Source organism: Symphalangus syndactylus, chromosome 7 (genome assembly GCF_028878055.3).
Source record: "Symphalangus syndactylus isolate Jambi chromosome 7, NHGRI_mSymSyn1-v2.1_pri, whole genome shotgun sequence".
NCBI classification, from domain to species: Eukaryota; Metazoa; Chordata; class Mammalia; order Primates; family Hylobatidae; genus Symphalangus; species Symphalangus syndactylus.
In genome coordinates, this window is record NC_072429.2 from 34434400 (window position 1) to 34506488 (window position 72089).

Below are 72089 nucleotides of genomic sequence, written 5' to 3' on the forward strand. Positions count from 1 at the left end.
CATAGCTTTTGTGACATGGTGATTCTGAGCCATAACTCACTGCAAAGGCTCTGCATTCAGACAGCAAGAGGTCAGGTCCTGTACAAGTCCTGTGGCACTGATGATAATTAGCTGTGTGAGTTCATGAAGCATGTAACCTTTCTAAATCTTGGCTTTTCTAATCTGTAAAATGTGGGTAATAAAAATACTTCCTCTTTGGGTTGTGGCAAGGATTAAATTAGAGAATACAAACAAAGCACTTAGCTCAGTGCCAGTCGATCATGGAAGTTGGCATTGTTGATGATGATTTTCCCTCACAGAGAAGAGATGCTTAAAGAAATGATAAGATTTTAAGCACGACTGGGACAGGAAATTTTAGACAATGGAGGTTTTTTTCTCCTTTTAAATAATACCACTAGCGAGGAGCTGACTTTACTGAGTCACGTTCTGATCTACAGAGCAAACTGTATATTCTAGATGCGACTCAGGTATCCACTTTCATAAAGAAATAATTACCAAGGCTTCCATCTGCTAGTTTAAGCACCCTTAATCATTCTCCGTTTTAAATCAATAAAAGGCATTGAGATTGGAGCTGAAACTGACTCTATTTCCATCAAAGAGTTCAGAGAGAAATCAACAGCCACCCATGATTCTCATTCTGGATATGTGACATCTCTTGCCACAGAAGTTCATCCTGACTTTCTGGGAAACTGTGAAGACACAGATGTATCTATAAAAATTAATCTAAATCAAGGACCTTTCTCCTTTGTCTCCTATAAAACTGCTAGAGTACAGACCCACTAGACCTCATTTAAAAAACACTAGGTTGATCATCAGGGTGGAAGAATTACTGTGATTAGCCAAATGCCACTGATATTTTTGGCACGTAAAATGGACCTTAAGCTTTCATAAAAAATACTCTCAATTTAGTGATGAGAAAAAACATTTTAAAAAATGAGCAAGGGGCACAAATAGACATTTCTCCAAAGAAGATGAACAAATGGCCAATAGATATATGAAAATATCCTCAATGCCACTAGTGTCTGTCTGCTCAAACTAGTGCACATAGTCTTGTTCTGGTGCATAACAAAACTGAAGGTAACTCCCCTTGTTCTAGACGCTCTATTTTCATTGTTGTTATCCAAGGTCACACAAGCATTTCCTAACTCCCTGGGATGCCAATGCTGAAAAGAGCTGGAATGTTGTGCCTCTGAATCAAAGTTCTGTTCCTACTAACAGAACTTTCTGGAAAATTTGTTCACATTGTTAGTGTCTATAAAATAAATACTTTCTTATAAGATGATGATGAGTTGCCTAATTATTCCTTTGACAAATGTGGTTGCTTTATATCCAATCTAGTTGCTACCAGGCCTCTTTGTTTATATTCCCTTTACTGACTAAATCTTCATTGCCCAGAACAGTATTAGATGCTAAAGCACAAGGAGAAGTCCCTTGGAGAGATAGGATTGAGAAGCCAACACCCCCATGGTCACATCTTCCCAAGAGTTTTTTTTTACTCTGCTGCAGGTGGTGGAATTTTCCATATTATCCCAGATGAAGACAGTGTAACACAAAACTTTCCCTTTCCAGCCACAATTGACACAGGGGAAAAAAAGTCTTTGTTGTTTAAAGTCACGGAGAGTTTGGGGTTGTTACCTCAGCAAAATCTAGTCCAAGTTACTGACTCAAGACTGGATCTGAAAGTGGAGCATTGCTATAGAACTCTAAAGTATATGGCATTTGTCTAGGGGCCAGATAATGGGCAAAGAAAAAAGTATTATTAGAAGCTGGAAGTGTCCATGTGGGGAACTAATAACTTGCCCTTGTAGTTTACAGGTCTCTGGAATGAGAAGATCCTCATATGGATGTGACAGAGAGAATACTGTCTATTTTCTGCTATAAAGAACATCCTGGATGTTCTCCAGAGATCCTGGATTTTTAACTTGCAGCTGTGACTGGGCTAGGAATGTTGGGGTATCTGCAATAGAGAAGGGAGAAGAGTCTTTTGCCTGCAAGAAAGAATGTCTGTGTCCAGAGGAGCACAACATATAGTCATTAATTCTATTTACCAAGTAGTTTTAGCTTTCTCCTCCTAGGCACATGGTGAGATAGTTCTTTGTGCCCTCCTTGGAATTAGGAGTTCCCATGTAACTTGATTTAGCCTTCAAATGTGAATGGAAGTGATCTCTGTCATTCCTAGGCAGAAAATTTAAGTAGGGTCCCCTTGGGAATCCTCCTTTGGGAATTGTAAAAACACCAGTTGGAGCCTGAATTCCAATGTGAGATCAATGTAGGACAGAGGCTACTGGACAACCCTTGATGACATGTACAATGAGCAAGAAATAAACCTTTATTTTAGTCTACAAAAATTTGGAAATTTTTGTTACTGAAACATAATCTAACCCAAATGACTGATATACTATGTGAGTTTCAACTATTCCCATAATCTGCATGTGCTTCTAATGGCAGGGATAAACAAAGAGCCTACCTCGTAGGCAGTATTGTAAAGACTGTGTGCGCTGATACATGTAAAAGCTTAAAACAGAGCCTGGAAAGAATAAATGTTCAACAGACGTTATCTAGTGTTATTGTTTTTTATTTTACAGATTTTAGAAAATGTTACCGGTACTCCCAAATCATAATCCCTTGGCCCACTTGGTTTTAGCTACAGCTGGGAAGGATGGCCCTTTGCAAGCTCAGACTTACCCAGGCTGATAGGGTTGCATCATAAGTCTATGTCACATTTCTATTTTTCTACTCCATAGCCTTCCCTGACACATGGAAGCCTGTGCAACCCATGAGCAAGAATAGCCCAGAGATATAAGGGAGTTATTGCCCCAGGAGCAAACCTCAAACAATAGGGGACAGAAATTGGTGGGTAAACACTCATTTCTTACTTTTCAGAGGAACAATTGAGAGGTTCTCTGTTCACTTATCAGGAAATCTCAGTGGAATTGACTCTAAATTATTGTTCTTTGAGGTTTTCTAAATATTAGTTCCCCCTCTGTCCATGGGTGTCACCCAAATATTTTTTCAAATATTTGAAAGTGATCCTCATGCCCCACTTTATTCCTGTGAGTCTTCTTCAGGCAAACATCTCCACTTGCATCAAACCTTACCTACAAGATATTGAGCCCCTTGCTATTCTCACCATCTTCACATAGTTGGTAAGTACAGGTGCAAACCTTGGTGACCTGGGAAACAGATGTCTATATACTTTCCTAGCAGCTACTCCGACTTGCTCTACTGCACTGAAAGTTAATTAAAAGCTGCAAGTAGTCCTTATTTTAGCAGCTCCAAGGACATCTCCCAGTTTTTAAATCTCGTAATAGTCTTTCTGACCCCAATAAAAAAGACATTCCCATTATTAAATTATTATTATTATTCAATTGTATATCCTATTATTAAATACTTATTTAAATATTATATTATTTAAAATAATTTACACTGAATATTTTACCAGGAATTATTTAACTCTCCTAGAAATCCTGTAAAGCAATACTGCTATTTTACTCATTTTGCTGATGGAGTAATTGAGACTTACAGAATTTAATTATGTTCCTTATGGTCACATAGCTAGTAGGAGGCAGAACAAAGATTTGAGTCCCAAAGCTATGCTGCAGTCCATGCCTTTATTACTTCTATAGCATCTCCCTGCATTGAGCCTGCTACTGCATTCTGTACTAGACATCATCCTGTTTGATTAGACCTACCCTGTCACAATGTGGAAATACCTTTGAATTTTAGATTTGTTGCCTCATATATTAAGAAATGTTGGCTGGGCACGGTGGCTCACACCTATAATCTCAGCACTTTGGGAGGCTGAGGTGGGTGGATCATTTGAGGACATGAGTTCAAGACCAGCCTGGCCAACATGGCAAAACCCCATCTCTACTAAAAATGCACAAATTAGCCAGGCATGCCTGTAGTGTGCATGCTTGTAGTCCCAGCTACTCGGGAGCTACTGTGGTGCGTGCCTGTAATCCCAGCTACTCAGGAGGCTGAGGCAGGAGAATCACTTGAACCCAGGAGGCAGAGATTGCAGTGAGTCGAGATTGCGCCGCTGCACTCTAGCCTGGGCAACAAAGTGAGACTCTGTCTCAAAAAAAAAGCTACAAAACTACAAAACACTGCTGAAAGAAATCATCAATGACACAAACAAATGAAAACACATCCCATGCTCATGGAGAGCAGAATCAAAACTGTGAAAATGACCATACTGCCTAAAGTAATCTACAAATTCAATGCAATCCTCATCAAAATACCACCATCATTCTTCCCAGAATTAGAAAAAACAATTCTAAAGTTCATATGGAACCAAAAAAGAGCCACATAGCAAAAGCAAGGCTAAGCAAAAAGAATAAATCTGGAGGCATCACACTACTTGATTTCAAACTACACTATAAGGCCATAGTCACCAAAACAGCATGGTACTGGTATAAAAATAGACACAAAGACCAAAAGAACAGAATCAAAAATCCAGACATAAACCTAAATACTTATGGCCAACTGATCTTCAACAAAGCAAACAAAAACATAAAGTGGGGAAAGGAATCCCTTTTCAACAAATGGTGCTGGAATAATTGGCTAGCCACATGTAGGAGAATAAAACTGGATCCTCATCTCTCACCTTATACAAAAATCAACTAAGATGGATTAAGGACTTAAACCTAAGATGTGAAACTATAAAAATTCTAGAAGATAACATTGGAAAAACCCTTCTAGACATTGGCTTAGGCAAGAAATTCATGATCAAAAACCCAAAAGCAATTGCAATAAAAACAAAGATAAATAGTTGGGAGCTAATTAAACTAAAGAGCTTTTGCACGGCAAAAGGAACAGTCAGCAGAGTAAACAGACAACCCACAGAGTGGGAGAAAATCTTCACAATCTATACATCTGACAAAGGACTAATATCCAGAATCTACAACAAACTCAAACAAATCAGTAAGAAAAAAAAAATCCCATCAAAAAGTGGGCTAAGGACATGAATAGACAATTCTCAAAAGAAGATATACAAATGACCAACAAACATATGGAAAAATGCTCAACATCACTAATAATCAGGGAAAGGCAAATCAAAACCACAATGCGATACCACCTTACTCCTGTAAGTATGGCCATAATCAAAGCATCAAAAATCAGTAGATGTTGGCGTGGATGCGGTGATCAGGGAACACTTCTACACTGCTGGTGGGAATGTAAACTAGTACAGCCACTATGGAAAACAGTGTGGAGATTCCTTAAAGAACTAAAAGTGGAACTACCATTTGATCCAGCAATCCCACTACTGGGTGTCTACCCAGAGGAAAAGAAGTCATTATTCAAAAAAGATACTTGCACATGCATGTTTATAGCAGCACAATTCGCAATAGTAAAATCGTGGAACCAACCTCAATGCCCATCAATCAGCGAGTGGATAAAGAAACTCTGATATATATATATATAATATATAAATATAATATATATAATATATGCAGATATATATATCATATATTATATATGATATATATTATATCATATATTATATATATTATATATATGGTGTATATTATATATTATATATTTATATATTATATATAATATGTATTATATTATATATTATATATAATATGTATTATATTATATATTATATATAATATGTATTATATTTATATATAATATATATTTAAATAGAATTTATAAATAAATAAAAATATATAATTATATAATTATAATTATATAAACATAATTATAATCTATATTATATTTATATATATATATTATATATGTTTATATATAATATATTATATATAATATATCCACATATAGATATTTTACATATATCCATATATAGATATTATATATATCCATATATAGATATTATATATCTTATTATATATTATATGTTATATATATCTATATATAGATATATATATAGATATATGAATACTACACAGCCATAAAAAGGAATGAACTAACAGCATTTGCAATGACCTGGGTGAGATTAGAGACTATTATTCTAAGTGGAGTAACTCAGGAATGGACAACCAAACATCATATGTTCTCACTGTTATGTGGGAGCTAAGGTATGAGGATGCAAAGGCATAAGAATGATACAATGGACTTTGGGGAATTTAGGGAAAGAGTGGGAGGCGGGTGAGGGATAAAAGACAACAAATATGGTGCAGTGTATACTGCTCGGATGATGGGTGCACCAGGTTCTCACAAATCTCTACTAAATAACTTACCCATGTAACCAAATGCCACCTGTACCCCAATAACTTACGGAAAAATATTTTTGTTGAAAGACAGAAAGAAATATTTTCCATCTTCCTCAGTGCTAAGTTTATAGTCTGCCACTGTGCACCCTTATAACAATCCTTACAACTAAATGAGATATTCTCATTAAACTTTTCCTATTTCATTAGAAAAATATGTTAAAGTTTGTAAATAGTGATTTTAACATCAAAACTTGCCTTTAACTAGAGGGCTCTAATTCTGGCTCTGCAATACCTATTACATGTCTATAATTATTATTAATGTTATTCACCAATTTTTCGTACTTTTCCATCTTCTGTGCACATGCTAAGACAGCACTTCCTGACCCTGCTGTAGTTGAATGGGTACATATGATTAACCTTGGTCAATGAGCTGTGAGTAAAAGTGGCAATCAGTTACTTACTTTTGGGCTGGAGCCTATAATTACCTGCTTAAGACCATCTAGAGCTCTCTTTTCCTCTGTCACAATGACAATCAAAATTCCAGAGAGTGACCATCGTATCAGTCTGGGTTTGTGAGTGAGTATAGCATGAGACAGACCCTCAATACATTTGAAGTACAAGAGAAATAAATCTGTATTGTTTAAAACCACCAAGATATGTCAATCATTTATTACAGCAGCATAAACTGTCTTAACTTGAGAGACGACTTATTCTTGGACAAGTCACTTTCCCTTTCTAATTTTTAATGTCATCATCTGATTTAACAAATAAAAGGGGAAAAATTAACATTTAGTGAGCATCTCTTAAGTATAAGTTGCTTCATTATATATAATTTAATTTAGTCTTCTCAATGACCATTAAAGGTATTATCCCCTGCAAAAATATTCCTAAATCCAAAGAAATCTCTCAACTCCACTACTCATAGAATCCAAGCCACTACTATGTCTTACTAGCCTCTTACCTACCTTCTGTTAAAATTTCTCCCTCGTTAATTCTCCAGTGCAAAGTCTTTTAAAGACTTCTCCCTGCAGTTTGAATCAGAGCCAAACTCTCTTCTATGGCCCATAAGAGTTTACATGAACGTGTACCTGCCAGCCACTTCAATCTAATCAATCATACTATGCTGACCACTTATTAAATTCCAGTTATTCTGGTCTTCCTGATATTTTTTAAAACCTATCCAGCTTGTTTCTGCCTCAGGACCTTTGCACTTGCTATTACTTTTGCTGAGTAATACACTTCGCTTAGCTCTTTCATGACTGACTTCATCATTCAGACCTCAGCTAAAGTGACATCTCCTGAGATAAGTTTTCTTTCACCATCCTTGACAAATAATTATTTATCAATTACTATCTGAAATTATATTATTAATTTATTCATTTACTTGTATGTTTTCAGAATTCTCTACTGCAAGAAAAGCTCCACTAGGGCAGAGACCTTGTCTTGCATGTACACTGATGTTTCTACAAAGCTTAGAACATCCCCTGGCAAATAATGAATCCTCAAGAAGTTACATGTGGAACACAATCGAATTAATAATGCAGATAAGGAAATGAGCCTCTAACAGTTTGGGTAACTGTCCCAACTTTCCTAAATTTCTATGAGTGTTCCTAATTCTGAAGTCCATTTGCCTTTTGCTCACAGCAAAGCTCTGCTAGACTGAAGAGTCAGGTAGTAGTCAGGGCTAGGCACTGTGCACTTGCCCTTTCAGGCTTTGGATTCTATTGTTGATGCAGTCAAAACCAAAAAGTCAATTAATCATGTTATCACATTAATCCCCAGAGAACCCTGAATTTTCAGTGGAACAAGATAACTTGAGAAATCTGTTGATCTCCTATTTTCATCATGCTGTACGGCTGACAAGGATTAGTGGAGATTGGTATTCTTTTTCCCATGACCCTGCAACTTTAATTTCTATCTCTATCCAGATTCCCACAACTTTGCAACATGCATTGCTCAAAGTGCCCATCCATGAAGTTAGAGTGGCTTCTTTTGTGTCAGTTCTGCCTTCCCAGCTCCTTCCCATTCAGAGAGAGGTCCCCGCCTCCTCCCCTGCTCCCTGACTCAAAGCCATCACTCCTCTCTTCCAGTGCAGCCTGACACACTCTCATTGGCCCTCAGCCTGTCAAGAGGAGGGGCTTGTGTCTCCGGGGCTCTTCAAAAGGGATCGGCGGTCCAGGCAGCCTAAACTGGAGGCTGAAACATTCACTGTCTCCCAGCCTTCCTTACTAAGCCTGTGATTTTCCTGACTGCTTTCTTGTTTTTTTTTTTTTTTTTTTTTCCTAGCTCAGCTTGAAACAGAGCCTCGTACCAGGGGAGACTCAGGCCTTGGATTTTAATGTCAGGGATGGAAAAACTTCAGAATGCTTCCTGGATCTACCAGCAGAAACTAGAAGATCCATTCCAGAAACACCTGAACAGCACCGAGGAGTATCTGGCCTTCCTCTGCGGACCTCGGCGCAGCCACTTCTTCCTCCCCGTGTCTGTGGTGTATGTGCCAATTTTTGTGGTAGGGGTCATTGGCAATGTCCTGGTGTGCCTGGTGATTCTGCAGCACCAGGCTATGAAGACGCCCACCAACTACTACCTCTTCAGCCTGGCGGTCTCTGACCTCCTGGTCCTGCTCCTTGGAATGCCCCTGGAGGTCTATGAGATGTGGCGCAACTACCCCTTCTTGTTCGGGCCCGTGGGCTGCTACTTCAAGACAGCCCTCTTTGAGACCGTGTGCTTCGCCTCCATCCTCAGCATCACCACCGTCAGCGTGGAGCGCTACGTGGCCATCCTACACCCGTTCCGCGCCAAGCTGGAGAGCACCCGGCGCCGGGCCCTCAGGATCCTCGGCATCGTCTGGGGCTTCTCCGTGCTCTTCTCCCTGCCCAACACCAGCATCCACGGCATCAAGTTCCACTACTTCCCCAACGGGTCCCTGGTCCCAGGTTCGGCCACCTGTACGGTCATCAAGCCCATGTGGATATACAATTTCATCATCCAGGTCACCTCCTTCCTATTCTACCTCCTCCCCATGACTGTCATCAGTGTCCTCTACTACCTCATGGCACTCAGAGTGAGTATCTAGGCTGGGGTGGCCTGAGGCAGCATCCCTTCTTTTTTCACAGGCTCAAAGTTCAGAGAAAAACTTAGAAATTCAGAAATGGAAGGGAACAGAGGGAAAATAGAATGAGCTCAGATGGGAAATTGAGACTTAAAAGGACTTGCCTCAAATGAGATGAATGGTAACCACAACTATTTATCATTTCCTTTAGCTCGTCTTCTATTTTTCTTCCCTCTATTCTTGGGGTTCTCATATCTAAATATTCCTAAGAATCATCCAGAAAACTTACCTTGGGAGCAATATGCTACCTCACCCCCAGGAAAATGCGATTCAGAAGATCTGAGGTGGAGCCTCATTTTAAATAAGCACATCAGGTGATCCAGGGTGAGGTGGCCACTTTGAGAGACTTCTCCACATCCCGTTGTCACTTTCCAGCCCCTGGCCACTGCCTGCATTGAGATTTTCCTCTATACCAACTTGGTCTGAGTATAACACAAACTATCCCTGCCTATTTTATAGTCCAAGATAGGTATTCAGTTTTAAAATCAGACATTTCCTGTGGTTGCTCTGACCCTTTCATTAAAATGAGGTTGAAACAAAACAAAATAAAACTATATATAATATGTTTAGTTATATATATAATATATAGCCATATATATAATATATAGTTATATATAATATATAGTCATATATATAATATATAGTTATATATAATATATAGTCATATATATAATAGTTATATATAATATATAGTCATATATAATATATAGTCATATATAATATATAGTTATATATAATATATAGTCATATATATTAATGACATGACTGAGATAACTTGAGCTTCTTTTGAGCAGGTGCAGATTGAGAGATAGGGAAGTAAACAGCACATGAGACAGAGTCAAAAAATGTGAATAAGAGCTTATCTGAAATTAAGAAAAAGATATCACTTATTTTGCAACATATATAATTAGAGGTTCTTTTCCTATGTTTATGGTGGTAAACTGATTTCTTTTTCAGAAGAGGGGTGTCTAAATTAGCTGAGAGAAACTATTTGTAATAAGGGTAGGAATTAGTCTATATAATTCCTCTCTGGTATATTCTGCACCCAAATTCATGAAGAGAAAAGTTCTTGACAATGACAATTTTACACCCACTTAAGGGAGGTATTATAGCTTGTGTAGTAAACAGTTACGAGACCATTTAGACTCCCAGAGCTACAGCTGACACATAATATGCCTTTAGGCAAGCCACATAATTCTCCTGGAATTGGTTTTCCCATGTATAAAATGAAAAGGTCACATCAGATCCTATCTATGTCCCCTCTAGCTCTAACAATTATTCCTTTAAAAAAAGAAAAAAAAAAACCTGTGAGCTGAAGCAATGTGAGTCTTAAATGAGAGGACAAGCAGATATCACACTCACATCATTTGCTTTGAGATGGCTCTAACATCACACATTATGTGACAACGAATATACTCCTATTCCAGTCCATCTCTGAGAAGCTGATTGTCAGAAGCAAGTGCCCAATGGTAGTCCTTTTGAATACCTATTGTCCCTAAAGTGAATAGCAAGGTCTAGGTAGGAAGAACAAATTCTAAGTGTCACAGATGTCTGGGCACAAGAGTAAATCCAATTACGCAGAGAGCTGTGCCAGTCCCCTCCTGGAGGGCTAGCACCTGTATTCCCAGAGACATGTCCCACCTTGCACTAGCTCACAGCCATGTCTTAAGAATGTCCTGCACATCTCACTGCGGGGAAAAGACTTCTATACAACTTCAAAGAAAGTCTTATGAAAAATACCCACCCACTTAGTATTACCTCATCCAATGCCAAACAATCGCCTATTTTGGGTCAATTTGGGAAAAATATTTAACTTTGAGTAGGAAATGCACATTTCCTCTTCCAATCTGTTACAATCAGTTTCATTGTGTTTTATTATCAAAAGTCCATGGCTACCTTGTATCAGGAGGTAAGTGATAGCTCAGACAAAAGTTTAAAAACCACCCTGGTTTGCTTTGTGTATGTAATGCAACTTTTGACAGCCTGTTTTCAGGAACGATGAGCTGTTATCCAGGGTACCAGAGGACACCAGGACAGAAACTAACTGCTTGCAAAGTCACTCCTAGAAGAATTTAAAAATCTCTATACTGAAAGTCAGGAAAAGTAGGCCTTATTCTGTGTCACTGATCGCAGGGCCTTTATATACACTATACCTGTAGCCTGAAATGTTCCTACTATCTGCCACCACTCCCCTTTTTGCCTTTCTAACCCTCATTTGTTTTTTGTGTCATGCTTCAATCACACTTCCTCAGGGAGGCTCTCCCAGATTCCCTGAGCATTCCTATTTCCTGTTGTAGGTGTTCACGGCTCTCCGTGATTTTCCTTCATTACAATTTATATTTCCACACTTATGGATTCCTTAATTAATTTTTTTCTCCCCAACTAGACTGTAAGCTCAGTGAATGAATGAGGTTAAATTACTTCCTTCATTGCTGGGCTTTAGCTTCTCTACCTTTAAAACAAAGACTTGGAAATATCATCTCAAACAGACCCAAGCAATCCTAATGATTGTTAAGTGATTGAGTCTGTTGGAAAGTTTGAAGGTGTGATTGACTCTGGGACCCACTGCTTTCAGAAGGCAGCAAGCCCAAGACTGATGAAATCACAGGACCAGAGAAGAAGGAGGAGACCCATATCTGTGCTCACAGCTTGGCATTCAGTCACGCTGCATCATTCCAGGACACAGCCACCACTGAGCTGTTCTCCAGGGTTTGAACATTATAGAGATAGAAAATAGACAATTCTAGGGCAAGTCCCTCCACATCTGGGAGGAAGTTCTGGTGACAGTCTGATTTAGTTTTTACATCTCCTGCATGCTACATTCATGATTGAGTTGATGAGGATGGATGTATGAATTGCAGCAGAATTCAACCATGCCAACACAGGGTTGCACTAATTTTTTTAAGTAAATATATTGTGTTAAGATTATAGAGATATTTACACAAAACCTATATTATAATCTGGTATTCTGAAACTAAGTCCCACAAACTATATAAATGAACATCTGGTAGAGTGATTTCAGGCAGTATAAACAACTGATCAGCATTGTGTATCAACCTGAATAATAACCTCGCAAACCTCCCTTTCACTTTGCTCTTATGTAGCTAAAGAAGGTAATCACAATTTTTAGTAACCACACTATTTAGTAATGGTAATCACAACTTTTAGTAATCACAATATTTAGTAATAGTAATCACAATTTTTCACTCCTCCTTTTGTAACCTGAGTTGTAAAATAAAAGTTTTGGGGTGGGGAAGAATAATGAATGGTTGAATATCTACTTTACTAAACATCTGTAGGGAAGTGAAATTATTCAATGACAAAGCAGCATTTAATATTGGCTAGACTAACTGTTTTGATTCTATTCTATTCTGTCAACCACTCCAAATTCTGTTGGAACAACGTACACCATACGTAAGTAATCAATTTTTCACTCTTCATCTAGTTAGCTAGTTATGTCATTATAAACTAAGGAAGCTGCAAAATAAGCAACAACTCATCAGCACATGATTTTCTTTTTAGTGTAAACTATGCTGCTACAGGAAGCCTGTTCATAAAAGAATTGTGTGAACTATTTGTTTGATGTTTGATTTTTTAAAAAATTTTTCCTTGGGGTGGAGAAGTTGCCACTGAGAACTATTAAACACAAGGCAGGAAGTGACTAATATATCTCAATATTTTTTATTGTTCTTAATTATGAACTGAAATAAAATAATATAATAACTGCATCTTGCAAAAACCACAATCTTTAAATGGCATGAAATAATTAGAACCTTTAATAGATTTAATCTAAGATGAGTTAGTAAAGTTTGAAGTTTGATGCATTGCTCTAACCTTGAATGTGTTTTTCTTCTCAGCGTATCTGCCTCCTTCTTTGTATCAGTACAGGCACTCTTTGTGAGCGAGTGGTAATATGAGAAAAGAATTTCTAGAAGGGACTCAGTACTCCACAAAAGTAACCTCACATATATAAACAAACAACTCTATTTTTTAAAAATCAGTTTTTCTGATGTCTCTTTAGTATACTCTGGATAATAATCAGAATCACTGTAATAGCAGTAATATACGACTTGCTGAGTATCATGTGCCAGGCACTGAGATAAGCACTCTACCTGCATGCTTTTGTTTTACTATTGCATTAATAATACTTTTCACCTTCAGATTTTTCCTGTCTAGTCCTAATCTCACAGAGTCTTTAATCCTTTACTTTATGAAGACACAGATACATGTAGAACACTCTGATATATTCAAGAGACAAATGGCCAGGCTTATACATTATCCAAGAGGATTCTTGAGGTCCTATGTGGTCCTGAGCACTACCTAACTGCAAGCAGCATATATGTTTGTTAGGAAGACTAGATATGGATTTGCTGAAGTTTCGAGGCAGATTTTAATGACCCACTCTTCCAAGTCTATTTAATTTTAAATACCTTTTCTGGAATATTCCTTCAAAATGCTATCCAGCCCAGGACGATTATTGCTTCTTATAGCAGTTTGTTCCATTATTGCACATAATCACAACAATTTCTCCCTTATCTTGAATTAGAATCTATCTACCTGTAACTAAATAGATTGATTCTAATCTACTGCCATGACTGTATAAAATAAGCTAAATTTTCGTTCCACCTGATGGCTTCAATCAATTAGCCCGGACTTTTTACATTGCCGATGAGAGATTCCAACGCTGGGCCAATCCCAAAGGGAGCATAGACATGAAAAGTTCAGAAGCCGAGCTAGCTCTTGGTGAAGATTAATTAAATAAAACACACAGTCTCATTAGAAACCTAACTTTATTTCTGTTTCTTTGCTCTTTTCTTCTATGGTGGTGGTTTCAACCTCAAACTGCACACAGTCATCCTTTGGTGGCTCCAAGCATTTTTTCTTTGTGGTGGAAAAAAAATAATGTTTGTAATTCCAGACTTCATATGCAGAGAAAGACTCCCTCTGGCAGTCCCAATAAAAACTAAATGAAAACTTTCATCTTCAGAAGCACAAGCAAATATCTGATATCTCATTGGTCTGCATTATTCAATCATTGTGACTGGAGGATAGGAGAAGTTGATTGGCTAAATTGTTTAGGGACTATACCTGGAGCTGAAGTTTAGTGACACCTCTATCCAAATTAAAGACTAAGAATGGGGAAGGAGTAATTCCCTAAGGGAAAATTAGAGTACTATTATTAAGAGAAGAGAGAAGTAAATGCTAGAGAACCAATGGGCAAATATATATTCACTATGTACTATACTAATTTCTGGATATTTGATGGTATTTTATCATGAGTCCTTAAAGCTTCCTTTATTTGGCCAAACATCCCCACAAATTAAAAAATGTGTAGAATAAAGAGAAAAACTTCCACAACTGGATGAATGATGTAGATCTTCAGTGCTGTGGGAGTTCAAAGGAAGGAGAAGATAGTGGGCTAAAGTGGCCATCAAAGTCTTTCAGGAACAGGCAGGACTTGAACTGAGCAAGGAAGATTCTGCATACAAATAGTGCTGATAGCTGAAAGTTTCAAATGTTACATCAAGGATCTCCATATCTTCGTATCTTCCAACGAGGATGAATATATTTTAAACATCTTAACTCAGAGACACATAAGACTGTTTTCAGTAACTAATATTACTGTAATATTAAAACAACATTTCCCAATTTGTGTTTGTCAAGATGGTACAAGGTAATCCACTGAAAAGGGTCGGGGGGAAATATTGTTTAGTCAAAGAAACACTATCTCCCTTTTGGCTAAGATATGAGTAGGTGATGTGAGTGTGGAAGGTAGAGGGGAGGTAAGAAGAAAGTTGATACACTATCCCCCTTGAAAATTCATAATGCCCATCAGCATATTTAAGTCTCTGAGAAGATCCACCATAAATACTGATGAGGCAAGAATAATTCCTGTTTTTGTTTTCTACTACTTATCCACCACATAGCAGAAGGATTTCACTTTAACAGATTTCTAATAATTATGAATGAGTGAATGAGTGAATTGAAAAGCCTTTCTAACTTTTCTTGAACTTCAGAATTTTACATTTTTCATGGAACACCTATTAACATGCTACACAGCCAAGGTTCCACATAACTGTATACGAAAAGTGGTTGCGCTATTACTTGGCCACAATCATTTATCCAGTTGAGTAGATGACCTGAATCCAATTCCACCTTCAACATACTGTTAAACATCTAACATAGTCTTACATTTCTCTAGGTCCCAGTTCTTCTGTCTTCAAAATGAGTGTTTGAGTTATGTTTCTCAGATTTTAACAGGAGGAAAAATGTTTTTCTTTCTTACTATCTCTCCCAATTTACTTCCCTTTCAGCTAAAGAAAGATAAATCTCTTGAGGCAGATGAAGGGAATGCAAATATTCAAAAACCCTGCAGAAAATCAGTCAACAAGATGCTGTGTAAGTGCCACATTTTGTTTTTTGTTTTGTTTTGTTCATAAGAGCAAAGGAGGTACATTTGGTACCAACTAAATGCTGGTGGGGTAGGTTCCAATTTATCCTGAAACAGAGTATTTATGAGAGTAGATTAAGATCAAGGAGCAAAGGGGAGACATATATAATGAAGACACCTCCTTAATGGTCTATGTCAATGCTAGGTGACCTGTCTTCCTTTGCTTCTTCAAGCTTCCAGGACCTGTGTGTTTTGTTTCATTTTTGGTTTTGAACCCTCAAAACAACACTCTCAGTTTCATCCACTGACATACACTCTGTGTGGTGCTTGGTAAATTATATTCACTTTCTCAGCCTTTGAGCTTCACTTTCCCCCTCTGTGAAATGAGCAGGTTTTTAACCTATTTGTATTACGGATTTCTTTTAAAATATGATGAAAGCTGTAGACTCTCCTTTCCAAAAAAAAAAAAATGAACAAATATGCATACACAAAAGATTTTACAACCCATTTCAGGAGGTCATGAACCAACCCCTAATACTTATAGACTCCATGGGATCTTTCAGTTCCAGGTTAAGAACATCTGGCAAGCATCTCCAAGTAGCCATTTCACATATGACATTGTATAACTTTGTTTCAAACAGTATACTTTTGAATAAATAAGATCTTTTTTAAAATTCACTTACCGAGCCACAGTCTCCCAGAAGAATGTTATAAAAATATATGATGCAGCACTACTATATGAGAGTTACTGATGAGGGAAAGGAGATTTATAATATATTTTGCAAATCAAAGTCTAAAGTTTAGAAGAAATTAATCCTCCAGGCTAATATGCATATGAAACATTCACTGTAACTATACAGCATTTCAAAACAAAAAACAAACTGTGAAGTCCCTGAAGTGGGTCTTCTCGATTCTAAGAGTTATCTTCTTGGAAATATTTTAGCTCCTCTTGGCACTTGACTTTCTCTATTAAGAAACATAGTTTCTTCATTATCCCTCCCCTTTTCTCCTTGGTCATAATCTACTCTCAAAAAAAAAAAAAAAAAAAAAAAAAAAAAACAAGAAGCTCACTCATATTAAAGTCACAATAACAGAATATACTGTAAAGTATTTGCGTTGGGATGGGGTTCAACTTTAACAGGAATTAAAGTTGTTTGTTGTTGCTGTTGTTGTTGTTGTTGTTTTTGAGATGGAGTCTTGCCCTGTTGCCCAGGCTGGAGTGCAGTGGCATCTCGGCTCACTGTAACCTCTGCCTTCCAGGTTCAAGCAATTCTCCTGCCTCAGCCTCCTGAGTAGCTGGGATTACAGGCGTGTGCAACCACATCTGGCTGATTTTTGTATTTTTAGTAGAGACAGGGTTTTGGCCAGGCTGTTCTTGAACTCCTGACCTCAGGTGATCCATCCCTTGGCCACCCAAAGTGCTGGGATTATAGGCCTGAGCCACCGCGCCCGTCAGGAATTAAAGTTTTCATTAAAGGGAATTGTAGGCAGTAGTTAACAGATTAGGGACTTTTCTTGGGTTGGCAAATTCAGTAGAAACCTATAGTTATCTTTGAAGCCATACCACACAGGCAAACAACTTACTCTGAATGTGTTTAATGCAAACAGGAAATGCATGTATAATACACTTACTATGAAAACTTCATATCTGTACATAAGTACAGAAAACTGTAAAATGAATACCCATATACCCATCACCCAGCTTCAAAAAGTATTACCTCATAGCTAATCTTGTTTCATGTATACCCTTATCTCTCCCCTAGCCCCAAAAGATTATCTTTACGCAAATCCCAAGAGTCATGTCATAGCAAAGTAAAGTATGTACAACTTCAAAAGGAAAAAAAAGTGTGTGTGTGTTTGTGTGTGTGTGTGTGTGTGTGTGTGTGTGTGTGTTTAATTTGTGGAGCTTAAATGTCCCAAAGAAAAACTACAGAAACACCAGTCTCTGTTTGGGGAGGTGAAAATAAGAGATGGGAAGGAATTCTGTGCTGTAGCAATTTATAATATGATGGACACATCCCTTCCAATCAAAAGATTCTTGTAAAGTACTATTATGCTTGTGGTTGTTTGATCCGTTCTTTCTCCTTGCCTACCCATTACAGAATTTTAAATTACTGAATTCAGAGAAACTTCTAATTATTCCTATAACAACAAGATGAATTTATATATACATTTAACAGTTTATTATTTATCTTTCACAATAAGATGTTTTCAGGACTTTGAAATAAATTAAGTTCTATTTTAAATGTTCTAAAAAGTTTTACATTATACAAGAAATCTTGTATAATCTTATGGAAAACTGATCCTAGATCTTATACAATTCATTCTTGTGTTTTAAATGTTTTGTACTGAGGCTCTTTGGGATCTAGTTTGCCTCTATAACTGTTATAGCTTAGCAAAGTTGAAGGGAAAAACTACTAGAAGAAATGATTGACTCAGAGAGAGCATTGTATACCTATCCTTGCACAGACTGCCTTCTGCTCTCCCATTTATCATCCATTTTCAGTTGTCTTGGTCTTAGTGTTTGCTATCTGTTGGGCCCCGTTCCACATTGACCGACTCTTCTTCAGCTTTGTGGAGGAGTGGACTGAATCCCTGGCTGCTGTGTTCAACCTCATCCATGTGGTGTCAGGTAAAACCTTAGCTGGATTTGGTGCATGACTAGTATTCAGGTAACAGCAGCTTCTTCTTCATCTTGCTTAAACGCCTAAGTACTCCAGTTTATCACGGGGATCTGCCATGCTATAATGAAGACATTTGATTTTTCTTTTATTCAGTGATTGATTATGTTTGGTACTGTTCCAAATACACATATACCAGATCACTATTTTCAAGGCTACTTTACGGAAAACCTCAACTCTAACTGTGATGATTACACAGTGAGTGATTCCTTTGGTTATCCTCCAAATGGCCATGCAATTAAGTTGGTTCTTATTTAGTAAACACCCATGTCCCTGAAATCTCATATTGCCTTTGGGAAGTATTATATCCTCATGAAGGAAAACCAAACGGTATTCATAGGTCATCAAGTTCTCCTTTTAGGCTACTGTAACTCTGCTTGTTGAGGATACCATAGTATATTGTGGAAACAATGGTAGTAAGGTCAGTAAGTCAGATGACCTGGATTTGCAACCCAATTTCCCCATTGCTATTCTGAGTGATCTGGAGAACGTGGATACCTTCACACCAAAGTTTCCTCAACTGTAAAATGGCAAAAAAAAAAAAAAAAAAAAAAAAATCCTCCGGCAGACAAACCATGGACTGATGGTAAGGAGCAAATGCAATAATAGACATTAAAGAGTTCTTTAAGCTGTAATTGCTGTATATCTTTCTATAATCATCACAAGGTCATTAGGTGGATATTATGATTAACATTGTATAGTCAAAAATAAAACACTTCCACAAGAAGAAATGATTTGCCCTAAGGCACTTAGCTAACAAATAACCCACCCGAGTCATCTAACTTCAAGTTCAGTGTTGTTTCTACTAAAATGGAGCAGAGAATGGCCACCCAGTTTCTTCTTTCTCAGTCAGTGACAGCTAACTCAGTGTTAGCCTTAGGCTCGGACCTCTTCGTCCCCCCACCTCTCCTGGTCACCGGCTGATTCTGTGGGCTCATTAGATTATCGAAGACATCACCGGAAAGGAAAGATAAGATCACCTTTTACAAGTTAAGCTCCAGATATGCACAAAGCAGAAACAATGACATCTATACTGAATATTGTGTATATTATATATTTGCTGTCACCCTCTTTTTTGTACTCATCAGGCCTAATGTATAGCTTATTCCTGGACGTTAGCACTTTCCTGTTCAACCATTTGCAACCAAAGCTCAAAAATACGTATACCTCTTAGTTTATCCTTTTGGTTAATCTGCAGAAAACAGAAATGTTTAAATAAATGAGAAAGCACTACAAGGTCAAATGAGACTTGACCAGTTGACTACATATCTCTGGATGCATCAAGGCAATTATCTTAAGATTTTCAAGTTGTAGCCTCAATAATGACATGATCCTGTTCAGATACCATCTCCCCCCTTTTATATTAGCACACTAGATTAAATCTAAATATCTTAAACACTACAGAAAATACCCCCAACTTGCCTTTTAATCCTCCAACTTTTATTATTTTTATTCATAGACCATATACTTATCAAATTGGTAATTAGAGAGTTCTGCACATTATTCCTGCACAATATGGCCATTCCTGCCCCTGAATACTTGTCCATGCTATATACCCTGTACCTGCAACACCCTCTCCTGTCTTCCTCAACTATCTCTTACCCATTTTGAGGCCTGGCTAGGGTTCAATCGCCCCCCACTAAATCTTTTATGACTATCACAGTCCTTGTGTTTCTGCTATTATGTGAATTGCTATCGCATGATTTGTTATCTCATATTTGTTCTTAACAGATACTGCTTGGTATTGTTGTATTGTTAATTATTTAACTTAGCCATAAATATTGTCTCTGCAGTACCATTTCAAGATCTTGGAGAACAAAGTCTAAATTCACTGCCTCCCAATGTGCCTTGAAGTTCATGGCACATAATAAGAGTTAAATCAATATTTATTTTTTGAATGAACTAATAGTGTTAATGCATAGAAATGTTCTCCTTTAATATTCTTCCAAGTTTATTCTGTAGACAAGGCATATAGCACTCTGAATGTCCTGAACCACATAAATAAGGACAACAAGGAATCTGTTGGCAATATTAACCATCACTTGTTTCACATTCTTAGCCATTCTCAACCTCTCTGTGGATGGTATCTTAACTTTACCCTCACAATAATCCAGGGAGATGGGTTAGGCTGGAAATTACATTCCCATTTTACAGAGAAAGAAACTGAAGTGCCAGGGTTTCTCTAAGGCCACAGGATATGTGAGGGCCAAGATCAGAAACCAGGTCCTCTGATTCCCAAACTTGGGCTCATTTTGGGCTGTAGAGAAATAAAATTTAAAAAGGAAATAAAGGAAGAGTGTATTCCAAACAGGAAAATGACAATGTGAAGGTTAATTGGTAGAGGAAATAAATGGTAAAATACAATTTTACAAAAGGTGGAGGAACCATCAAGGGAAAAGGGTAGGTAGGAACAGCACACTAGGGAATATTTCTTTGAAGCCATATCTTAGCATTATAAGGAGTCTCAGCAGGAATTAAGCCTTGGCTGATTTACCTTCTTCTACTACTTGCAATTCCAAATTATAGATTTAAGTAAAATTCCAATGAGATAGAAATGTTTCTCTTCCCTCTGATATTTAAGCATCTTTCATTCATGTTATGGAAACATGTTCTTTAATTAAACAAGTAGGGATCAAAGAAAGTTGCTGAACATTTCAGAGAGATCCCATGTCAGCCTAACTTACTCCAAGACTCTTTAATCTTTGTGTTTGATTGCTAAGTGCACAGGTGGAAGATCTATTCAGAGCATTTTGTATTCTTGATTAGAGGCTTCTATGTATTATCACTTCCAAAAGAGGCAATCACAGGGATTCTAGGCCTTTGTAAATATTTATGCTTCTTCCTTCATGCCGGTCACTCAAGTTCTTCTCAGCACATCTTTTTAAATCCCCTGCATTCCAGGTGTCTTCTTCTACCTGAGCTCAGCTGTCAACCCCATTATCTATAACCTACTGTCTCGCCGCTTCCAGGCAGCATTCCAGAATGTGATCTCTTCTTTCCACAAACAGTGGCACTCCCAGCATGACCCACAGTTGCCACCTGCCCAGCGGAACATCTTCCTGACACAATGCCACTCTGTGGAGCTGACCGAAGATACAGGTCCCCAGTTCCCATGTCAGTCATCCGTGCACAACTCTCACCTGTCAACAGCCCTCTCTAGTGAACAGATGTCATGAAGAAACTATCAAAGCTGCCACTTTAACAAAACCTGAATTCTTTCAGAGCTGACTTTCCTCTATGCCTCAAAACTTCAGAGAGGAACATCCCATAATGTATGCCTTTTCATATGATATTAGAGAGGTAGAATAGCTCTGACAACTCATGTACCCATTGCTAATTTTTTTTTTTAATAAACGTGAAAACTGAGAGTTAGATCTGGTTTCAAAATCCAGAACTGCCTGATTTTTAGTTATCTTTCCACTATCCGAACTGCCTCATGCCCCTTCACTAGTTTTTTCAAGCCAAGAACATGACTGGAAAAGCATGGCACCTATATCTTGATTAATTTCCATTAATGGAAATGGTTTGTCCTGAGTCATCTACGTTCTGAGTCAGGCTGTCACTCCTGCTACCAATGGCCACTGTGAGCCACAGAAGGAAGACATGTACATGCTGTTCTACTTTGTATGATGTGAGAAGCCAACATCAGTGTCCCTTGGCAGCAGTCTACAGGTGTACCTTGTTTTATTGTGCTTAATTTTATTGTGCTTCTCAAATATTGCACTTTTTAAAAAATTGAAAGTTTGTGGCAATGCTGTTGAGCAAATCTGCTGGCACCTTTCTTCCCAAAAGCATGTGCTCACTTCATGTCTCTGTGTCAATTGTCATAATTTTCACAATAAACTTGATTATTATTATATGTGCTTATGGTGATCTGTGGTCAGTGATCTTTGATATTACTATTGTAATTATTTTGGGAAACCTATGAACTGCTTCCATAGAAGATAGAGAGCTTAATAAATACTGTGTTGTTCTGACTGTTCAACTCACCAGCCATTCCCCCATCTTGGTCCCTCTCCATGGGCCTCCCTATTCCCTGAGACAAAGCAATATTAAAATTAGGCCAATTAAGAACCCTACAATGGCCTCTAAGTGTAAGTGAAAGGAAGAGTGGCAAGTCTCTCACTTTAAATCAAAAGCTAGAAAGGATTAAGCTTAGTGAGGATGTAAAAAAGCTGAGATAGGCTTAGAGCTATGCCTCTTGTAGCTGTTAGCCAAGTTTTGAATACAAAGGAAAAGCTCTTAAAGAAAGTTAAAAGTGCTAATCTAGTGAATGCATAAATTATTGTAAGAAAACAAAAAACTCTATTGCTGATATGAAGAGTCTGAGTGGTCTGGATAGAAGATCAAACCAGCCCCAACATTCCCTTAAGCCAAAGCCTAATTCAGAGAAAGGCCCTAACTCTCTTCAATTCTATGAAGACAGAGAGAGCTGAGAAAGATGCAGAAGAAAAGTTGGAAGCTAGCAGAGGTTGGTTCATGAGGTTTAAAGAAAAAAGCCATTCTCTATAACATAAAAGTGCAAACGGAAACATCAAGTGCTGATGTAGAAGCTGCAGCAAGTTATCCAGAAGTTACAGCTAAGATAATTGATGAAGTTGGCTACAGAAAAAAAAAAAGATTTTTAATGCAGATGAAACAGTTCTATCTTGGAAGAAGATGCCATCTAACTAAGGCTTTTATACCCAGAAAAGAGAAGTCAATGTCTGACTTCAAAGCTTCAAAGAACAGGCTGACTCTCTTATTTGGGGATAATGCAGCTGGTGACCTGAAGTTGAAGTCGATGCTCATTCACCATTCTGAAAATCCTAGGGCCCTTAAGAATTATACTTAATCTACTCTGTGCTTTATAAATGGGGAAACAAAACCTGGGCAACAGCACATCTGTTTACAGCATGGTTTACTGAATATTTTAAGCCCACTGTTGAGATCTACTGCTCAATAAAAAGATTCCTTTCTAAATATTACTGCTTATGAATAATGCATCTGTTCACCCAAGAGCTGTGATAGAATTGTACAAGGACATTAATGTTTTCATGCCTGTGAACACAACAGTCATTCTGAAGCCCATAGATCAAGGAATAATTTCAACTCTGAGAAACACATTTCCATGAGATGGTAGCTGCCATTGATAGTGATTCCTCTGATGGATCTGGGCAATGTAAATTGAACCTTCTGAAAAGAATTTCCCATTCCAGATGCAATTAAGAACATTAATGATTCATGGGAGGAAGTCAAAATACCAACATTAACAGGAGTTTGAAGGAAGTCGCTTCCAACATTCATGAGTAATTTTGAGGGGTTCAAGACTTCAGTAGAGGAAGTAACCACAAATATGGTAGAATAAGCTAGATAACTGGATTGGAAGTTGAGCCCAAAGATGTTACTGAATTGCTGCAACCTCATCATAAAACTTGAACAAATTAGAGGTTGCTTCTTAAGGATGAACAAAGAAAATGTTTCTTGAGATGGAATCTACCACTAGTGAAGATGCTGTGAACATTGTTGAAATGACAACAAAGGATTTAGAATATTCTACAAACAGCTGATAAAAGAGCTACAGGGTTTGAGAGGATTGATTTCAGTTTTGAAAGAAGTTCTCTTGTGGGTGAAATGCTATTAAACAGCATTGCATGCTACAGAGAAATCTTTCATGAAAGTAAAAGTCATTGGATGCAGCAAACTTTATTGTTGTCTTATTTTAAGAAATTTCCACAGCCACCCCACCCTTCAGCAACCACCACCCTCATCAGTCAGCAGCTGTCAACATTGAGACAAGATCCTTCATTAGCAAAAAGATTGACTCACTGACAGTCTAGATTATAATTTTTGTTTTTTAGCCACAAAATATTTTTAAGTTATATACATTTTTAGAACTTCATGCTATTATAGGCTACAATATAGTGTAAACATAACCTTTATATGCACTAAGAAACTAAAAAAAAGTGTGACTCGCTTTATTGCAATGGTCTGGAACTGAACCCACAGTATCTCTGAGGTATGCCTGTATTTACCTACTGCCTCATATACTGTCATTATAATGTGATTCCTTACAGTCCTACAGCCTTTTACTTTAACAGTTCCCCCTTATAACATGAGAATGCTCCTTAGAATGATTATCTCTACCACCCCAATCGCCAAGTCATTACCAGTCATTTCTCATTAGGAATTGGATCCAAACTAAGAAGTTCAACTTAGAGAAGAATGAGAAGAGGGAGGGGCTGTGGTCAAAGGTCAAAAGAAGCATAAACTATACCAAACAGGAACTTAGTTATTTTTATAAATTGGTCTGGACTTGGATTTCTAATGTCTAATTTCATATAGTATAGATGGAAGTATGGTCTACTATCTTGGAATCAAGACAAGTCAAATGGCAACAACTGGTCTCAAACCCATAACTTTTACTTACTCAGTCTTTTATTACCTACATAATACTCTTCACACATGTAATATGGACAAAACTACTTCCTAGAATAATTTTCCATTATACCATCACAAGTAATGTATACTCTATTCAAATGGAATTACTTGCTGTTCTTATGCAAATGCATCCCACAGTTTTTCCCAGCTGCAGCTCTTCATGCATAGAAGGCCCACTTCGTCTCCAGTCTCCATCTGTTTCTATCCTACCCAGCCTTCAATGTTCATCTCAGTGTGGTGCTTCCTCTCTGAAGCCTTGCTTGATTTATTCAAATAGATATTGTATCTGACTTCTCTGTCAGTTTATGTCTCTTAAGGTTTTTCTTCACTTTGCTTTTTATTTCAGTGATTTATGTTCTTGCTTTGCCAGAATGTAAATTTGTCAAAAACATGATGTATCTGGTGTTCATTTTTTCTGTTGTTGGAACAATGGCAATATATCTATCACAATGGTAGATGTTCAATAAATATGTGATAAAGTGAGTTGGCTTCATATTTCAGTGTATTGAGTTAAGCAACAATTCCAAATGGAACCATATTAGGAGACAAAAGACTAAGATTATGTTTCTGACAGGGATACCTGACTTTCAGTTGGCCACCCAATCAGTTGTGATTATAATGACATGCCTGCTGTCCCTATGGTACAAGAAGGCCCTTCCCAATCTCAGGAGTTACTGATGCTGAAACACCAAAGTTCCAGCATTTAGCCTCTGAATTGTTCATAAGTTGAATGAATGATTCCAATGATAAATGGGGGTATTGGTCTCTGACATCATCATTTGTTAATTTAATAGTCATATTCAGATACTCAACATTAAAACAAAGAAACTCTGCTAATTGCAACCCAGTTTTAATAAATCAGAATTCTCTCATGATGATTTACATTAGTGGACAGAATTCTGTGGTCATTCGAGGATTGAGTTGAAAAGGCTCTGCAAAACAAAACCTCAAAAATGGAGGAGAAATTAATTTTCTACTTGCCTTTTAAGGTAGAGATATTCTTGAATGATAATCTATTAGCTCTTAAACATCAATTTAACATTAACTCCCAATTACCAGGACTAACAATGCTGCTGCTGTCAGTGAATAGATAGAGAAACACACTAAAACTAAAGCTAGCAATTTGACTGCTTGACTAAAACTTTGTCCTTTTTTGTTTCCTCCTCATTTATCTTTTTCTTTTAAAAACTTGTCTCAGATAATTATTTACACATAAATTCTTTCCTTAAACACATCTTCACTTGGAGACATTAGGAGATGTGCATCATGCCAGGTTATAAACTTCCTGCCCTTGAAAGTTGATGTCTAGAAGAAGAGATTATCATTTCTGAAAACCATGACAACATTAATTGCTTAAATCTGATTGTGAAGTGTGCCACAAAATATAAATACAAGTACTTTGGGACCATATGAAAAAGGGATTTGACCTAGTCAGGAGGAAATAAGATTCAAAAAGGAAAAAATGAATAAAAGAATGTTGGTTGAGTTTTTGTTTATACATACACCTACACACATACATATATACATATAGGAAGTATGTATTTCAAAATGAAAATTAAAATATCACAAGTTCTAGAGTTAGCTTATATAATGGTTCATATAAAATTCATAGAACAAAGGGAGAAAACAAAATTAAATTGTTTAATGCTTCTAATGGTTGACCTCATGATCTTTTTATGAATTCCTTGTGATCTCTGAGTTTTAGAATAATGATAGAAGTAAACATCACAGATAGAAAATGACATAGCAAACATGATTAATAAAATATAGTCATGTGCTCCATAACAATGTTTCAGTCATTAGTAGACCACAGACTAATATGTGAAAGTGGTCCCATAAGATTATAATATCATATTTTTACTGTAACTTTTCTATGTTGAGATATGTTGAGATACAAAAATACTTACTACCATGTTACAGTTATTTACAGTATTCAGTACAAGAACATGCTGTAAAGATTTGTAGCCTAGGAGCAATAGGCTATACCATATAGCCTAGGTGTGCAGTAGGCTATACCAGCTAGTTTTGTGTATGATGTTTGCACAATAACAAAATTGCCTAATGATGCATTTCTCAGAACATATCCTCATCACTAAGTGACACATGACTGTATTGGTAACTTAACTCTTTTGCAATGAGATAGTGACTTTTTAGCACTCCAGTAATCTGTAAGCTTAGTGAACTGAAGCAATGACATTCAGAAGTTGCCTATCACATTAGTTTCTCTAGCTCAAAGAAATAGCAGGCGTTTTAAATCTGACACCCATGAACAAATGTAAGGAGATCCAAGAATCTCCTGAAATTATATTCAAAATTCTTAGTACTTTTCCCCCCTTGGAGAGAAAATGTATATAGCCTTGCTTAGCTCCTCAAAGTAGTCTGTGACTCAAATTATTATAACCTCTATTTTAAAGCGCACTTAAGTCTTAAATAAAGATACTCTCGTAATGGATGGATTTTAATTGAATGAACATATTTGTGGAATAGCTAAAGAAGTAACATTATTCCAACATAAGAATTCAGTATGTAAAATCATCAGCGGTTCAGTAGTGTGCTGGTACTGGCTTGGACTGGCTTATAAAAGCTTATTGTTAAATATTTAGGACTTTTGCAGGCCTGTTGTCAAATGATTGATAGCTTGAAATCAGTCACAGTGAAAATATTTATACTGCAGAAATTGTCAAACACCACAAATCAGGGCTTTTTTCCTCTCCCAGCTAGCTGGCTTATCAGCACACCACTAGCTATTAATATGCTGGTACTCTGCCATCTTGTTGTAATATATGTGATTTGTTTTTAGAATAAATGCCAATAACACTGTTATAATTATAGGCCACTTAAAGTTGTGTTTAACTCATTGAAAAAAATAGTCAATGGACCAGATTTTTGACCCAGAGGTACCAGATAAAATAGGCTGAAGCATGCTAATTATGACATGAAAGCCTCATCAGCATTTTGTAATTAACCTACAGTGGAAGTATTACTGTGGAATGCTGTCCATTAATATTAGTGCAGAAAATAGCAACAGATCTACTTATCTTTCCTATACATCTGTTTTTAAATATCCCACAGGATTCACTGTAAAAAGATGCAAATATTTCACATTCTCCTCTACTTAGCTGGAGACTTTTTTTTTTAGTATGTGGAAACGCACGATAAATACATTATAAGGTTTTCAGATTACTGACTGAAAGGAAATTTATAGTCATTCTTTCACTATCTCTTCTTAGCTGTGGCCCTGATTCAATAGAGACATGCAGCCTATTTTGAACTCCTATGTACATTATGAATTTTATAGACGTTTAGAAAATGAAGGAGCCTTCAAGCCTTGAAGATTATCTAGTTCAACAGTTTTTTATGTATCAGTAATGTTAACTGAGACTTTTCTAGCTACTCTACTAACAGCTTTACATTTATCATCTATTTTAACCTTATCAAGAGATGGACACTATCATAATCCCCATCCCATAGAACAAAAATACATTGAAACAGAGGACTTAAGTGATTTGCCCACAGTTACACAACTAATAAATGTTGGAGATGAGATTTAATTCAGCCAGTTAGTTCTAAGTCTAGACCTCCAGCTCTTAGCTAAAAATCTATACCAACTTTCTAAAGCACAAAAAGGAAATATGGCTTGTCTGAGATGAAACAATGAGTCAATAGGTTGATATCAGGACTGATTTATCCTGACTTGGGCCCATGGCTCCTTCCATACCTCACTACCTTTAATGAACGAGGAGTACCTATAGCCTGTATAATTTAGAAAATAAATTATAATATAAAAAAGCATACTTCTTCAACGTGTAATAATGTCTTTGGGTCTCATTTAAGAGAATTTCATTAATAGGTTTATCTATCTAATTTGATTAGCTTTTTAAAAAAAGCTTGTATTCCTTATACACATACCAAATTCTTGACTGCAGAAGGACATAGCTTTAAAATATGCTAGGTAACTGTTGGGTGGCTCACACTGGGATTCTTAAAAATCTAAAATCATGCTTTGACTGAAATTGAAAGAAGGTCTTAGAATTCAGTCTCAAACTTCACCCTGTAATTTTTAGCTATTGGAGTGTCATTTCCTAATGGTGCAAAAGAAAAAAAAATTGCACTGGAAACTTGTTAGTAATGGCAAGCAAGACTTTATTCAACACAATTACAATGGGGGAGAGACTAGCGCCATAGGTGAGAGAAATTGAACTCAACTCCAAATATGACCGAAACAAGTGGGGATTTATAGCCAATAGTCAGGGTGAGGGAGACAATAAAAATTGCCCAGAGGAACTTTATTAGGTATTAGGAGACTGAGAGAATTGATTAGATAAAAGCACATGAAAAGAAGCCTGGCTGAATATCGAGGTCTGTAAAATAGCTCAGTAGGATTCTAGCTAAAACTGGCCTCAGCAGGCCAAAGATGGGGGCCACAGAGAGGCCTAGTAAAAACAAGGCTCAAAGGAGCCTAACTAAAGTTTGATCAAGGAGCGATTCCTTGTCAATCGTGAGCCTATGAGCTGAGGATGGCAACAGGAGAAACCCAGGGTAGATGGAAAAACACTTCAAGTGTTATAAAGTGCCAGGTTCTGCAATATGATTCTTAGAAAAGTTGCGACTCACCTAAAATTCTTCTCTCCACCTTCTTCTCAACTCGTCTTTTTGAGAAGTTTTCCATGACCATATTTTCTCTTATCATAACTCTCCTTACGGTTCTCCAGGGAATGAGAATCAGTAGAATGGATGAATGAATGGATAGATAGATGGATGATGGTGATAGATAGATAAAAAAGAAAGGAATAAAAGAAGGGAAAGAGAAGAAGGAAAGAAGGAAGGAAAGGAAGGAAGGAAGGAAGGAAGGAAGGAAGGAAGGAAGGAAGGAAGGAAGGAAGGAGAGAGAGAGAAAGAAAGAAAGAAGAAAGAAAGAAAAGAAAGAAAGAAAGAAAGAAAGAAAGAAAGAAAGAAAGAAAGGGAGAAAGAGAAAGAAAGAAAGAAAGAAAAAAAGAAAGAAAGAAAGAAAGAAAGAAAGAAAGAAAGAAAGAAAGAAAGAAAGAAAGAGAAAGGAAGGAGGAAAGGAAAGGAAAGGAAGGAAGGAAGGAAGGAAGGGAGAGAGGGAGGGAGGAGAAGGGAAGAAAGAAGGGAAGAAGGAAGAGAAGAAGGAAGGGAAGAAGGAAGGGAAGATTGGCTCAGATGATTGTAGAAACTGAGAAGTCCCAACATCTGTAGTTGGATATCTGGAGACCCAGGAGAGATGAGGGTGTAATTCTCATTTGAGTCTAAGGACTAAAGACCCAGGAAAGGCAATGGTATAAGCTTCAGTCCAAGGACAGAAAAACAAAGTTCCATCCCAAGCACTCAAGCAGGAGAACTTCCCTCTTACTCAGCATTTTTGTTCTATTCAGATCTTCAATTGGTTAGATGAGGCCCGCTCACATTAGGAAGGGCAATCTCTTTTACTCAATCTAACATTCAGATGAATTTAAATGTTAATCTCATCCAGTAACACCCTCACAGGTACACCCACACTAACGTTTGACCAAAATGTCTGGGTGTCTTGTGGCCCAGTCAAGTTGACACATAAAATTAACCATCACAGAACAAAAACATACCTCAAAATAATAAACGCTATTTATGTCAAACCCACAGCCAATATCACACTGAATGGGCAAAAGCTGGAAGCATTCCCTTTGAAAACCGGCACAAGACAAGGATATCCTCTCTCACCACTCCTATTCAACATGGTATTGGAAGTTCTGGCCAGGGCAATTGGGCAAGAAAAAAAAAAGAGGGTATTCAAACAGGAAGAGAGGAAGTCAAATTGTCTCTGTTTGCAGATGACATAATCCTGTATCTAGAAAACCCCATCATCTCAGCCCAAAAGATCCTTAAGCTGATAAGCAACTTAAGAAAAGTCTCAGGATACAAAATCGATGTGCAAAAATAACAAGCATTGCTATACACCAACAACAGACAAGCAGAGAGCCACATCATGAATAAACTCCCATTCACAATTGCTACAAAGAGAATAAAATACCTAGGAATACAGTTAACAAGGGATGTGAAGGACTTCTTCGAGGAGAACTACAAAGCACTGCTCAAGGAAATAAGAGAGGACACAAACAAATAGAAAAACCTGCCATCCTTGTGGATAGGAAGAATCAATATCATGAAAATGGCTATAATGCCCGAAGTAATTTATAGCTTCAATGCTATTCCCATTAAACCACTATTGACATTCTTCACAGAGTGAACAGGCAACCTACAGAATGGGGGAATTCTTTTTCAATCTACCCATCTGACAAAGGTCTAATATCCAGAATTTACAAGAAACTTAAGCAAATTTACAAGAAAAAAAATCCATCTAAAAGTGGGTAAAGGACATGAACAGACACTTCTCAAAAAAAAGACATTTATGCAGCCAACAGACATGCAAATAAAAGCTCAACATCACTGATCATTGCAAATCAAAACCACAATGAGATACTATCTCATGCCAGTTAGAATGGCGATTATTAGAAAGTCAAAAAACAGCAAGTGCTGGCAAGACTGTGGAGAAATGGGAACACTTTTACAATGTCAGTGGGAATGTAAATTAGTTCAACCATTGTGGAAGACAGTGTGGCAATTCCTCAAGGATCTAGAACCAGAAATACCACTTGGCCTAGCAATCCCATTACTGGGTATATACCTAAAGGAATATAAATCATTCTATTATAAAGATACTTGCACACATACGTTTATTGCAGCACTATTCACAGTATCAAAGACATGGAATCAACCCAAATGCCCATCAACAATAGACTGGATAAAGAAAATGTGGTACATATATACCATGGAATACTATGCAGCCATAAAAAATGAGAACATGCCCCTTCAAGGGACGTAGATGAAGCTGGAAGCCATCATCCTCAGCAAACTCACATAGAAACAGAAAACCAAACACTGCATGTTCTCTCTCATAAGTGGGAGCTGAACAATGAGAACACATGGACACAGGGAGGGAAACAACACACACTGGGGCCTGTTAGGGGGATGGGGCAGGGAGAGTTATCAGGACAAATAGCTAATGCATGTGAGGCTTAATACCTAGGTAATGGGTTGATAGGTGCAGCAGATCCCCATGGCACACATTTACCTATGTAACAAACCTGCATGTCCTGCACATATATCCCGGAACTTAAAGTAAAATAAAATTTTTAAAAAATTATCCATCACAGTAACTCACACATACTTTCACACAATTGCTTCTGTGGCTCCTAGAGATTTTTCTCTAGTCATTTCATTTTCTGTGAGTCTGCATGATTCATGCAGTGAATCATGAATAGTGCGTCTTCCCCACCCCCAATTCCTGACACAGTCACTAGAAACACCCTCTCACCTCCAGGCCATGACTTTCTACCTCAAAAGATCACCTATCTTTTAAATTAAAAAATGCGTTTAAGTTATTAACACCTGTGTATTGATTTATAGATTTTTTTCTTGATGGAAAAAAATCAAGATATTATAGAAAAGGAAATTATATTTGCATGTTAGATTCAGTCCCCAGTGTCTGAAGACATTTTTGATTATCTTTTGATGTCTGGTAGGTAGAGGCCAGGGTTTCAGTGCAACATCCTACAACTTCCAGGATGGCCCCCAAAATCATCTGACCCAAAATTTCAATAGTGCTGAGGTTGAGAAACTCTGGTCTAGAGGAAAGACAGTTAGATGTTCTTAGAAGGGAATTTGATTTTTTGTTGAAAAAGAATTTCCAAACTAGAAAGGATCTTAAAGAGTGTACTCAGACTGGCTTTCTTCAGTGACAGAGGAATCAAGATTCATTACTTGCATAATGTGCCTGAGGTGCTGCAGCTGCTCATCGCGGAGGAAGAACTGACACCTATGTCTGCTGACTACCAGTGCAAGACACATTCTTGTTTCCCTGCCCATAAAATAGAAATCTGATTAACCAAGGAATATTACCTTAATAACTTTTCAAATGAGAAATAATTTAAAACTCTTTAGTTGTAAAATTTATATCTATGTTAGGCAGCCCACAACATGGACCCCTGCAATATACCCACTTTTTGGTATTCACATTCTTGTGTAATTTCTTGCCTTGAGTGTGGGCTGGACTTATTGACTTTTTACTAATGAATAGAATATAGCAGAAAGGACAGGACATTCTTTTTATTTTATTTTTCGACCGAGTCTCACTCTGCTGCCAGGCTGCAGTGCCGTGGCGCCATCTCAGCTCACTGCAACTTCCACCTCTCGGGTTCACATGATTCTCCTGCCTCAGCCTCCTGAGTAGCTGGGATTATAGGTGCCACCACCACACCCGGCTAATTTTTGTATTTTTAGTGGAGACGGGGGTTTCATCATGTTGGCCAGACTGGTTTCGAACTCCTGACCTCAAACGATCCGCCCACCTCGGCCTCCCAAAGTGCTGGGGTTACAGGCATGAGCCACTGCTGCCCGGCCAGGAATGTCACTTTCAAGAATAGGTTACAAAAAGACTGACCTCTCTCCTGGGCATACCTCCCTCTCTCTCTCTCCCTCTCTTGGATAGTTCTCTCTGAAGGAACCAGCTGCCAGTGAGCTTGGAGGCAGACCCTTCCCTGGTTAAGCCATAAGGTGTCTGCAGCCCCAGTGGACACCTTTACCATAGTCTCATGAAAGACCCAGAGCCAGGGACACCCAGCTAAGCTACACTTGGATTTCTCACCCACAGAAAGTGTGAAATAATAATTTTTTAAAAAGTGTTGTCTTAAGCCACTGGGTATTGGTTTAATTTAAATTACTGTTGTTACAGTAAAAATTTAATAATCTTGAAATTATTTAGGAGGAGGAGAAGAACTCAAGTATTGGCATAGCTTTACAACACAGAAACTTTCAAGCCACGTTGGGACTGTTTTATTTTGAATTAAATTAAATTAAATGTAATGGGACCATTGTAGAATTAACTTTAATGTCATTCAGCCTGGACCTACTCTGGGCATATTTGCTGCGGATAAAACCACTTTAGTTTGTATGTTTTTAGTTCTCTGGGCATTGCAGAAAAAGAAAAAATAGAAAAATAAAATAAAACCTGGTTTCCCATAATTTCTACTGTGTTTATGTCTGCACCGGAAGAAACTGTCATTTACAAACTGAAAGAAATAGTACAACATCTAGTTGGTACTATTTTTACTTGCATCTAATGGATATGCAAAGGAAATGCTGAAGACTCCCTAGAGACACTGAAAAAATACTTTACTACCCCCAAGTGGACATGTAAGTTATATTTACTGAAATAAAATGTAAAATTGGCATTGTCATCCAAAAAACAGGTATGAAATGATCATACAACAGACTCAGAATCTCAGAGCTGCTAAGAATTTTAAAATTTAGAACTTTAAAATGTAGAACCTTAGAACTGGTGAGATATTTGAATTCCCTCTACAATCTATCTTATGCTTGTACATTTTTTCATTATGTAAGTTCGCTGGCTACCAAGGCAGTTCATTCTCTTTTCAGACAGCTTAATTTGCGTTGTTCTCATAAGTCTTTATTTCTCTTGAAAACTGCCTGCAAACCATGCAAGATCTTTCATGTCATCTACACCATTCTTAACCTTATCATTGACTTACAAAAAGGGAGATACTATAAACTTCCAGACAGCATATTTAAATAACACAGAAAACTGAATTTTAATCTTTCTTGAGTGTAACCCTAAAAAGTCCTCCAACTATTGTTTCCTTATGTAAATGATTCAATCAATTGTGACACACAAAGGGCCCCTATAATCTTTCAGACTCTCCAGGTTTTCTAGATCTGGTTTATGAGTCATGTCTCAGAGAGTTCAGTTTGCCAAAATTTCAAACTAAAAGTCTAGGCCAACTGTGTCAGAGGTTTCCAAAGATGATAGGTAGCATGATTTAACTCAAGTGTAGTTACCAGCCTGGAGTTTTACTCCAGCCTTTTCTACTGAGTAGGGCGGAACTACACAGCAGCTTAAGGACTCCTTTTGCTTCTCCAGCTAACCTTGAGACCACTGTTTCTCAAATTATGACCAGTGGACTACCTGTTTTTGAACCAAGTGGGAGTTTAAAAAAAAAATGCAGGCTCCTCAGCCTGCTGAAATGCAATCTTTCAGCTGGAGTACAGTGATGGGAATTATTATTAATCAAAAATCTCCAGTAAATTCTTATGCTCACTAAAAGTCAAGTGGGTTGTTTCCAGAAGATTGGTCTCACTATGAGTTCTGTGAAAAACAAAGGATATTGAAGTCAGATAAGTTAGAGAACGTCAGCAAACTGTAGGAAAAGAATGTACTACAGCATCCTGTTACTGTGCTGGGACACTTTTGCTTATGCCTTTTAATTGTCTGTCAGCAGTAAAGAGGGAAGAATTGTATATCATATTATTCAGAGTTTTGGGTTAGTGACTGGACTGTTATGATGATTGGATGCAATCACTGTGTCTTAAAAGCATAAACAAGGCTGCAGTGCTCTCCCACACTTCCATTTACACTGCTGTTTCTGTGCAGATGTGGCTGATTGTCATCTCTTCTGTCTCCCACCTCCAGACACAGAAGTTAGACCAAGGCCAGTGAAGACCTCTGTCATATTGCTCTCCGTCCATTTACTCAGCTTCCTTTATCCATGAGCCTGGCATGAGATAGTAATATTTAAATATTTAAACCAGGGGAAGATAGGAAGCCCCTTGTATGCCTTAAATTACATATTGTGTGTTTCAACATTATCATTTACAGGCGAGCCCTACATGGGGGCATTGGCTACTTGAAGAACTACTAATAAAATAGTTTTTCCTTATAGATTTTACTTATCCAGAATTCTATGAAAAGAAGAGGTGTCTTTCAGGCCAGGATCTAGGCATTTTTAGAATTCAGAACTAAATTCCCCTCCTAATTCCCCTAAGATCTTATCTTTAAGCCTACAAAGAACACTCTACCTTCCTTTTAGAGACTCATAATTCATAGTGGCACATGTAAGCCTCCATGAGTCCTACACATTGAACAAATTTGCTTACCCTCACTTAATTTAAAATTTTCCAATCCTGTGTGCTCATAGTACCCTACTGAGGTAATGTCACTGAGGGCACATTTTGGGAAATGTTAGTGTAAACGAGGAAGTCAGCAAACGTTTTCTCTAGAGAGCCAGATAGCAAATATTTTAGGCTTTTACAGCCATATACTTTCTGTCACAACTACTTAATGCTGACATTGTAGCACAAAAGCAGGCATCAACAATATGAAAATAAATAAGCATGGCTGTGTTCCAATAAAGCTTTATTTACAAAAACAGACGGCAGACCAGATTGGCCCGTGGGTTGTAGTTTGCCCCTGGTATACACTAAAAACAGTCAAGTGATTTTTTGTTTGCTTTTTGTTTTTCTGTCATTTTTCTTCTAGGTCCACAACCTGATTCCATTTTTAAAGTCTTATTTCTTTGATGAGGAAAAATATTGGAGGTAAAAAACAGAATCGATTCATCTTTTTAACATAAAACAATTAGACTTTGTTTTAGCTTTCATTTTTATTATTTTGATTACCCCTGCCTTTTCCGTCTTCAACAAGGCATTCTTGCCAGGACAACTGGATTTCGGGAAAGTAAAATTCAGAAGCACTAGGCAGAAACCCAAAATGGGAGAAAACAATGTCATGGCCAAGAAAGGATAGGCAAGACAGAGAGACAGAGATCCTAAAATGGACAAGAGAGCCTTTGCCCCAGCGTGTTTCTACTGTTTTTCCCCCGTGCTTCCCTCTAGAGCCTTTACTTTAAGCAAAGTGGCCTGGCTGGTCTCCCCGGAGTCCATTTTGTCCCTCATCCATACAGAAGGTCTTTCTTTTCCCTGAGGATAGGGAGAAGTTAATGGAATGGAGAAAGAAGACTAAATAAGTCAATTTCTTCCTATCTTTTGTGTGTTGTTTTAAAAATAATGTTAATTCTTTAAGTAATTATTCATTTCATATTATAATCCTTATAATCCCCTCTCATGTATATGTTTCTTTTTTACTAGCAAAATTGCATCAATCTATATTCTCTGTCTCCACATCCTCATATTCCACCTTTTCTTGGAATCACTTCACTCAGGATTTTCTTCCCATTGCTCCAGGAAAGCCACTCTCATCAAGCTCACCAATGACCTCCAGGTATCAATTATTTATCCTCTTCTTGTTCAACTTCTCAGCAGCACTGATTTTTTTTAATTCTCCTCTCTATTGAAACACTTTCTTTCTTGACTCCCTGAATACCACTCTCACCTTCTGACCACTTCTCAAACATTTCTGCACTACCACTCGAATCCAAGCTACCTTCCTCTCCCACCTGGTCTGTCAAATAGCTTCTTAACTGTTTTTTTTTTTTTATTCCACTCTTGCTGCCCCCACTCCTGACTGTTCTCCGTGGAGGAGACCCTCATGGTTGATTTGATGCTTTAAACCACCTTAATCTGTTCAAAATCTACTCATGGCATGCCAACATATTTAAAACAAAACCCAGACCCACTGCATGGCCTACAATGTAAAATGCGGTCCCAACAACTCTCTGCCTTCTCCCCCATCCCACTGCGTATGAGTTACACTGGGCTTCTTCTGGCTTATTTATCACGGCCTTTGCACTTGCTGTTGAGCTTACCTGCAACATATTTCTCCCAGGTGCATGGATGGCTTGCATCTTCATTTCATGCAGAGCTCTATTCAAGTATCACATCTCAGAAAACTTTCTCTGACCAACATTTTTGAATTAACCACTCCTTCTTCACTGTCTGTCCCATTTATCTTACTTTAATTTTATTCAAAGTGCTTATCACTTCTAGTTATATATTTATTTGTTTGTTGTTCTATGTGCCCCAGTAGAAAATAAGCCCCCCCAAGGCTGTTCACTACTGTATCCCCAGCATTTAGAATATTTTCTAGAACACATTTGGTTGGTAGATATTTGTTGAATAGGCTTGGTACTGGGACATAAAACATTCGTAAGGTATGATACTTTGTATTAAGGCTGTATAAATCTAATCCAAGATGTGGAATAGGAAATGGTGGAGAGTCATGCATACAACTACAAAGATGCAAGGCAGAGTGTCTGGTATCCAAAAAGGAATAAGTAAAATTTTATGAGAGCATGGTTCACTTCGAAATTACCCCCGTCACTAGGGGAAGGGTTTATGGAGAGGATGACATTAAGCTCAGAACATTAGACAATGCATAGTATTGTGTCTGAGAAAGGAAGAAGGAACAGCATGAAAATGGTAGAAAGGTAAGAAAGCATCTTCATTCATTTATTTAATGAATATTTATTGATTTTCTATTATGAGCTTGCTAGGCATTGTTCTAAATGTTGGCGATTCAGGAATTGAATAAGAGAAGAATACGAATTACAACCTCAAAAAGTTCACATTGTAGGGAGAATAGTCAGTAAAAAATAAGCAAAGAAATATACAAATAATTTTAGATTATGACATAAACAGGGTTATAACAACACATTGGAGGATGGGATAAAGAGCTCAAAAGAAATGGGGACAAAATTAAGGCCCTGCTTGGAACTGACTTACCACAGAAGTTCTCTAAGGGAAATTCTAGAACCAAAGGATGAAAAGGAGCCAGCTCTGTGCAGAGGGGAAGGAACATCATACCAAGATGAGAGAACAGCACGGTCTCAGGCTCTGTAGTGGGGAAGTGAATAGTCGTTTACCTGTTCACTGACCATTTCTGGTTTCCTACCTCACAAGCACAATGTAGGATTGCACTTCCTTGTTCTTGAATTAGATGGGGACACATGACTAGTTCTAGCCTCTAAATTGTGAGTAGAAGTAATGAGTATTAACTGCTGATACAAGATCTGCCAGAGGATGTTTTCCCTGTAGAATAACAACTAACAATTGTTGAGATCAATGGCAGCTTCGTCATCCTAGATCCCTGAGTGACTGCAATAAACAGAGCCCCTCTGTGATCCATAGTGAACAGACAATAACATTTGGGTACTCTGTGTGTGTGTGTGTGTGTGTGTGTGTGAACATATGTTTTCTTTCTCTTGGGTAGTTATCTAGGAATGAAACTGCTGGGTCATATGGTAACTCTATGTTTAAGAAACTGCCGAGCTGTTTTCCAAGTAGCTATATCATTTTAACTCCCACCAGCAATGTATAAAGTTTCCAATTTCTCCACATCCTCACCAACACTTGTTATGTATTTATTTTTATTTGTTATTATAGCCATTCTAGTGGGTGTGAAGTGGTACGTCATTGTGGTTTTGACTTGCATTTCCATAATTAACACACAGTTTTGTTTATACTGGGCAAAAATAGGTGCAAGACCACTGAAGAGACCCTTTCAAAAGACCAGATGATAGATGACAGACAAGGTGATAACAGTGAAGAGGGTATGAACTTCCACACAGCACAAAGCATTTGCCCAAACATTGTGCTAAGAGACTTGAACAAACTTTAGCCTGGCTGCCACCTGTACTATACCATGTCCCTTAAGGTGACACACAATGCCTCCAAACCATGAAATATACGTCGTTCCAACCCAACTTTCCCAAACCATTTTCAGTAATTCTTCACTTACTGCCCTCTGTAATTTTCTATTGCTCCACTGCTCCCCTAATCTTTTTTTTATTTCCTCCTTTTTACTTCCCCGGAGTTCCTTTGTATTTTCTCTGTTTTTCCTTTAAAACCCTCTGTCACCTTTGTCTTAGCTGGAGTTTAGCTCAGTGTATACTGTGTCTCTCTCCCCTATTGAAGTAGTCTAAATAAAATCTGTCTTGCCAACTGTAATAAATGTCTGGTATTGTTCCCTTTTGACAAGGGAAAGAAGATATATTTCAGAAACAGAATGAAAAGTCATGCTGAAGAATTATATGCAGGGAATGAAAGTAAGTAACAAATCAAGGTTGACTTCTGGGTTCTTGGGTTGAGTAGCTGAGTGGGTAAGGGTGTCAATTACTAAGATGAGAAAGTGTTGAAGAGGAACCTGAAAGAAGAAAAAAGAGAAATTTTAAAACATTGTTTTGAAAATGTGAATTTGACATACCTATAATATATCTAATTAGAGATAGTGAAGATTCAGCTGGATATATAAATCTGGAACACAGGAAAGAATATAGTATTGTAGTTATAAATTTCAGGGCCATCTTTGTCCATTTGGCATTTAAAGCCATGGAGTAAATGAGGTCACTGTATGTGAATGTGTAGACAGAGAAGATCATCCAGAACCAACAGGTAGAGAAGTCTAACAACTAAAGGTAGGATTGAGAAGAAAGAACCAGCAAACAAAAAGACAAAAAAAGGATGATTAAAGAGGCAAGAGGAATATTAAGAGAGAGTGGTATTCTAGAAACCAAAAGAACAGCTTCAAGAAGAGGTCAATAGTAAATGGTGAAAAAAAGAGTTCAAAGAACTGTCCACCTGTTTTGGCAACAAGATTATCATGCACAGGAAAGGTTTTGGAGAAGTAATGATGGTAAAAGCAAGACTGGAGTAGATTAAAGAAACAGTGGAAGACAGGGAACCTGATGCAATGAATACAGACCATTCCTTTAAGATTATTTACTACGAAGAAGAAGAGAGAAATAGGATGATGAAGAAGTAGAATGTGGATCATGGGAGAGCAATGTAAAATGTGAGAACCCACAGTGTATTCATATGCGATTGGAATAATTTGGTTAAAAGGAAGAAACTGTGCTGTCAGAGGTAGGGGAAACCACAGAAGTGAATCATTGAGGAAGTTACAGTCTCTGGCACAGAGAGCACAGGAGACTGACCCTTGGTAGAAGCAGTGAAAAGATGGAAAACATAAATATGGATCCAAACAAAGGTATGTTCTGGATTTGATAATGTGTATATGAGAAAGTCCCCCCTGCTTCTATTTGTTCAGGCAAGGTTATCAGATAAGGGGACAGGGATGGTAAGACACCCGAGGGAGTAAAGTATGAAAGAATTGTCCTGACAAGGAGAAACCATACTTACCAGGGCGAAAATTCTAGGCAGTGTGAGGTCCATTTGAAGTCTGACATCTTGAAATTAAGCTGAAATGGGTCACCCTACCATATGTGTGTTTTTCATTTGGGTACAAATGCTCATCTGTTTAAATTCAGGTTCAGACAAGGTAAATAATTAAATTCAATCTGAATTGGGTTTAGCCATACTAACATATCAGAGGGCTAGAAAGGCAAGGTCATTGAGGATGTTTACAAGGGAATGATTACCATGATGAACAAGAGCGTCTAAACTGGGTAAAAAGGCAAATGTAGGTAAAAGAATAGTCAGGGGTAAAATGATGAGGTCAATGCATTGGAGACTCAGTTGGGGTAAAAATATTGTTGTAGAGAGAGGACAAGATGAATCAAGACAAAGAGCACAGAAGTTGGCAATCAGGGAGTAAGATATCTGAAATAAAGATTTCAGAGGTGACACAGTTACTGATGATACAGGTTGAGTATTCCTTTATCGAGATGTTTGGGGCCAGAAGTGTTTTGGATTTCAGATTTTTTTCAGATTTTGGAATACGTGCACTGTACTGATTTAGTATCCCAAATCTGAAAATCTGAAATCTGAAATGCTACAACAAGCATTTCCTTTGAACATCATGTTAGCACTCAAAAAGTTTTAAATTTTGGAGCATTTCAGATTTATTTTGTGAATTTTGGATGCTCACCCTGTAATAAGGTCTAGGCAATAGTGGGGAGGAAGGCAAGAACACTGGCAGAGATCAACGTGATCCCAGTGGCTCATCTTCTAAGAAGTTAAAGTTATCAGATATTCTGATGGGCACACATCTTTTGTAAAATTTTTACATTGTATCTAAATTGAGAAGTACATGTTCTTAGCCTATAAAGGCTCAACATTAAAGTTGAGATATTTTTAAAAATCTGAAATAAGTTGTCACAACAATATCGAAGTCTGTGAGAATGGCGCTCTGTGAAATTGTCACTGCACAGCTTGTGTAGCTGCACATAGCAGCCCTGTAACCAATGGTTAACCTCATCAACAGTCTAGTCCAGTTGTTCTCTTCTGGGGATGATCTCAGTTGTTCTCTCAGGGAAGACCCCAGGGGGATATTTGGCAATGTCTGAAAACATTTTTATCTGTCATAACTTGTGGAGACTGTTATCTAGTGGGAAAACTGATATCTAGTGGACAGAGCAAAGACACTGCTAAACATCCTATGATGGACATGACAGCCCCGCTGACTCCTGCAATAATATCTGGCCCAAAATGTCAAAGTTAAACTCTAGTCCTAGAATCTGAGCATTCCCTTTCCTTTCCTCTTACCAGGAAGACATATACATTCTTCAGAAGCAAAAGACCACAGTGATTTTTGTATCACTATGGAGCATAGAGTTTGTACAGACTGCTGTCTCTGACCCATTCCCTAATCTCTCCTTTTCCTCCATCCACCTATGTTTCTGATGGCAACTTGTTTTCATCCCTAGCTGAAGATAGAGAAAGCAGCTGTAATCACTAAGTCATTCAATTAATTATGTGATGCATAAAATTAAGGTAATTAAGAAGGAAGAATTATGTCAATCCTTCTCAATTGGCTATACTCAACTTATCTTGTAAGCTATTAGTCTAATTGTGAAGCCTCCCTGGGCTCTGAAAAATGCCCCAGTGGTATTTCTTGCCTTCTCTGACATTTGCAATTTGCCAAAGGGCTTGCAATGGGAGTTCTATGTTAAGTATATAATACCTGCAGGGCCAGTTCTGAACACAGTCCTGGCCCTCCTAATCCACAGGTTCTGTACCAACCATGGGTTGAAAATATTCAAATTTTTTTTAAAGATTAAAAATAATAATAAAGCAATAAAAATAATACAAATAAGACACTACAGTATAACAACTATTTACATAACATTTATATTGTATTAGAAGTATTCTAGAGATGATTTAAAGTATATGGGAGGATGTGCATAGATTATATGCAAATTACCACAAATTTGATGGCTTAAAACAACAAAAATGTATTATCTTATAGTCCTAGAATAAGAGGACTTGAGAAGTTCAAGATCAAGGTATTGGCTGGGCCCTGCTCCCTCCAAGGCCTCTAGGGGAGAATCCTTTCTTACTTACATCTTCCAGCTCCTGTTGCTCCAGGCATTTGACTTTCTCCAATAGAACACTACCCTCTGCCTCCATCTTCACATGCCCTTCTCTACTTCCCGTATCTTCTCCTCTTTTTCTCTTATGAGGACACTTGCCACTGGATTTAGGGACTACCCAGATGATCCAATATGATCTCATCTTGATATCATTAACTTAATAGCATCTGCCAAGACCCCAAGTAAGGTCATATTCAATATTACTGAGTGTTAAAATTTGGATATTCCTTTTTTCTTTTCTTTTTTTCTTCTTTTTTGAGAGAGAGTCTTACTCTGTTGCCCAGGCTGGAATTCAATGGCACAATCTCAGCTCACTGCAAACTCCACCTCCCAGGTCCAAATGATTCTCATGCCTCAGCCTCCTGAGTAGCAGGGACTGCAGGCATGCACCACCATGCCCAGTTAATTTTTATATTTTTAATAGAGACAGGGTTTCACTACGTTGGCCAGGCTAGTCTGGAACTCCTGGCCTCAAGTGATCCACTCATCTCAGCCTCCCAAAATGCTAGGATTATAGGTGTGAGCCACCGCACTCAGCCAAATTTGGATATTTCTCTTTGGGAGGCGCTACTCAACCCACCACAGAATGCATGATCACAAAATGATTAGAAACTGATAATCTGGATATTTTACCAGTCCACCAATAGAACCATCCACTGGTGATGTTTTCAACTTGCCTACCACTTCAATAAAAAGACATAAACCAAGCAGAGGGTGAGGTACTAGAAAGGCACACACCTTGTCATTTCTGTAACCACTTAGTCTGGGGACCTCAAGGATGATTTTGACGGCCTTTCAGAAGTGCTTGAATAAGTTGATGGAGGTTCAGAAGAAAAGACGCATTTAATTGAGAGGCCAATTATATTAACCATCTTAAAGCCTTTTAGAATCACTCATTAGTCAGCTCTATTTAGGTGAACAGAGTAACAAAACAGCGCCATTACCCTTAGGAAAGTGAGAAGAGTCAGGGGAATGCATTTTAAAGGCAATGAAAGCTCAGTGAGATTGATGGGCTTCACAACTACTTCAATATGTTCTCTTCGCTACTTTATACTTTTCAATGAGTGTCCCCCAACTCCATTATGTTTATTGGATGAGTGCCAATGGACACTGGAGGTAAGGGATAATAAGAATTATGTTACTATTATCCTTAATATTAAATTGTATAATGCTGCATCATCAAAATATGAAGAAAATTATATTTAATATATAATCACTTTTAATCACTATTTTTCAAAGCCTAAGTTAGATGAAAAGCTATTCATCTACCATGAATCACTGAAATCTTTCAGGCCAGATAATACCTACATTATGCTTCTCTGAGCTTGTAAATAACTATAAGATTATCTGAGATATATGTGAAGATATGTGCCACAGACAGATGTGACTGAAATATATTCACAGCCACAAAATAAAGTAATAAGTGTTTAGTTCAGTCCTTGATCCTCATCAAATTATTAACCTAGCAAGATACGTTTTTCTCAGTGAGCTTCATTGTTTCATTTTGTCAAATTAAGGGCATCATCTCTGGAGTCATGCAATATATGCCCAGAAAAAAATAGAATTTCAAATTCATATAAGTTTGGAAAGTGCTACAAACTATTTATCTTTCTTAGATATTCATAATTCACATTTCAACACTAATGGTTCTGAGAAGCCCTGAAATAAAAGCATATTTATGTAAGCCATTTTGCAGATATCAATAAACTCTAAAGTTTACATGAAAAGCTAACCGACCTTAAATAACTGAAATAAAATGGATGAAGAACAAAGCTTGAAGACTTCCATTACCCAATTTTAAGACTTACTATAAAGCTTTAGTAATCAAGATAGTGTGGTATTGGTGAAAGAAAAGAAACATAAATCAATATAACAAAATGAAGATCCCAGAAATAGACCCACACAAATATTGTGAACTATTTTTTTTTTTTTTTTTAAATAGAGTTTCACTGTTTTGCTCAGACTGGAGTGCAGTGGCACGATCTTGGCTCACTGCAACCTCTCCCTCCTGGGTTCCAGCAATTCTCCTGCATCAGCCTCCCAAATAGCTGGATTACAGGCATGCACCACCACACCCAGCTAATTTATGTATTTATAGTAGAGACAGGGTTGCACCATGTTGACCAGGCTGATCTCAAACTCCTGACCTCAAATTATCTGCCTGCCTCAGCCTCCCAAAGTGCTGGGATTACAGACATGAGCCACCACATCCGGCCCTTGTTAACTAATTTTTGACAAAGGCACAAAGTTAATTCAACTGAGAAATGATAGTATTTTCAATAAATGGTGGTAGAACAATCGGACATCCGTATGCAAAAAAAAATCTATCCACAGATCTCTTATCTTACACAAGAATTAACTCAAAATGGATCATATAAATGTAAAAGCAAAACTATAAAACTTCCAGAAGAAATAATAGGAGAAAATATATGAAAACCTGAATTTAGTAATGAGTTTTTAAATACAACACAAAAAGCACAATCCATGAAAGATAAACATTGGCAAGTTGGTCTTTACTTAAACTAAAAACTTCTGCTCCATGAAATACACTGTTAAGAGCAAAATGACAAGGAATAGACCTAGGAGAATATATTTGCAAACATATATCTGATAAGACACTTGTATCTAAAATATACAAAGAAACTTTAAAACTCACTAAGAAGAAAAAGAAACTAATTTAAAAATGCACAAATGATGTGAATAGATACTTCACCAACTGATATGTTAACATTATATGTCATTAAGGAAATGAAACTAAAACAACAATGAGATACTACCACATACCTATTAGAATAGCTGAAATCTTTTGAAAAGGAAAAAATAAAAAATCTTCATAATAAATTGCTAGCAAGGATGACCTGCAACAGATACTCTCATTTATTGCTGGTGGGAATGCACTTTGGAAGACAGTTTGGCAGCTTCTCACGAGGCTAGAATCGTACCACAGTGTCAAGCAATCACACTTCTAGATATCCAACTGATTTGACAATTTATATCCACACAAAAGCCTGCACACAAATGTTTAGAGCAGCTTTATTAATAATCTTCAAAAACTGGAAGCAATCAAGACATTTATTAGCTGCATTGATAAACCAACTGGTATGCTCAAACAATGGAATACTATTCAATGATAAAAATGAATAAACTATCAAACCACTTAAAGATATAAATGAATCTTAAATGCATATTGCTAAATGAAAGCTACCAGTCTGAAAAAGACTGTGTGCTGTATGATTTCATTTATATAATGTGCATAGGAGTTAACATAGTAAGCTTGAGACTATTAACCATAGGAAAACCTGCTTGCAAGGTTGCTCTTCTGCTAGCATCTGGGAACCTGGATGTAAGAAGAGTTTCCACGATTCCAAGGACTGATAAGGGTGGCTCACTTTGCCTTAACTACTCCTGCAAACAATATGGTGTATGTTGAACACCTGCTTCCCTTCTAGATGTCTGGAATTGGGGTATACCTTAGGCATGCAAATTTTTAAAAAAATTAGGAAGTAGGGGAATCCCAGGATGAAATGCAGAATATGGCAAAAGACTGTAGTACAAATGCATAAAGCAACCTTATTCAAAGGGGTAGGATAAAACTAATGTTAGAAATTAGTGGAATCTATAAGATCAAAGACAAAAGAAACTAGACATAAACACTATACTCTACTTGATAAAGTTTTTTCCCCAGGGAGTAGAAGTCAAGTCTGAAACCTCTAAGCATATATACTGGAATTCAACAATTAATTAATTGGATGACAGATGATAGAAACCAGGTTTTCATTGCTGAAGTTGGAAACTACAGACAAGCAAGAGGAAGCCTAGAATGTTGTGTGGGGTGAAGGATTAGAGTTGGAGACATCAATATGAAATTATGTTTTGCTTAATATAAATACAGATGTTACATACAGAAATATTTATAGATACGTATACATATATCAATTAATATAAATATATACTTTTTTTATCTGTCAGCTGAGAGTTCCTAGAGGCAGTGGCACACAAGTTTCAAAAAGCATATACAGCCCCCAGGTCTTGGTTTCTAATACTATGCATATATTAAAAAACAGACTCCTTGGAAAATACCTAATTTTAGTACTAGAGCAGAAAATATACAAAATTAGCCTGAAACATCTTATGTCATAAAGTAAGCACATGCTAAAATGAACAAAACAAAAACAAGAACAAAAACAAAACAAAGAAAAAACCACAATGATGAAAGTATGACAAAAGAACATAGGAAGAAACTTAAGCTCCTAGTAGCCAAAGATGGAATAATTTGAGCAACAAAATAATATTATATTGAATTATAATCCAATGTATAAAGTAAATATCTATGAGTCTATATTGATATAAATAAATAATTAAATTAATAAATGGAAGAGAATAGGCAAATCTCCCATGCTGAAAATTCCAAATGCTTTATGTAGATACTCTGCCCCAAGGAGATAGAGAATAACTTTCTACACATTATGTATCAACTGCACATAGTGACTTCCTTCCAAAAATTACAGTACTGCAAGAAAAACAAGAGTAACTCTAAAGTGGGGAAAATTAACAAACACTACCAAAGCCAGTTAACCAAGATTAACACCAACAATGGTTAAATCATCCTGATAGTATATAGCCTTAATATGATGTAATGAGAATAGCACTTTATCTACACAGTCTTACTCCCAAAAAAGTCAAAATTCCAGTCTAATTGTGAGAAAAATAGACAAATTTCACTAGAGAGTCATTCTACAAAATACGTGATCAGTACTGTTAAAAACTTTCAAGATTACCTGAAACAAGGAAAGCCTGATAAACTATAATAGCCAAGAAGAGCCTCAAGAAACACGCCATCTTAACGTAATGTGCTATAGTGAATAGGGTCCTGGAACAAAAAAAAAGACATCAGACCCCCCCCAAAAAAACCTAAGAAAATCTGGATAAAGTATAAACTGTAATGAATAATGATGTATCAATATCAGTTCATTAATTGTAACAAACGTACCACACTAATGTCAGATGTTAATAACAGAGAAAACTAGTTGTGACGTATGGAAACTCTGTACTATTTTTCCAACGTTTTTGTAAATGTAAAAATATTCTAAAATAAAGCATTTCTTTAAAAACATATTTATATCTGTTTATCCAGAGTTTTTCAAAGCTATTTGACCAAAAATCCTCCCTTTTTTTTCTGTATATTACCTACTAACACCCAGTAGAATTCTCATTTTGTAGATAACTCTTTGGAAAACCTTGAGTAAGATGGCTGCTTAGAGTTCTTCCAACTTTAAATCTTTGTCTCAGAAGCTTGGACTAAAAAATATCTGGAAGTATGGTACATCCTTTCCAAATGGCTACATGCAAGTTACAGCTTCCCAGGAGTAAGAGAATAAAGGTCACCCCCACCCACCTCATTGGTGTTGATTGGTTCTGGTTCAGTCTCCTTGAAGTTTTCCCTAAAATGCCCAGTCTGCTACCCAAATTTCAGCTTCCAACCTTCTAGGATATACAGTGCAAGCACGACTCTCTTCTATTGCTAGCAGGTCTTTTGTTTGAGTGAGCTATTTTTGTCTAGGTGTGTACCCGAGCAGCACGTGCCTGACCTTTCCATTTGGATCTAGCTTCATGTTGTTTTATTATACTCAAGTATCATGTGGGTTCAAGCCATGGTTTCCCTTATAAAGTAGAGAGTTTGGAAGCATCATTTTACCCAAGAGCCTCTGAAAAGGAAATCATGTTACTTACCCAAGACCTTTTCATGAGAATATTGCCACAGTCAAATGAGAGGAAAGATGGCAATAATTACTGTGAACTGTAAGCACTTATCTACCTTTGAAAGGATGATTCCCCTACACACACTGCTGTCTTTCAAGTATTTGCAAACACTTTCAACCTCCTCATAAGAGACACAGCCAATTCTCCTTTACGAAAACTCATCTTTATTTCGAACACCACTTATTCCACTGACCGTTCCCTGATTCCCATGTCAAACCCCCCACAGTGCTCAGTACTGTTTTATATTGCAAATTATCCCTTCCCTTGCTTTTAATTTTTTTTATATCTCTCCTGCTATGCTTGTCACATTTAATACAGATTTGAATGGTATCTTTTATTATTTCTAACTTTTAAGTCTGGGGTACATGTGCAGAATGTACAGGTTTGTTACAAGGGGTAAACATGTGCCATGGTGATTAGCTACACAAATTATCCCATCACCAAAGTGTTAAGCCCAGCATGCATTAGCTATTCTTCCTGATACTCTCCCTCCTCCCAACCCCTACCCTCTGACAGGTCCCAGTATGTGTTGTTCCCCTCCCTGTGTTAGTGTGTTCTCATTATTTAGCTCCCACTTATAAGTGATAACATGCAGTATTTGATTTTCTGTCCCTGCATTAGTTTGCTGAAGATAATGGCTTCCAGCTCCATCCATGTCCCTGTAAAGGACATGATCTCATTCCTTTCGAGTGGAGTTTTGCTCTCGTTGCCCAGGCTGGAGTGCAATGGTGTGATATTGGCTCACTGCAACCTCTACCTCCTGGATTCAAGTGATTCTCTTGCCTCAGCCTCCCAAGTAGCTGGGATTACAGGCATACACCACCAGAACAGGCTAATTTTTTGTATTTTTAATAGAGACAGGGTTTCACCATGTTGGCCAGGCTGGTCTTGAACTCCTGACCTCAAGTGATCCACCTGCCTTAGCCTCCCAAAGTGCTGGGATTACAGGAGTGAGCCACCTGCCTGGCTGATCTCATTCCTTTTTATGGCTGCATAGTATTCCATGGTGTATATACCATATTTTATTTATTCAGTCTATTTTATGGATGCCAGTGATGTAGGCAGTAGTAAGGGTGATGTGGAAAGGATGATGAAGTACCAAGGAGGTCAACATGAATTCTTGATTTCTCTTTCCTCATTTGCTGCATACATCCCAGCAACAGTTAATCTTGTTCATTTGACCTCCTTGGTACTTCATCATCTTCTCCCCATCACCCTTACTACTGCCTACATCACTGTCATCTATCACTTAGATAACTGCAACAGCAATCATGACATAACCCCCAAGCCCAGTCTGAGTAAGTCATTCCACCCAGCTCCTTGTTGTACTATCAGAACAATCTTTCTAAAAATTCAAATATAATCATGTCACTGTTAATATCTCTTGTTAGCTTCCAATTGTCCTCAGGATAATATTCAAATTCCTTAGCATAGCATGGCCCTGCCATTTTTGACTCTCTAGCATCATTTCTCAGCACTCTGATCTACTCAGAACACCAAGTTTCTTCATGGCTTTTCCTAAGTCATTCTACTCATGTATCTTCCCCACGCCCTTTCATCTGAATAACCTCTAACCATTCTGTAAGATTCCCAGGTGCCATCCCCTCCAGAAAACTATTTTGGCCTCCCTCAAAGCCAACCTACATGCTTGTCCTGTAAGTTTTATAGCACTCTGGAGATACCTGCAAACCTATAAAAATTAAATATATATTCCACACACTCACTATTATTTATATCTGTATCCTCTTTGGACTGTGAGCTCCTTGTTGGATAAATACACAAATGAATGAAGTATGTACCATATTCCAGGACATACCATCACTTGTGTGGTTTCTGCTGGGGAAGACTACTCTAAAACAAGTGTTTTCCTTCTGAAGTACCTCATCCCATAGCCTAGTTCCTGAGAAACTGGTCTAGTTTATAATCTAGTCTTCCCTGCTAGTTGGTGACCTATGACAGATTAATTTGGGTCACTAATCTGTTATTCAAGGACTTTGTCTATGCTTAAATTCAATTGAGGAGAGGCTGGGGGGATAATTAAGCTCAGTAAAACAATCTATCAATTTGGATATACTCACTAATTGTGTGTTTTTAAATCACATGATTGTCTCAACCAAATAGAAAACCATCCAATTCCACGGAGTCAAATACTTAGGCAGCTGGCCCAGTGCCTCTGCGTTTTTCTCAAGAAACTAAATGTCAGTCCTCTGTGCATGGCTGAGCTGGAGAAAACTGTCTAGTGACAGAGCAGGGGTGGAGAGATCTATGAGGAAGTTCCCTCCAGTTCCCAATCCAGGAAGTTTCTTTTGCCTTAGGGAATTTTGATTCCAGATTGGCTTGTCATTTCTTTTGCTACAGCAAATTAAATTACTGTAACAGACCTAGAGTAGGGGTCAGCAAACTTTTTTTCTTAAATGGCTAGATAATAAATAGTTTCAGCTTTGTGGGCCAGGAGACAAAATTTAGGCTATTATGTACTTAGTAATACAACCATTTAAAATGTAGTTATTTTAAAACATAAAAAAATCTCTGTGGTAGCTCTCCATTAGTTTGAAGACTATGTAGCTGGATTTGGTTTCCGGGCTTTAGTTTGCCAACCCATGCTCTAGAATTGCCTATCCTCTCCATAACAGCCCTTCAGGTATTTGAAGTTAGCACACATGATAGCATACCTCCAAACTCTTTCCCACATACAGCCCCTAGGCATGGTCTTGGTCTCTTTATTTCTATCCCCTTTCAAGGTCTCCTATTGAATAGCACTTACAATGTGTTATCATTTAAAATCACAGCACTCATTGCCTGAGCCCAGAAGTTTAAAGTTGCAGTGAGTTATGATGATGCTGTTGCCTTCTAGCCTGGGTGACAGAGCAAGACCCCGTCTCTTAAAAAAAAAAAAAATCACAGCATTCAGAGTAAATACAATATTCTCATTCTTGTTTGTGTGGCATGAATTTTGGCAAGTGATATTTCTTCAGAATCTGTATTTCTACAGAATGTTCTTTGGTTCTCCACTCCTATCTGTGCTTCATGTAAGGGAGACCCAACTCATTATTCATATTTCAAGTTAAACCTCTTCAAAGCATTATCATATCCCAAATCCTGCGCTCCCTCCCCACCCTGCAATCTCTATTTCAGTGCCATTTTTTGTTTGTTTTTCTTCATAGGACATAGCCCAATTTATAATTATCTTATTGATTTGTCAGTTTACTTGAAGGATATTTTATTTGTTGTCACACCAAGCAGAATAAACTTTGAGAAAGCTAGGATAATTTCTAGTTCCAGTTATGATGAAGTAGGAAGTATCAGACTTAACCTCTTCTGTAAATACAAAAAATATATATAAAATAATGTTCTCAGGCACTGGATTAATGTCAGGCTATGATCTTTGACAGAAGGGAAGCACATGAGGTAATACACTCTGTGTTAGAGTTCTTAAGAGAAACAGAATCAACTGGACGGAGGGATGGATGGATGGATGGATGGATGGATAAATAGGTAGACAGAGAGATGATGCTTATTATGGGAATTGGCTTATGTGGTTATGGAGGCCAAGAAGTCCAATGATCTGCCATCTGCAAGGTGGAAAACCAGGAAACCTGGTGCTGTAATTCACTCTGAGTTCAAAGGCCTGAGAACCAAGGGAGCCAGTGATGTGAGCACTGGTCTGAAGGCCCAAGAACCAAGAACACCAATGTCTGATGGATGTCCCAGCTCAAACAGAGTGAATTTGACCTTTTCCCATCTTTTTGATCTATTTGGTCGTTTAATAACTGGATTATGCCTGTCCACAATAGTGAGGGCAATCTTCCTTACTCGGTCCACTGATTTAAATGCTAATCTCCAGAAATACCCTTACAGACATATCCAGAAATAGTATCCTATGAGTATCCTTAAGCACAGCCAATTTGACACATGAAATGCTTTCTTCTTGAGGGCATTTTCTAAATTCCGATGCAGAGAGATAGAGTCAAGCAGACAACAGCAGTTTTACTGGATTGAGGAAATGGAGATCAGAGTTCACAGCTGCTAAGATGATTGAAATTTCAGGTGCAGAGAAAGGAGAAAGCAGCAGAGAAGGAGTCCTAACCATCTGTGTAAAATTATTCCTTGGGTCCTTGGAGTGGCTATTCAGCATCACGATGAGGAAAGTCCTTCATAGAATAAAATTCCTTTAAGTTTAAAAAGTGTTTACATACATCTTCCCTCATAACAATCTCTGTAGAGGATGTGGAATAAGAATTTGCATCATTCATCATCTTCATTCACAATGAAGATTAAAAAATTATCTGAACTAGTAAAGGAAAAAGCTGCAGTCAGTAGAAGAGCTAGAACAGGAACTCAAGAAAATTATGGTATTTGCTAACCACCTACTCCATGTAGATATTGTGCTAAGCCCTTTCCATAAACTTCCCTACTTCATTTAATCAGCAAATCTGTTCTAACAAATTGGCTTAGTATTTGCCTCGTCTTATAGTCTATCTCTTTACAAAATCCATGTGCTGAAACACCATGCCCCACTCCCTTCCCCAGAGCCTTTGCCTCTGTCCAATGCTTTTTCTTGGTAATGCTACTTCTGTATCTCAGCTTCCTCAGAACTGAGACTGCCTGTAACTGGGCTCATTAACACCATTTCTTTAGTTTATTTGTTTGGATGTGAGAAGTGAATCTGTTTCCTAGCAACCTTGTCCCCTGCTCCCTCGATTTTCCCTACTCATTATCTTCCCTATGATCAACTACAAATTAGCCAAATTATGGGCAGATTTTAGATTTCCCAGAAATGGAAAGGGCATTTGCAAACATTTGTTCTCTTGGCATGAAGTGGGTCTGAGGACCCATGCTTATTGAGGACAAAGCAGGAGATGGAATTGGCCATTAATCTCAATGTGTCTACAGATGTGGGAGCCAAGTCTCCCAGGATAGCCATTTAAGTGTCTTTTGGCCATTTCATGGAAGAACCAATGGTAAACCCAAGAGGAGCCATAATTTTAGTTAAAACAGGATCCCCTTAACATCTGTCTGCAAAGTTAATCATCAATTTGGTAGTTTTACTCTCAGATCTGTTGTGAAATCCACTAATGAGTCCTGCACCTCACCTTTTAATATTCTGAGAGTCAGACAATTGTTCAAACTGACCTTTCGAACACTCTTTGTAGAAACATGAAAAAATGCCCCCTACACCAATATAAAACACAACTTGGAACTCATGCAGCCCCTATCTAATGAGTCTCCTCAAGCCAAGGGCTTTCTACTCATTCATAATCTGTATTAAAGGCAATTTTCACAAACATGGTCTTTTCTGGGGTTATTTTCTAAAATGTTCTAGGAAATGAACAGTGTCCAGGAACCAAAGTGAACCCTGAGTGGAATATAAACTATCATTTTTCTCTTTCATATTCGTTGTTTATTCAATACATATTTTAAATACCTACCATGTGCCAGACAACATTCTAGACACTGGAGACGCTGCAGAAAACAAGTCAAAGGCCTTTGTGCTAGGTCTTAGGAACGGGTTTCTTCTTCCAAGCCGATCTTAGGATTTTATGTCCCTGCCAAGGTGATATCAGGGCTTCATTTGGCCAAGAAAATATAGACAGTACTGATGTGTGTCACTGTGAGGTAGTAGCTTTACCCAGGGCATTTTTTTGCCATGCTCTCCTTTCCCTCTGCCTCAGCAACTAGCCTGGGTCCCGGAGTTAGGGAAATGCATAGTAGGGTTCCCAGAAGACCCAGCATGGACATATGTCATCAACTATTGCGGGATTTGGCCAGCAGCCTGCAATGCAATGGGGCTCTCTCTTTGTTCCCAGGTGGATCAGCAGGTTGAGAAATAATAGACACACACAAGATGGTGAAAGCTGGGTCCAGGGGGGTCACTGCCTTCTGGTCCTGTGGTGCCAACAATGCGCTGGATATACCAGAATTTATTATTAAGTTTAGTGAGGGTGGGGGTAGGTTAGTGAGGGATTTAGGGTCATTTGATTATGAGGTGAGATGGTCACATGGGGATGAAGTAATTTTTTAACATAACATCTGTAGGCAGAAGTACAGTATACAGGGATAAGAATTTACAATATTGTGTGTGCATCAGTAATTTCTAACAGAGCCTTAAAATGGAAACACAATCTTTCCATAACCTATGATTAGCAAGATATTAATCAGCAGTAACAGTTGCAGCAAAAGTTGGTTACAAACAATCCATAGAAACAGGACGTGAAGCTAGACAACAGGTTAGACCAGAAATTCTCAGAAGGGAGTATGCCTTAACCCTAAAGAGGCCTAGAAGAGCCGTGGCAAGATGAGGGCATTTATAGCCCTATCTTATCCATGTGGACAGGCACTCCCCATGCGTCCATTTATAGGCTTTCCACAAGGGTCGCATTCCATCCCCAGAGCTATGAACATCTGCTTTTCTGGGATAGGAATCTTGGTGATGTGAAACCTCCCTGACTGCACGTCTGTTCATAGGCTCTCTGCAGGGGGAAGCACATCACGCGCTGTTGGCTCGTACTGGCAGTCCAACCTGGCATTGTCTTTACACAATCCTGCATGCAATTTCCTATTTAAAATAATCAGGAGCATTTCATCTTTTATTCCATAGCAATAGTTTCAGAGGGTCTCCCTACAATCAACAAAGCTTCAATGTTGCTTCACAGCATTTAAAAAAAATTAAGCCTAACCTTTTCTCTCTCAGTTGTTATGGACACACAGGTTCAAAATTCAATCTCTCAAGATTTCCACCACAGTCCAGCCTATCCAGACCATCTGGCATAAATGCCAATAGTCACACCAAGACACACCTTACTTCTCTGACATAAGAGAGTTCTGCAGTGACCTTAACTATAATGGCAGCGGTAGGATATAAACAGCCTCAGACTGGAAGAGAGAAGGTGAAGGCCCTTGTTTCTGTAGGTTGGCTCAGAATCTGGTGTGTGCAGATGGCAGATGGCCAAATAAGTCACAAGTTTCCAAACCTGACCCTGTGTCATATTCACTACCTGATCTTGCTAAAAGAATTCCCTCAGCAGATTACTAGATGTCAGCGACTGCCCTGAAATTAAGTACCTCAAGGTGATTTTTATGTATCCCGTGGATTTTGGAGTCATGGTTCTAAGTTATAAGCCTTCTTAGAACCCATATTATGTTGGTCCCCCATGTGACAGAACCTCCACCTTGGTTCCTGATTTGCACCCCATTCCCTTCCTGATATTGGGATTCTGTACTGAACCCGAGCTTACGGGGCTGGAGCTTTGACCATACATATATCAATCCCTTTGTTCTGAGAAATGAATCCTGTCTCCTGGGCTCCCAGACATGTGCCACCTTGTGATTCAGAGGAATACCACTCTTTGAGGAGGCCTTGCTGGAACTCATTGTGGTACATAATTTTGCGATACAGGTAACCCTGCAATCTCTTCTCAGAGAAGAAGCCTCCACTCACCAGCCCCTGTTGAAGGGGTGAGTCAAGGTAGGTGTGTTTTATTATAGCATGTCATCCACTGCAAGTCATAGCCAACTTAACACACACAAAAAAGCCAATACAAGGAAAGCCAACCTACTAACTGGCTAATAAACTAATGTTCGGCCTTGTAAGTTTGAACAAAGAAAAGAAAAATCCCTGATCAGAGACTAGCGAATATTTATACTGAAAGCTACATGGAATCGGGGATAGAACAGTCATTCTCAGCCATGTTCTTACTGAGAAGTTATCTCAGAAAGTTAAATGCCAGAGAAAGCCTATTAACATTTTTTAATACAGCCAGAGAGAGAGAGACAAAAACAGACAGATGAGGAAATTCTATCCTTAGAACGCTTTAAGCAAAATATACAATTTTTGACGCAAGGTGTATACTGTGTTTCACTTTTGTGAAGTGCCCCTGTAAACTTTCAAAACTCTCCTTTCCTTGAACTAGCATGAATGGGGTTGGTTTCTCACAAATAAAAAAATTTGCCTCCGTTGAATTCCCTCAAATTATGAACATGGGTCTTATTCTAGCCTGGAGTTACCACTTGGACAAATTGAACTTTCACCCAGGATCAGGCCAGCCTTTCCCTCCAGCCTGGGCCACTAAAGCCCCAAATTCCTCTCGGCTGAGTCAATCCTAATTAAGTTAATATTTCAACAAGATTATCTGCTTATTTTTACTTTCCCCTACTTCCAAATTGAAATAGCTTTATTGTTCCCCTGGTACTTTTCAAAGTATTGAAACAATCAACCAAACCTAGTCGACAAAGTATTAACTAGTTGGATAGATGTCATATTAAAATATGTCCCATCACCTTAATAGAGTATTCTCTCCCGTGCTTTCTTATAAATCCAGATGTGCCCTGATTTAAGGAAATTTATAATTTTAAAAAACTCAACTTGTAATTCAGAGCACTCTATGCCTACCTGTAGGCATTTATTTCAAAGATAAAAACTGAGTGGAGATGGGAGAGAATACAGTAATGTCCACTGAAGGATATCTTAAAGAAGCATAAAAATCAATAGGAAAACAGGATTTGATTTGCATAGCACATTTCCAAGACATATCACTTGCTACTAATGATCAACCCAGAGAGCCATTACTCCTGAGATTCTGGAATGAGCTTAGCTGACTCTAACCTCATCCAAATCCACTAAAGACAAACCCTAGGAAATGATTTCACTTATTTCCAATAATCAAATTTCTGTGAACTGGTTACACAATCTCTTCACAACACAAATATCTCAATGCTGAGAGTCTTTACTGCCTCCACACCTTAATGTACCAACTTATTTCTTCCTAAAATGCAACCGCTATGACCTAGGACACTCATTAAGAAAGGGAAACTCAGTTCTCTACCAGACTCACCAAATTTTGCTAATACTCTCCCAAAGTAAAGAGAAATGTGCAAAGCACGAATTTATTGGAGAGAAGATGTAAGGTGTTAACAGTACATTTATTTACTCATTATATAGGTATTAATGAATGTCTAATATAATCTATCAGTGATTATATTTTTGTTAAATTTATATATGAGAAGTTGGTAAATAATCAATTTTAAAGCATTTATTATAGCATAATGGTTAAGGATGTGGCCCCCGGAATCAGTTTCTTAGGTTTGAATCCTAACGATAAACCTTCTAAGGTTTAGTTTCATCATCCGTAAAACAGGAATGAAAACAGGCATAACCTTGCAAGATGATTGTGTAAGTTAAATTATACAATCCATGTGTGATAGTATATTTTCTCAAGTTGACAAGGCCACAAAGTACCCAAACATTTGCTCAAACATTATTCTGAGTGTATCTGTGAGGATGTTTTCAGATGAGATTAACATTTGAATCAGGATATCCAGTAAAGCAGATTGCTCTCCCTAATGTGGGTGGACCTCATTCAATCAGTTGAAGGCCTGAACAGAACAAAAAGGCTGACTTTCCTATGCATAAGAGGACACTTCTCCTGTTTGACTGCAGGAGCTAGAACATTAGTCTTTTCCAAACTTCAGTCTATAGCACTGAAACTTTGGCTTTTCTTGGGTCTCAGGCCTGCCAGCTTTTTTATCAGAACTTACACAACTGTCTCTCCTAGTTCCCAGACCTTCAGACTCAGGCTGGAACTACACATTGACTCTCGTGGGTCTCCAACTTGCCAATTGCAGTCCTTGGGATTTCTTAGCCTCCGTAATCATGTAAGCCAATCCTTTTAGTAAATCTCTATTTCTCTGTCTCTCTGCCTATTCACACACACACACACAAACACACACACACACACACACTCATACACTCACACACTCTCTCTCTCTTTTGGTTCTGTTTCCCTGGAGAAATCTAATATGTCATGTAAAACATTTAGCACAATGCTAGACCCATAACAATCACTCAATGAAAGGTTAGCCATTATTATAATCAAGGGACTGGGACTGCATTGGTCATTGGTGGAAGCAACCACCGAGATGACTCAAATGAAACATTTACTTTCAGAGCACTCATGGAGCTTATTCCCTTTAGCACCTATCCTTCCCCTTTAAAGCACACACTACACATCACCACTGTTGGTTTGTAAGTTCTATGGAGGTCCCATAATAAATGTAAATCATGTTCCCCTCTAGAATGCTATCAAATTGAGGAATTCTGGAGGAACTGCAGGAGTCATGTACTGGTATAAAAATCCCAAGAGCCTCTGGGGAGAACCTAACCTCACCAGACAGACCCACTTGGCCCAGGAACAAAGCCTCAGGCCTGGACAAGAGGGTACTTATAATCAGTTAACTGAAAATATAAAAAGCCAGTCCTAAAGAGATGTCATCTTGTTTCCCATTAAACAGAAGTACTTAATTCCATTTGCACTTTCTCAGCCCAGACTTTCTTCTTTTAATCTTCTGGAACACAGAACAGAATTACTTTGCATGGTCAATTCATCCTATACAAGGTTTAAATTTATCTTTTTGAAACCAATCTGCCACTGATTATCTCAGGTGTTAGGAGGCCAGAACATGGATACAGTCTCCATGTAGATCAAAGCTACTACAGGCTGAAAAGTATTTAATGCTAACACTTGATCTGAGAGGAAAGAGGACACGACACGAAAGATGGTGGACAACGTTCTCTCTCCTGCAAGAACAGCACATCCCATCCTTGGAATGTTGCAGAGGCCCTGCCTAATAGTGTTTCTAGCCCTTCCCTGCAGCTTTCTAATCCCCATAGCTATAGCCACTCAATACCCCATGCAGGTTCAGACACACTCTAGAGGTCAAAGACCTAAGTTATTACCACGGGTTCAAAGTAAAGACACTGGAAATTTCAGAAATAACTCAAAAAGCTTGAAAATAAAATAACCTGTAATCAGAGCAGCAGCAAAGATAAATCTTTCCAGTATTATACTCACAAACACACACACACAGAGTAGCATTATGTAAAAGTGTTGTGTAACTTGCTTTTTTTTCCCACTAACTGCATAATTTGATCATTTTTTCATGTTATTAAACAATCTTCATTATTTTTATGGCTTTGAAACACTATTGAATATAGGTATTATAATATAGCTAACTATTCCCTTTTTGTTGGACAGGGGATTTTTCTACTGTTTTCACTATTCTAAATAATGTCACAATTAATGTTCCTGAGTCATAATCTTTATGATCCTCTAGGGATTTCCTTAGGTTAAATATTTAGAACTGCTGGATCAAAAATGTGCACATTTTAGAGAATTTTTTATCAGATTTACAAATATTCTAATAGCAGAGTATGTTCCTCCAGCAGTGTGAGGAACTGATTCAGAAAATATGAATCGTTCCTGAGGCATTAGACAGGTAACACAGCATCCACCCTTCCATCCATGAAAAGATATTTATTGAGTGCATACTCTATATCATGTGCTAGGAACACAGCAGGGAAATAGACAGATATAAACCCTACCCTCCCTGTACTCACAACCCAGTAGGGAAATCAGACAAGCAACCTGGATACTGATTAGTTTAGCCTTGTGATTGCTTTTATTCTGACAATATGTTTCATTTTAAGACAAGACTCCTGCCTTATTGCTGGGACTAAGCGTCTTATGTTGGAAACTGGGTCTCCTGTTTCTCCCTCACCAGGGGCCATGTCTTATTCTCATAAATTCTCTTGGAAATGCTATAGAATCCTGGAACAGTGGCTGGCCCTGCTGAGAGCATTTCCCTTTGTCTACACAAGTTACCCACCAGTCGTGCCAGACTCCAGCTGCACACTACCCCTTTTCTGGAAAAGCAATGAAAATCATGGCCACTTTTGGCTTCACTCTACTCTCTCTGTGCCAGGACCTATACCAACCACTTACTATAAATTACTTTATTTAATTTAAACAACAATGCTATGAGAGCAATACTGTTGTTATACCCTCACTTCACTGGGTTTACCTGGGTCTCTATCTCTGTCCTGATACTTCTCCTGCTAGGCTGAACACACCCTGGTCATCCACTGTTAGGCCCATCTCTGAAGGTCTGTCACACCCAAGGGACAGCTGGGGCCTGGCACTCTCCAGAATCTGCTCTGACAAGGTATTAGGTTGCCTGGGGGCACACCCAGCTCCACTGCAATGATTCCCAAAGCTGAACCAAAGACCACTAGCTGCAGAACCAAGTGAGGTCCTTCTTTAAATGACAAAATGTGTGTATAAAATGAAATACTATTCAGCAATAAAAAGAAATGAGGTACTGAGACATAGACAAACCTCAAAATATTATGCTAAGAGAAATAAGCCAGAGGCAACTGGACAAATATTGTATGATTCCACTTAGATGAAATATCTAGAATAGGTAGATTCACAAAGACAGAAAGCAGATAAGTGATTGCCAAAGGCAAGGAGGAGAGAGGAATAGGAGTGATTGCTTAATTGATATAGGGTCTCACTTGGGGGTGATAAAACTGTTTTGGGAAACAGACAGCGGTGATGGCTGCACATGACTGTGAATGTACTAAATGTCACTGAATTGTTTATTTTAAGATGGTTCATTTTAATTTTATGTCATGTTTATCTCAATTTTTAAAAGGGGAAGAGGCAAGAATCTACTGAGTCAAAGTAGTTAGGCCCAGGAATGTCCTTTTGTACAAGCTCCCAGGTGATCTGGTACACACTAAAATTTGAAAAATATGCCTTAAATAAAACCTCCCGGTACAGCTACATAGAAATTGTCATCCAAAAGAATGCAAAAATTAAAAGCTTTTTTTTTTTTTTCAAAGCATGAAGACAAGTCCTAAAGCAAAAGCATGGTTATAACTAGCACAAAGAGCCTAACAGTGAGGTGGCACCACTCAGCTGCCTAGTGCCATTATTTCCAGTTAGCAAGGCCTTCCAAGGATTTGCCTGGACCATCTGCATGTGCATGTAACATAGTCATTGCACTGGGGGAAATGAGGACAGAAAACAGAAGCAAGAGATACATGGTGATATGTGAAGAAGGACAAACCCTAGGCAAGAGGAGGAGGGATATTGACTAATCAATATGACCAAGCAAAGTAATGGTGCAGCTCCTACATAGCCCTGAATTAAAGTAAATGGGAATCAATGGGCTAAAAACCGAGGATTCAATAAAGCCATTAAGTCATGGCAATTCCTTTTGAGGCAAATTAATTTCTTCATGGCTCTGTCCCCTGTTCCTACCAAAAGTCAATACTCTCCTGGCAACGGATTTGGGGGATGTGGCTCCGAATAAAGACTTTGTCACTATTTCCCTCCACCTGTTCATCCCTAGGAGAGGGACTTCTTTGCTTCTGGCTTTCTTCCATCAGTATGTTGGTTTTGCCTCAACCCCTAAGTCAACTGATTTGTGTTTCAAGGGAAACAAAACCTAATCTCATCCGCCGACACCTGACAAGGGGCCAGGTCTCTCAGTGGTTAGCGCTGCTGTTGAAACCTGACTAGGGAACTCTATCGAGTCACAGCGTGTCCCTCACACATGAACCCATTAGCAAGGCACTCTGTGACAGGTGCTATGTTAAGAATATCCTATGTATTGTCCTATTTAATTCTTACCACAGCCCTACAAGATTCATTTTATGGATTGGGAAACTGAGTCTTGAATGGTTTAGTAACTCCCAATGTCTCCTGACTCCAAAGCCTGCCTAATGACCACTAGACTCAGCAGTGTCCACATGTCTCCCTAGTTAAAATCCTCCAAGCCTCCAGAAAATGAGTGAGTCGCCAATGACCCTTCCAAAGCAGCCACCCCACAGCAGTTAGTGAGGATTTCTGAGCACACTGGGCACACACAAAAGGTCTCCCAAGTATAAAGTCTTATGTGGAGAGGGGCACTGGCCAAGAGATGTCCACAGTTGCTGAGCTCCTTTTTTTTTTTTTTTTTTTTTTTTTTTTCTGAGATGGAGTCTCACTCTGTCGCCCAGGCTGGAGTGCAGTGGCGTGATCTTGGCTCACTGCAACCTCCACCTCCCGGGTTCAAGCAATTCTCCTGCCTCAGCCTCCCAAGTAGCTGGGATTACAGGTGAGTGTAACCACCACATCTGGCTAATTTTTGTGTTTTTAGTAGAGACAGGGTTTCGACATGTTGGCCAGGCTGGTCTCAAACTCCTGACCTCAGATGATCTGCCCACCTCAGCCTCCCAAAGTGCTGGGATTACAGGCGTGAGCCACCGCACCCAGCCAATAGTCCCTGAGCTCTTATCAGCCAGAACTCTCACCAGCACCAGCATACAGCCGGGTTAGGAGACAGGAAGAGAATGATTCTGGTGAGTGTGTGCTAAAGACTAACAACTTCGATTTGCTTGAAAGAGAACACACATGCAATATATTAAGGTAAATGAAAGCTATTGCTTTGGATTCAAAGAACCTGGGCCCTAATTTCCAGCTCTTCCACTTCAGCTATGTGACCTTAGGCAGTTTTGACCTTGCTGAGACTGAATTCTCATTTGTAAATTGGAGGTGTTTATCTTGCACAGTGGTGGCTATGAAGAGTGTATGGGATATTTCACATAAGAGCATTTATCATGTGCCTAGCACTGAGTGAATCTTAAATGGTAGCTGCCATTATTTCCCAAAACCAGATGACTGCTTTGCCAATAAACAACCTACATGCTGCTTTAGACGTGCCTGACAAATGTTAGAGCCTGTGTTTACACAGACCAGTGCTCACACAAACCCGGGTGATCTTTCCTGCTAACCAGTGTGTAGCCTACTTTACATAGCACCCTCTCTGAACCTCATGGAGATAACGATATTGGCTACTGCGTAAGTGTGTTGTTTGGAATGTTAAAAAGGGAGAGGCCTTCGTGAAAGCCTGCCAGTTTTATAGATTTGATCACCCATCGTAATGCTTTCTTTGCCAAGAGTTTTAGACTTCATCATTTTTTCTGTCCCAGTACTGCAAAATATGTTGATCAGGAATTAATGCAGTGCAATAGAACTCTGCAGGGCATGCAGCTAGCGCCGAAGAAGCCAACGCTTACAGCTCATGGCACTTGGAGCCACTGGCCACTAGGGGCCGTTGGTAAGCCACAGAAAGCTGGAAGGATGCCTACCTGTCAGGTTTTTAAAAATCACATTTCTTATACAAAAAGCTTTCTGGACTCTCAAAAATCCAGCTCAGGGTCCTTTTGCAGGGAGGGGTGGCTTTATTTTCTATAAAGGCTTTAGTCCCATTTCTTTCTGAGATTGAAGAGAAGGGAAGATGAGTCTTAAGGAGCTCTGACCTAGTCAGTGAGGCACATGGTTGGTTGGCTGGGGTGGGGTTGGTGGGACTTGTGTGGCAGTATTTGCACAATCCTGAGAGATCCCCCACCTGCAAGAATTCCCCCAATACCCAGTGACTGAAATCTCTTTATGTCTTATTAACACTATGAACTTCTAAAGCCCGGTGATAAATACAGATATTCAGGATGGGCCCCTATGTCAGACCACGCTTAGATGCTGTGATACAGGAAAAGGAGTCAGTGCACACCAGAGAAAAGCATGCAAAGATAGAGCTCCTAAAAGTGGGTTTGAATTCTAGCTTAGCCACTTATTAGCTGTGAAATCTTGGGCAAGTTACTTAATCCCTCTAAGCTTCCATTTCCTTTGAAACCCCTACATCATAGGTTTGTTGCATGAGTTTAAATGAGAATGTATACAAAATTTTACACACATAGAAAGCCTAAGCAATTTTTATTAGTTGTTATTCTTCTTTTGTTGAGTGAAAGTCAGACCGGAATTCAAGGCTAGAGAGCAGACATGCTGTCAGAGTGTTGGGGTTGAGGAGGCAAAATGAGGGTACAAGGAAAGTTTAAAATGGGGATCCCCAAACCCCAGGCCACGGATGGACTGGTACCAGTCCATGACCTGTTAGGAAGTGGGCTGCACAGCAGGAGGTGAGCAGCAAGTGAGTGAGAATTACCGCCTGAGCTCCACCTCTTGTCAGATTAGTGGCAGCATTAGATTCTCATAGAAGTGCAAACCCTATTGTGAAATGAACACGAGAGGGATCTAGGTTGTGAGCTCTTTATGAGAATCTAATGCCTGATGATCTGAGAACAGTTTCATCCCCAAACCATCCTGACCCTGTCCCCCAACACCCACCATCAATGGAAAAATTGTCTTACACAAAACTGGTTCCTGGTGCCAAAAAGGTTGGGGGCCACTGGTTTAAAAGACAGAAGAAAGCCAAAGTAGATGTCTACATTTCATTGAAGCCCAGATGAAGGAAGTAAAGAAGCCCCAAGACAGGTGTTCACAAATTTAGAATTCTTTTATGGTTTGATTGTAAGATGTATACTGGGGTGTGTGTGTGTGTGTGTGTGTGTGTGTGTGTGTGAAGTTAGGGGTGTTAAAACTGTAGCTCAACTTTATATCTCAGATGCCAGAGAACTTGTAAAGTCCTCTAGAGCTAGGACACCAGAGGAAAAAAGGAACTAGAAAAATATCAATTGGTAGACAGAGATCAGGGGAAATGAAGAAGGCTATAAGACTACACAACTCTGGGTCTCATACCATGAGAAGCAAAGGAAATTATGGCACACCTGCAGGAGGGCGAGTGGCTTGGGAGGGTACACAAACAGCCCCTGAAGAGAAGGTGAAGAAACATGGAATGTTCTATTGGAAAAAGATAAATACAAAGGAAATTTGATCCCTATCTTTGGAGCACTGAAAGACACTATGGAGAAATAGGAGAGACTGGCTGCCTTATATGTGGCCCCCAAAAGGTAGAGTTAGAATCAATGGGTGTCCAAGAGTTCAGAATCCCCTAAGGTTGTATCTCACCGTGTGTGTGTGTGTGTGTGTGTGTGTGTGTGTATGCGCGCACGTGCGCGCGCATGTGTGTTTAGGTACACACTAAACAAATGTATATCTTTTAGGAAAAAAAGGATATTTAAAGCTTTCTTTATCAGATTTTCGTGACCTCAAAAACTTAAGAACTCTTGATATAAATAATAACAGCTAATATTTATCAAGCAATTACTAAGCACCAAGGACTGGGCCAAGTCTTTACATAAGTTATTAAATCCTCACAAGAATCCTCAAGAGGCGGAATAGCTGACTATGAATGCAGGCCTTGGAGCCAGTCTGCTTTAGTTTATATATCAATTCTGTCATTAACTGGCTACACAACCTCTGGCGACTCACTTTCTCACTTCCCTCATTATAAAATGGGGATAAAAATAACCACCTCAAAAGGTGTTGTGAGAATTAATTAGTATTAGGGTGGTGCAAAAGTAATTGAGGTTTTTGGTATTGTAATAGCAAAAAATTTTGGTATCATAATGTCAAAAACTGCAATTACTTTTGCACCAACCTACTATATGTAAGGATTTTGGACAGCATCTGACAAATGGTATGCTTCCTAACTACTATCACTTTCTAACTATTAACATTCATTGGTGTGCTGGTCAATGTTTTAAAACAAGCTCTCGAAGAGAAGAAAGAAAAGAGGAACTCTAAGTTGTAATATTCGACCATTTCTGTAGTATAAATATTCCCACCTAGATCAATTTCAAGCTAGCAAAGTGAAGTCAACCAGCTCACAAAATTCTTAAACAATTAACAATTGGCTTTCATGAGATAGTACAGGATAGCTCCAGCACACCACTACATTAAAGTTTTTTCTTACTCTCTCTCTTTCTTACTAAGTGCTGGCTGGAAATGGTTCCCTGGTTCCTTGAAGGAGCAGAGTTTATGTAGAACTGAGAGAAGCAATGCTCATATTCTCTTAGAAGATGCAGGTTAGAGAAAGGAAGTATAAGAAAGTCTGGCAAGAGAACAAAAACCTGTTTGGGCCAAGCAATATTTCTGAAAATTATGGGCATGATCTTTCTTGGGGTAAGGGAATTAAACAGCTACCACATACTAAGGGCTCATTACATGCAAACCTTCATTGTTTCATTTAATTCTCACAATAGCCCTTTAAGGTAGACGGTTGTACTTGCCCCAGATTCACAGAGGAGAAAAGGGGGCTCAAAGACATTAGGAAATTTTTCCAGGTGGGACAAGAGCTGAGAGTCAAGCTTAGCTAAGGGCCCAAGCCTGCATGACCCTAGAGCCTGAAATATTCCACTTTTCTATGCTGCTGCTTGAGCAACAGAGAAACATCCAGGGAAGGCCACTTGGGTTCACCCCCAGTGGAAAGGGGCATCCCCAAAACTCTGGGTAAATTCTATAGGTGGTGCATCAACTTTTACAATCTCTCCAGCAGTCCTGTTCCAGAAAGCCCTTTCATAGATGGGTCCTCCAAGCTTCTCCATTATTAGAAGGCTCCTTAGCCACCCAAATCTCCAAGACCTTTCTACTGCTGCCACCATGGGATTACTCTCCCGGTGCTTCTCTGGGACTACCAGTATCTCATGCCCTTATCCTTCCAGAATCCCTCCCGACAATTAGTTTATGTACCCAACTTGAGGTCATTTGGGATAGCTGCAATCGTGGAGCCATATAGTCAGGTAATATAGGAAGACATGCAAAAATGCTGAGACTTCAACCATCCCTGAAGGCACTCTCTTTCCTCTAGAGAGGCCATACAGGGTGTAATTTGTATGACAGATCCTGCAGTTACATTGCTTAGCTCCAATCATGGCTCTGTATTTGCTAATAATGTGACTTCGGGCAATTTACATAACTTCTATATGCCCCAGTCTGTTCAAATATGAAATGGATAAAAATAGGGTCCTCTTCAAAGCACTATTGTGAGGAATCAATAAAATAACATGTAAAGGGGTATTAAAAGGGGCTTAAATTGATTGTGAAAACAGGTTTTACACGGAATAAATGTTAAGTATTATAGCTTGCCCATAGATCCATCTGCCAAATCCATTTTTTAAAAAGGTATTGTCATCCCCATTCTGGAACTCTGGTCCTAGGACATTTTGACTTACTTTTATTTACCCACAACCAGTTGTTAGTCTTTTGGAAAGTTAATGATCACTTTGAAAAATGAAATCTATGTGCCTTCTGTTTAGTGCAATATACATATGAAATATATGTATATATACATGTATTACATATGTATATATACATATGAAATATATGTATATACATATGTAATACATGTATATATACATATAAAATATTCAGTGAAATATACCTATAAAAACTTTTCAGGGGAGTGTCTTGGCCTTCTAAAGCCCATACTTGGCCATGTTCACAAAACTAAAATCCCCTGCCTTCCATTTAATAATGTCCATCCTTGATTTAACTCTCAGCATGTTACTTCTTCCTGTTCCTTTCCTATTTTTACCTGTTTTGAATTCTTGCTACATGCAAGGGTTTTCAGCCATTCCCTTCTTGCCTGCTTCCATCTCCTCATTAAGCAACATAGCTCCATAACCACTAAAAATAAAAATATTTGGGTCAATAATTTCAAGTGTACATTGCCAGAGCTAAAAAAAAATAGTTGCAATATTATACAGGGAAGATCCTAAATTATCTTCCCCTCTAATAATTACAATTCCTCAGACTCCAATTTACATGCTATCTTATCACGTCTACTTCTACCACATCTGAAGCCATCTCTTGGTTCATAATAATGCCTCCAAGTACAGGGTAAACTTGTTACTGTAGCTTATAGCATCTTTTCTGCCATGAGAATATATCCACAATATCTCTTCCAAAGGTAGCACTTTATTGGGGTCTATGCTGAAATTCAGCAGGTACCCAGAGATAAAACATTGTTCCTATAAGTGATCAACATGTTTAATCAATGGAAAGAGCCTGAACTTTTTCCTGTCATGTAGAACTATATATACTACATGTGAGACCTTAGGCAAGTCCCTCTGAGCCTTGCCTTAGTTATCTGTAAAATGGGAATATGAATAGGAGTAAGGGTGATGGTAAGCACTGGATAAGAAAGCCTGTATTTACCACCCAGGAGTCATTTATCAGTTGAACACCTATTAATTAAGAACTTGCTATGAGTTGGCTGTCACACTGAGACTAAGAATGCAACTATGAGATAGATGTATTGCATGCCCTAAAGTTGCTTGCCATGTTTTCAGGAAAACAGATCTTGGCAACTGTATGTTAGAAGAATACACAGGATGTTCTAGGAACCCAGAGAAGGAACACTCAGAAAAATACTTAGCACACAATAAGCACAATAGCAAATGTCAGTTCTCTCCCCCCTTAGCTGACAGGTAGACAGACTTTCCAGAAACAAAACCAATAATCTTTTTACAGATAGTGGGTGCCCTAGAGGGTAAGTTATTGGTAATGCCTGTCTTCTCAGACACTAACAGGTGTCATCTCCCATCATCCATCCAAAAAAAGCAAGCGGGGGAAATCCCCAAAGCCTCATTAGGCAGAGGAAAAAGAGCCATTTAGAACAAATGAGTTGAGCCCAACTGTTCACTCCATTCATTAGAAGACGTCATTGTTCTTATCTTGTGGCCAGGAGAGCAATAAGAAAGAAAACAGCCAGGAAAATTAATTAGGGCCCAGATCATTTTAGTAAAATGTTATTAGAGGTCAGTGTAAATTGTGGGGAGGGGAAGATGTACCACCTCTGGGACACCTAGTCCTGTTTTAACTGGATGGCTCAGGTCTAACCAGTCCAAAAAAACACCCACTGACTCCCAAGCATTGCTTGTAGGGCTTATTTGCTTGCAGTTGAATCACATTTCTTAGCCTTATTCCTCCAACTTGCATCTTGCCCAACATCTGCTCCCATCCCACTTTTCTTTATGACCCCCTGTCTTCCATTCCAGGGGCCCCTACCTGAAGCATATTTGTGGCACTTTCTCTGTTAAACAAGTGTCCAAACAAGAACCAGGCTTTTGGTCCCAGATTCTGCCACTCATCTACCATAACACTGGGCAAATCTATCCTCCTCACTTGGTCTCAGTTTTCTTATGTGTAAAATGGGAAAGCTGGAATTGACTTTTCATTATCTCTATTATCTTTCTACTATTCTTTGATTCTAAAAAAAAAAGTGCATGCATGTCCTGTGATTTCAAAAGAACAGTTTTAGTAGCTGATGAGTAAGCACCCTTACCTGACATTAGATAACAGGATGGTATTGCTTTATGTTTGCTCCCATTGAAAATTCAAATCCAAGTGTTGTCATCCATTTTGTGCTGCTATAACAGAATATCTAAGATTGGGATATATATAAAGAACAGAGATATATTTCTTGCAGTTCTTGAGGATGAAAATTCCAAGGTCAAGAGGCCACACGTCTGGTGAGGGCCTTCTTGCTGCATCATTTCATGGTTGAAGGCAGAAGGGCAAGAGAGGAAGAGATCAAACTCACAGCCTCAGTCTCTTTTATAATCAGTGTTAATCCATTAATGAGGGTGGAGTTCCATGATCTAACCACCTCCAATTAGACCCCGTCTCTCAACACTGTTGTATTGGGGATTAAGTTTCCAACACAGGAACTTTAGAAAATACATTCAAACCATAACACAAAGTAAAGGAGTTGACTTCTCTGCCAGCTATCTGATGTGAGCTAGCTTTCTCTTTCGAGCTTCCCACTCATCCTTCCACAGCCCTGTCAACATCCCAGCTTTCCTTCGCCTGTATTGCTGGATTAGTTCCTTACATTGGTGTAGCATCTTATTCTTATAAAGGAAAGCAAGGCTGAGAAAACTTAATGGAATTGTTGAAGTCATGTATAAATTAAGTGATAGTCTAAACTCAGACTCAAATCTAACTATCACTTTTTTCACTGTATTACAATGCTCCTCTTAGACAGCATTAGAAATTTCAAAACTGATACTTTGACATTTCAAAACTAACACTCTAACAGTCTAGGATGGCAAGAGGGTGATACTAATTTAAAAATCACTAATGATTCCAGATGAAAAAATAATTCAGTAATGAATAAAAGTATAGGAAAGGCAAAGACCAGGTACGTAAGGAAGGAAAACAAGCAATTTTTCTTTGGCTTCACCAAAGAAGGTGAAACCAACTCTAATGGAGCTAAATCATCTCCTTGGCAATAGGAAAAAATATTGCAAATGCAGTTTTGAGATTAAATTTTTTAAAAAGAGCAACGTAAGGATTTTTTCCTTCTCTTTAAGTTTTTTATTTGATCTGTTATTAATATTCTATATTTCATAGTTACAGAAAAAAAACTCCTACTGCATAGTGAAAATAAATTGGTAACATCAGCATTTTCTCTTCACAGCTGGGTCCCAGGTTGGTAATGTTTTTCTCCCATAAAACCATAATCCCATAAAATTTAAGGTTATTAAGTTGCAGGTGAATAATTCATGAAGCAATTATAAAACATTTATGATGGAATATTATGAGCTTCCAAATAAAAGAAAACATTTGGGGTCGCCAAATTGACAAACTTTGGTAGCTGCGTTTAGATCTCCCCTGAGGGACTGATATGGGCCTTCTCTGTGCTTTGCAGCCTTGGACATTGAGAGATGGACTAAAGTCTCTCCAAGAGATTTCTGAAAGACACCTCAACAACTCAGCCAGCTGGTGTCACAATCAACTGAAGAGATGTAAGTACTGCCTGCTGACAATAATAATGGTGAGAAGAACAAAGCTTTAGGGAGAGTATACTCTGTGTTAGGCACTGTGAAAATCACTTTACATGTATTATGGCACTAATCCTCACAATGACTCTCTAAAATCAACATTGCTCTTATCAGCCCCATTATTTTGACCATGAAACAGGATCAAAAAGCTTAATAACTTAACAAAGATCACATATGCAGCCTGTGGCTGAGCTGAGATTCAAACTCAAGCAGTCTAACCCTTAAGCTGCTATTCTTAATCACAATGATGTACAGCCAGGCAAGACAAGGACTGGAGAATGAGGAATTATGACATCACTAATGTGTCATTTACACACAGTTTGTCCTATTCGTCAAGGCATTTTTACATGTATTATTTGATCTTCACAGGCTTCTACAGAATTATTGTTGGGTATTGTTGGACAGATGTTATTGTCTCCATTTTGCAGATGAGTAAACTGAAGCCCAGAAAAGTTAAGTGACCCGGTTAAGGTCACATAGCAAGTCAGTAGAGGAACCATAACTATAGCTTGAGGGCTTAATTCTATTGATGTATCCAGAATAAAATAACAGAGATAGAGAAGAGTTTCCTTGCCAAACCTCCCCATTCAATACAGCATCTCTGAAGACAGATCTCCCAGTTTCTATTTGAGCACCCCCAGTTATAACAACCTCCTTGATTAGTGCAAAAATGCCTTCCACTGTTGTGAAATTCTGAAAGGCTTTTTATCCTGTCAGTTTTTATCTCCTTACGACAGACTATTGTTTCATCTAGAAGGACATAAATCTTCTCCCTTCTCCTTTCTGCAGTCACATGCCACTTCCTCATGGCAGGGTCTTCTCCCATCACTTTCAGCTTAACATCTTTACCCTGCAAACTTCAATTATTCTTTATATCCCATGTGTTTTTAACCTATCTCCCTTCTTGTCTCTCTGGATGTGCCCCACTATGTTAATGCTTCCTTCCAAACAAAATTGAAACTTATCTCCCATGACATGTTTGGAGCTGAGTACTCTCTCCCTCCTACGTGGAACTGTGACCATCTTTCCCTCTATTGATAGAAGTGAATCCAGCTGCAATCCCA

General features: G+C 38.3%; 1 protein-coding gene across 1 annotated transcript; it reads left to right on the forward strand.

Annotated features, from left to right (window-relative positions):
* The first annotated feature begins 8520 nt into the window (after positions 1 to 8520).
* On the forward strand, positions 8521 to 21895 carry NMUR2 (neuromedin U receptor 2). Its single transcript, XM_055284764.2, has 4 exons — positions 8521 to 9246; positions 15609 to 15693; positions 18192 to 18317; positions 21268 to 21895. Exons 1-4 carry the CDS (start codon positions 8521 to 8523, stop codon positions 21540 to 21542), a joined length of 1212 nt encoding a protein of 403 aa, XP_055140739.1. The 3' UTR covers positions 21543 to 21895.
* The last annotated feature ends 50194 nt before the right edge of the window (positions 21896 to 72089 follow it).

Excerpts from the sequence above, each read along its gene's own strand:
- NMUR2 (XM_055284764.2), top strand. The coding sequence starts at position 8,521 with ATGTCAGGGATGGAAAAACTTCAGAATGCTTCCTGGATCTACCAGCAG. Across the intron at positions 9,247-15,608 it reads ACTACCTCATGGCACTCAGA|CTAAAGAAAGATAAATCTCT; the intron begins GTGAGTATCTAG and ends CTTCCCTTTCAG. Across the intron at positions 15,694-18,191 it reads ATCAGTCAACAAGATGCTGT|TTGTCTTGGTCTTAGTGTTT; the intron begins GTAAGTGCCACA and ends ATCCATTTTCAG.